At 40.1% G+C, this 72,089-nt stretch overlaps 2 protein-coding genes across 4 annotated transcripts; both read right to left on the reverse strand.

The window, feature by feature from the left end:
* Positions 1 to 8,579: 8,579 nt before the first annotated feature.
* LOC104217221 (ATP synthase subunit O, mitochondrial-like) lies at positions 8,580 to 23,730 on the reverse strand. The gene is made up of 4 exons (XM_070156497.1): positions 23,240 to 23,730; positions 20,366 to 20,609; positions 17,438 to 17,551; positions 8,580 to 8,826 (listed from the first exon to the last, which is right to left on the reverse strand). Exons 1-3 carry the CDS (start codon positions 23,309 to 23,311, stop codon positions 17,460 to 17,462), a joined length of 408 nt encoding a protein of 135 aa, XP_070012598.1. The 5' UTR covers positions 23,312 to 23,730; the 3' UTR covers positions 8,580 to 8,826; positions 17,438 to 17,459.
* A 5,931-nt stretch (positions 23,731 to 29,661) lies between these two features.
* Positions 29,662 to 41,868, reverse strand: LOC104217220 (telomerase reverse transcriptase). 3 transcript variants are annotated; one of them, XM_009767408.2, is made up of 13 exons: positions 41,399 to 41,868; positions 39,050 to 39,121; positions 38,635 to 38,700; positions 38,378 to 38,543; positions 38,166 to 38,229; positions 37,641 to 38,076; positions 36,199 to 36,325; positions 35,767 to 35,911; positions 34,216 to 34,357; positions 32,295 to 33,452; positions 30,977 to 31,536; positions 30,345 to 30,617; positions 29,662 to 30,113 (listed from the first exon to the last, which is right to left on the reverse strand). In XM_009767408.2, exons 1-13 carry the CDS (start codon positions 41,693 to 41,695, stop codon positions 29,840 to 29,842), a joined length of 3,780 nt encoding a protein of 1,259 aa, XP_009765710.1. In that variant the 5' UTR covers positions 41,696 to 41,868; the 3' UTR covers positions 29,662 to 29,839. The 3 variants fall into 3 exon arrangements, with proteins under 3 accessions (XP_009765710.1, XP_009765715.1, XP_009765713.1); XM_009767413.2 differs by lacking the exons at positions 38,166 to 38,229; positions 38,378 to 38,543; positions 38,635 to 38,700 and having other exon boundaries at positions 41,399 to 41,422; XM_009767411.2 differs by lacking the exons at positions 38,166 to 38,229; positions 38,378 to 38,543; positions 38,635 to 38,700; positions 39,050 to 39,121 and having other exon boundaries at positions 41,399 to 41,689.
* Positions 41,869 to 72,089: the final 30,221 nt, after the last annotated feature.

A 72,089-nucleotide genomic window follows, 5' to 3' on the forward strand; every position in this document is an offset into this window, starting at 1 on the left:
AGAGCATTTCCCTCATTGCCCCACATATTTCCTCGATTTCCTCAGCTGTGAAGACCTCATCATCTTCTTCTTCAGCGTACCTTGGCCTGACGAAAGTCGCATGTAAATCCGGCAGTGGTTGAGGCAACTTCCAGCCCTCATTTCTCCTTTTCTTTGCCCATTTTTCGTCTGCTGGAGTAGGTTTGAAACCTAGTCCAAAAGGTTTCTTGATGACTGGTAAAGTAATGGGTTCCGTCATTCCCTGAAGGGTTCGTCCAAGCCCCTTCCCTGGCCTAAATCCGTGTCGGATCATCTCTTTGGCCACCATAACCGAAGCGTTAGACAAGAAAGGCTGGGGGCAAGGTACTCCCTCTTCGTGCTGCTCTGCCAATACCACCTCGAAAGCTTGATAGACCGTATGCTCGCTCCCTTCTCTTGGTTCAAGATACGGGATAGATGGGTCCCGATAAATGGCATGTTCATCTTCTCCATGGACCACGATCTCTTGGTCTTCATACTCGAACTTCACCATCTGGTGAAGAGTAGAAGGCACGGCTCCTGCCGCATGGATCCAAGGTCTACCAAGGAGAAAATTGTAGGATGTGTCCATGTCGATCACCTAGAAGGTTACTCGAAATTCGACTGGTCCTATGACCAACAACAGGTCTATTTCTCCCATGGTATCTCTCTTGATGCCATCGAAAGCTCTTACGCAGACATTGTTGGGTCGGATTCTTCCGGTCCCAATTTCCATTCTCTGTAGCGTGGAGAGCGGGCAAATGTCAACGCCTGAACCTCCATCCAACATTACCCGCTTGACATAGTAGTCCTCGCATTTGACTGTTAAATGCAAAGCCTTGTTGTGTGCTGCTCCTTCCGGGGGTAGATCGTTCTTGCTGAAGGAGATTTGGTTGACGGCGAAGAATCTTTCTGTCATCCGCTCTAATTGCTCAACCGAGGTTTCAACCGGCACATATGCCTCATTCAGGGTCTTCAGTAAGATCTTTTGATGCTCGGCCGACCTTATCAATAATGATAGCATGGACACCTGCTCAGGGTGCTTGCGCAGCTGATCTATCACTTCGTAATCCGGCATCTTCATTTGTTGGAAGAACACTTCCGCCTCTTCAACACTCACAGGCTTCTTTGGAGGAAAGCGCCTTTGTGTGGCGTTGTTCAGTTCTTGGGTATTTGAGTACCCTCCAATGAAAGTATTTTCTGGAAGTTCTCCCATGACCTCTTTTCCTTTGTACATCACCAAAGTCTTTTGATAATTCCACGGCACTGTGGACAGGTTGGTCATTGGCTTTTGTGGCACGCGTCCGATAACCACTGGCTCATTCAGCCGAGGTGGTTGAATCGTCCCCCGGACCACATAGGCCCCTTTTGGCACGTACATAGGTTTTGTCTTTTTGATCCCGGATTTCTGCGTCTTCTCAGCTTGACCTCGCGGTACGTAAAGAACTCCGCCCTTTGCTGGTACCACTTTCTTCTCCACCTTCTTTTCAGACTTGCTCTCTGCAACCTTGGCCTCCTCCCCCTTTTCTGATTTTTGGTCTATTTCAGGCCTCTTCCCCGTGTCGACAATGGCAATTATGGCTTTCAAAGCAGGATCGAACTCTTTGTCTTCACAAATCATGCCGATCAGCGGCCCATTATTGTGAGCGGGCAATGGATTGTTTGTTACATTTGGGATCTCCTCGTCCCTTAGCACTATTTTCCCCTGCTCTATCAAATTTTCGACCACTCTTTTCAATGACCAGCAGTCGTTTGTATCATGTCCCTCGGCCTCTGAATGATAGGCGCATCTGACTCCGGCTTTGTAAGAAGGAGATGTCGGGTTTTGCCTTGTTTGAGGGATGGGTTGCAAGAAACCCAACTGGACCAACTTTGGGAATAAAGTTGAGTATGGCTCACCGATGGGCGTGAAAGTCCGCCGTCGAGGTGGCTCTTGGGGGCGGTAGTTATTCTGCGGGGGTTGTGGGTTATAGTGGTTGCGGTAAGGAGGCTGATTTCTGGGAGGTGGAGCTGGGCCTCGGTTGGCTTGTTGTGGTGGATGGTTATAAGGTTGGGCATTCATGACCATATAAGGTTGATGAGCATATGCCGAATTTGAATGGGGGTAATAGTGTTGTGGGGCTCTTTCCGGAAAATGGGGCCTGGGATGACGATACTCCCTTGCTTCAGAGGCTGCCATAGTCGTTTCTTCTTTCTTCTTCCCCCTTGTTGTTCCTCCAGACCCGCTTTGGACGGCCTGGGAGGTTGCCCTTATGGCTGCTTGACTCAAAATCCTTCCCGTTTTCAACCCATTTTCCACCATCTCTCCAATCTTGATCGCTTCCGCGAATGGCTTACCCATGGCCGACATCATGTTCTGGAAATAGTCAGACTCTTGAGCCTGGAGAAAGGTAGTGACCATTTCCACTTCATCCATGGGAGGCTTCACTCTCGACGCCTGTTCACGCCACTTAATAGCATACTCTCTAAAGCTTTCCGAAGGCTTCTTCTTCAAATTCGACAGAGAGTTTCGGTCTGGCGCAATGTCGATGTTATACTGGAATTGTTTTACAAAATCTCTGGCGAGATCATCCCATATATGCCATCGGGACATTTCCTGATCCATATACCATTCCGAAGCTATCCCTACTAAACTTTCCCCAAAGTATGCCATTAGCAGTTCTTCTTTTCCGCCGGCTCCCCGCAATTGGTTGCAGTATTTCTTAAGATGTGCAATGGGGTCACCGTGCCCATCGTATTTCTCAAACTTGGGGGTCTTGAAACCCGTTGGCAGGTGTACGTGAGGAAACATGCATAGGTCGGCGTAAGAGACGCTCTTTTGCCCGCTCAATCCTTGCATATTCTTCAGACTTTGCTCAAGGCTTCTCATCCTTTTGGCCATCTCATTTTGTTCTACAACTCTGGGGTTCTGATCCTGCCCTGGTACAAGCTCGCACTGAGGCGGTAGAGGATTAGTTACTGGTAGCGAACCTAGTTGGTTCCATTGAGAATGACGGTGCTTGGAATGTAAAAGAGGATGAGTCAAGGCTTGGCTTGTACGTGGCAGGTTGTGCCGTAGCTGGGCAAGGCGATGCAGTAAAGATGTTCATGCTTGCATCAGTGGCCGACATTCGGGGATGAGGCTTAGAAGGTGATCCTGCAGAGAAGGCGGAGGTGGCTGGGTACCCAAATGGGGTAGCAGGGTAATTTATGGGGACATTAGAAGTCCCACTTGACCTGGAGAATAGTTCAGGGAATCCGGGGACGACACTTGGCGGCTCTTTCCCATTGTTCCAGTCATCCAGCATTTCCAACATGCGGAGCCGTAGGATCCTATTTTCCTCCGCAGTTGCGGATTCAGGTGTGAGGACGGCTGAGATTGAGCTCTCCTCAGAGACGGGGACTGTTTGCAATGGAATTTCCGAAGACATTTCCACACTTCCTTTTGACCTGGTGAAGTAAGTGTGAGTACTGCTTCTGGTCCTAACACCAAGTAGTTGAACACCTCTCCTTGACCTCGTGAAGTATGAGTGCGAGGCCAGACTTTCACCAAACCAACCGTCTTTTCAAAAACCCTGGGAAAAAATGCTCAATGACAAACGCACGGTTAATTTTGCAGCAAATAATAGAGAGTTAATCTCACGTTGGGCATGATGCACCTATACAGTTAAGTGGATTACTATATGTTTGCTACGAGAGCATGCGTCATTCCGGCATTTTTCTCTTATTAGTTTTTTCCCTTTTTTTTCTTTTCTTTTCTTTTTCTCTTTTGTTTTCCTTTTATTTTATTTATTATATATATATATATATATATATATATATATATATTTTTTTATTTTTTGTAGTAAAAGAAATGCGACCGGATCCGATGAGGATTGCCTACGTATCACGATGCCTACGTGAATCAGATCATTACGTAGTTCGAAAAACACAAATGGGCGTAAGAGAAACAACCTCTTTATTGTTGAAACGTTCTATTACAAGCTACATTTTGCAAAAGAAAAAGCAAACTTGGAAAATGAACCTAGACTCAAAATAGACTGAAAATCACCTTGATGAAAAACAGGTATAAGATGCAAAAATACAGATTCGACCTATGAATGCATTATGGTTTTAAAAATTGGTTTCCGCGGGGCATCGTTCGGCCTTGCCGCGGTCTTAGGCGTGAGATCCCTCTCAAGTTGCTCCAGTTCGTGCATAGTCTGCTTGACATAACCCATTACTGCCGAGAGGACGGTAGCGCTGGACATGTTCTCACATCGTAGACATCGTCTGGTGACGGCATGGGCAATGGCCTTGATCCTATCTCTGGTTTGCTTCTTTTCTATGAGTAGGTGCCTTATCTGATCACTGCACGTCTTGAATACCTGCGAGTCCTGTATGTGCTGATCCCTCAGCTGCCGCACTTCTTCCTTCATTTGGGCCAACAAGTCGTAACAGTATCTACTCTCCATTTGGAAATCCCTGGCCTGCTTAACTGCTTTAAGCTCAAGTGTAGCCATCTCCCTCTTTATTTTGGAAACAGCCTTCTCGTGGTCACGTTTCAATTGGTTCAAACATCGGCGATGCTTATCTACTCTTGTTTCCCACCGTGCCTTGAACTCTGTCATGACCTTTTCGGATTCTTCTAACCTGTCTCGCCATTCCGTGATCTCTCTTTTCAAACCCTTTATCAAACGCTGGTCTGATTGACTTCTGGGTTGCTCATCAAGAGACAATCTCAATTTTTGGACTTGGGCCTTAAGTTCTTCATTCTCTTGGATCAACCTATTCTTTTCGCTTCGATCCGCTGCGATTTGTACGCTGTTATCGAATTTCAAACTATCTATTTGTAGCTTCAAATCGCCAATCTCTGCTCGATAACCCTTCTCTTTTGCTAACCAGTTCCATTGCCCTTGGGATGATTCTACGAAATCTTTGAGATGCGGCCTCTTAGCCGGTCTTTCGTAAGACAGGCTACCTCTAAACCAAGCGTGATATCCTGGGGCGACTTCCCCTTTTGCCGTATCGATCACACAAGTGTTTGCTGTCAGATGTTGGCATTCACTCCAGATTTGGCGAACTTCTTCTTCAGGGAAATGACCGTTCGGACTGATTTCAATCACTTGGGTACTCAAATCTTCATCTTTCGGTACCACTTGGTACCTCCCAAGTTGCCTCAAAACCCGATACGGTGCATAGGGTTGGATACTTTTCAGTCCCATCAACAGAAAGTGAGGCCGGGTTGCCGGCATGTATATGATTTCCTCGATAGGTGACCATCCGAGCGTCCATTGGATTTGGCTGGCAGTGAGAGTTCGGAGAAATGAGGTCCATGATGTGACTCCCTCAGGTAAATTAAGCCCTTTGATTCTCGTGTAGAATTCTCCAATACAAGTTTTCTCTGGCGAACCATAACCCAAAAGTGAGGAGCGATGGCATAAATGATCGGTCATCCACATTTGCAACAGTAGGTTACATCCTTCGAAGAAGTCACCCCTGGCTCGACAAACAGTGAGAGCCCGGAAAATGTCAGCCATAATCATAGGCGCCAGAGTACTTTTATCTTGGGTAAGCAAAGTACTGACAACCCCGGTTATTCTTAGATCGATGTTGCCGTCCTTCCTCGGGAATACTATAAGACCTAAGAAGGCCGTCATGAAAGCCAATTGCCTGTGTTCGTCCCATTTTTGCCGATTGCCTTTACTACATAGTTTGAAATCCGGCTTATTGAACCCACCCTCATGACCGTATCTAGCATACATGAGATGGAGACTGCAGAAGCCTTTGGCAAGATCTGGATGGTGAAATGTTCGGGGTATTTTCAGAAAGTCCAAAAATCGGTGTACCGTGACGGCTCTAGGTGCAATCAAGTACTTGAACCTTAACGGAGCTTCATCACCCCCAATGTATCCCGCTATTTCCTCCAGCGTCGGGGTGAGTTCGAAGTCTGAAAAATGGAATACATTGTGCGCCGAGTCCCAGTAAGTGACCAATGATCTGATAATATCACCCCGAGGCTGAATGTCTAGTAAATCCGGGAGATTTTTCAGGTATTTCCTCACTTTGCCTTGCCCCTCTTTGCCTAAGTCGTTCCACCATAATCGCAACTCGAAAGGGATCTTGGTCATTATTGAAAACGATTCATTTTGTATCGTGCTCATCCTGCACATTTATTTAGGGTGATAACTTTATTAGATTCAAAAATTAAAATTATCTAGATTTTTTGCAAAAAATGGGAGGTTGGACCCGCCGAGGGTTGCCTACGTATCTCACTCCGTGCGAGAATCAAACCGGCGTAGTTCGGTCATATCGTGAATAGAGAAAATCAAACAAACCTAGCAATCAAGAATAAGTATTATTTTTGGAGAAGGATAAATACTAAAAAAAATATATTTTTTTTGTTTCTTTTTTTTTGCAATATTTGGACTATTAGTCCGTATTTATAAAAGGGTACTACAAAAGAAACAACACATTTTTTTTGAATTATAAGTTTTCCATTTTTTTTTTATATATTTTTTTTAAAAATAAATACCCTTTTTTTCTTAAAAAGAAAAGAACAATTTTTATATGTTTTTTTTTAATGAAGACAACTTTTGGTTTTTTATATTTTTTAGAAAAATTCCGACGAGGTTTCGACACTACTTGGACATTGGTTTTATTTTTCCAAAATAAGTAATTATCTCCCTACGCTGCTATTTTCCTTTTTTTTTAGAAACCGGTCAGCATGCGGAACCGAAGCAAATAAATGCGCAAAACAAATAGGATGCAGCAAGGTGGTCTTTTCATTTCAGGTTGCTTGTCCTAGACGGACCCAACCCCTGTGTTGAGCCCCCTAAGTCAAATGCAACATGATGCAAATAAGCGTTCCTACTAGGGATCCGGCATGAAGTCGAGTTATACTAGGTTCAAACCTTGGTATTTGTTCTAGACTGTGTACCCGAGCGGACAACTCGAGTCGAGGAGGGGCAACTTACCGGGAACCAAAAGGTCGTCCGGCTTCGTAACTTATCCGTCCTCTTTCTTATTTCGGGTATTGACACTAACAGAATAGGGAGTCTCGACCAGCGAGCTTCTCCCCGGAGGTAAGAAGAGAAAGGTTTCGGCACAGTTTATGTACAGTTCAGATAATATCAAAGCGGTAAAAGACAACATTTAGCACATTATGCAAAAACATGTAATAAAGGTCAGATAATAAAGCCAAATATAACAATTATTCTAAGCTCGAATTCTTGAACCCTGAACCAGTGGTTCTGGGTGAAATCTTCCCCAGCAGAGTCACCAGAGCTGTCACACCTCCTTTTTGCGCGCCCGTCCCCGAAGGGTTAAATGCGCGGGTGGAGTTTTTCCAATTTAAGTGACAATATTCGAAATGGGATTATTTATTTAATTTAGAGTCGCCACTTGGGAAAGGTTTGGCTTTTGGTGTCCCAAGTCACCGGTTTATCTTGAATTCCCAAATCGAGGAAATTTTCGACTTTTCCAAATGAAGTCTGCGAACCAGAAATTCTAAGTAAGGAATTCTGTTGACCCGAGGGAAGGTGTTAGGCACCCTCGAATCCCGTGGTTCTAGCACGGTCGCTCAAATTGTTACAATGGCTAAATATCTGATTTAAGTACATGTTGTGACTTACGTGCTTTTATTAAGTTTAAACCGCTTTTATTATTATCATTTATTTTTATAGAATTGCAACGTCGTGAAAATGCATCTCGAACCACGTCACAATCAATGCACCCGTAGTTGTTAACACATTTCGACTCCGTTGAGATTTGAATTTGGGTCACATAAATGCGCACCCGAATTTAAGAATGTAATTTAATTAAGTCGCGCCTAAAGAATCTAACGCGTTATTGTCTTTGGGGAGGGCAGTGGAATTCACTAAACAGCCCGTCCCAAATTCTAAGTATTTATTATGATCAATTATTGAGGGCCCCGCAATTTGCATTTTTATTCGGCGAGGCTCGTCTCATTATTTTAGAAGGGTACCCTACAATGACTACATTTCTACTACATTTATCTTTAAAGAGAAGGATGATGCCGAATTTTGCGGGTTTGGACAAATACGGACTGAATCCTTATTATGTTTGCCGAACCTAAACTTGTTTGATTACCTGATTGATTGTTCATGAGGTGAGGGTTACCGCATGCTTTGTCTTCATCGAGTGAATATGCTTATTAATTCGCTAAGTGAGATTGCAAACAAACTAACAACATATATTAAGTTATGTTTAACGACCTCCAAGTTCTATTTTTAACACTCTAACCTATTTGAAATTGATAAAACGAAATCGGCTGTTTTATTAGGGAAATTACTACTAATTGAACTCAAAAATGATTATTAGTTTTTCTCAACAATCATCACATCATTTCGAAACAAAGAATCTATACCGAAACCCAGTATCGAACCTGCATTGGAACGAATAAACTGACAGGAGAACTGGCATTCATAGCCAGACTCTTAATGTGACTGTATGGGAGTTTGTTTGGGATACATTTATCCCGGACCCAGTACCACAGTTTTGTCAATTCAGTGGTCTAGGCAAAATACATACAAGTGCTTACCATGACTCTATGTTATACAGTCATAACTAAACCAAACAAGTGTTATACTGAACTGAATATATACTAAATCAAAACATGCTGTCTATGTCATGCTGTCATTACTGTTGAACCATGCTATCTAACAGTTCATCTTAAACAGAATGTATGCTAGTTTATACAGAATATTTGCAGTTCGCAGTAAAAATACAGGCCCAACTAACATTCGAACTATCTTTTTACACCAGTGCTATAACATAAACTGATGTTCATTTCTTTATTTCTGCTTCAACTTCAAACTTTCAACAATACAAGGTTCAAAGGTTGTGTACCTGGGAATATTTGCAATTGAAGAAAAGGGCAATCAGTAGAGTAACAATGAACAAATGCAGCAGCAGTAACAGCACTATCAGTAGCAACAAGGCAGAATAGCAGCAGGCAAAACAATACAGCCAGAAACAGGCTCGAGTGCAGAGATGCAACTATGGCCAATAGAAAGCAATAGCCAAATAGCAGCAACACCCAGTGGAATAGAATCAGAAATCCAGACAGACCAAACCAATAGTAAACCAATGAAAACACTCGACTAATAGACACAACTGGAGTTTCAAAGAATCAGAATTGATTTGAACAGGTTGAACAACTGAAACCCAGTAATAATAGGAGGAAAAAGCTTCTGATTGTTGGTTGTATCCCTTCTATCCCTTAAACTCTCTCTATCTATGTGTATCTATTTTGTATGTATTTCAGCTCTCCTGTCCAAACTCCTCACAGTGTGTTTTTCTTTTTTTAACCTTCAAAGTCCGTTTTCTTTTTGTATCTCCCCCCCCCTTTTTGTCTCCTCACCTCCTCCTCTTATAGGCCTCAACACCATCCCTTTTACACAGCCTGTTTTCAGAACACCCCAGTGCCCCTCCCATGTGCCTTCCATTTCAATTCCAACTTAGCTAATTAAATATTTAAACCCCATCAACATTCCCTGGCAGACTTACTTTTTAAAAGGTTTAACATTTTTTAAACTTAAAGCAAGGTATGGGCGGCAGAATATACATGACAGCATATGCTGTCAAATTGTTTAAAACTTAAAAGCCTTCTTATGCAGAAAAACAGGCTGTGCACAAGGCACATGAGGTGCACCAATGCACATGCTGTGCACGAGTGCACCTGCCTTCCAATTCAGAATTTAAACATAAACAATCCTTTTTACATTAACTGATCAATTCAAACAATCTATAAGTAAACAAAGCTGGTTCTTAATTGACTCAAGGCAAATGTTCATCAGAAGCAAATCGATTTACTTTGTTCAGACAGTTGAAACTAATTGACGACATATGTCGACTCGACTATATTAGCATTGACATACACAATCGTAACCAAAAATCCGACATTTAAAAGTATCGATACATGGTTTGAATTATACTGACTAAGCAGAGATGCACTTGAGGAGTTAGCTAGTCAGTACAAACTCGAAACACAACCAATACACATGCCTTATCAGAATAAGAGGGGGGATTTAGACAAACACAGAGGTTTAAGCAAAGTGGACAAACAAAAATCAAAACAAATATGAACAGAACCCTTTTTAAAAAACAAATCACACGAAATAAAACAAAAATAAAGAAAAGAAAACAAGACTCACCTCAAATCTTTTTAAGGAACAAATCAGAAAAATCCACTGGTGTTTGAACAGACCTTCTTTAAGGTTGAATGGACTTTTAAACGAAGTGTTTCTCGGATGAGAAACACCTCGATTAAGGTCCATTAGACCTTAATCTCTTCGTTTTGAACAAAACACGGAACATGCACAGGGAAAACTAGAGTTCAAAAACTTAGATCTGGGATTCGTGTTTCCCTGGTTAGATTCGGACCAAACCAAGTATGGTTTGGTCACGAGGAGGGTCCGGGGAGTGTCTGGTATGAAACTGGGGTTGGTTGGGTTAGATCGAGTTTTGACTCGAATCTTCAAATGAAGATTCGAGGACCTGGGGGGTGATTCGAACCAAACGGTTAACAGGGGTATGTTCAGGGTGGTGAGGGGGTTCTATGGTGTTCAAGTGGAGATCACCGGCGTTCAGGCCGCCGGGTTTCTGGTGAAGGTGTGCAGGGGAGGCTAGGGTTTGAAAGGGATGGGTTCGGTGAAGACGAAGGCAGGGGTGTTAGCTAGGGGGGCAGGGTATGGTGAAGGGCTTATATAGTTAGTGGGTGGGTGAACCTCGACCGTTAGATCAATATAGATCTACGGTCTGGATCTGAAGGCTTAAATGGAACGGTGTCGTTTTGAGGGTTTGGGTTCGGTCCGGGTGAGACGGGTCGGGTTTGTTAGTGGGTACGGGGTGTGAGATCTTGGCCGTTGGATCAGTTTGGTTTGAATGGTTGAGATGGATCGGCCTTGAAACGACGTAGTTTTGGTGTTAAACTACGTCGTTTTGTGTCCTGGGGGTGGGCTGTTCGGACTGGGGGTTTGGGCTGTTCAATTGGGCTCCAGATTTTGAAATGGGCACGGCCCAAATTCATTTTATAACAAATTTTGTCTTCTTTTTCTTTATTTCTAATTTCCTAAATACACAAACTAATTAAATAAAACCAAGCACCACTAATTAACACTTAACATATTTATTTCACGCGGATAAAATGTTAAAAGTAGGCAAAATTAAACACGGCAACAAATCAGGACAAAAACGGGTCATGGTTTAAATTACACATGACACATACATTTTTAATTCTTTTGGAGAGATTGTCGCGTAAAACAAAAATCACGTGCTCACAGTCTTGTTTGTTGATTCGTCCTGTCCGTTTCCACTAGGATGATACGGCGTCGATAATATCCTTTTTTATTTTGTGGTCCTCGAGGAACTTCATTATTTTGTTGCCGATAAATTTTATTCCATTGTTGCATACTATCTCAGCAGGTATCCCAAATCGGCAAATGATGTGATCCCAGATGAAGTCTATAACTTCTTTCTCTCTGACTTTCTCGAAAGTCTGTGCTTCAACCCACTTAGAGAAATAGTCAGTCATAAATAAAGTAAACCTAGCTTTACCTGGGGCCGATGGCATAGGGCCGACAATATCCATTCCTTATTTCATGAACGTCCATGGGGATAAGACTGAATTAAGTTGCTCCCCGGGCTAGTGGATCATCAGTGCATGTCTTTGACATTTGTCGCATTTTTGAACGAACTCCTTAGTATCTTTTTCCATACTGTCCCAATAATACCCTGCTCTGATGATTTTGTGAACCAGTGATTTGACTCCGGAATGGTTCCCACAAGTACCCTCGTTAATTTCTTGTACGACGTAGTCGGTGTCTCCCGAACCTAAACATATTGCCAATGGTCCATCGAACATCCTTCCGTACAATGTTCCATCATCGGCTAATGTGAATCGTGCAGCTTTCGTTCGTAGAGTCCTCGATTCCTTAGGGTTTAACGGAAGCTTCCCATTCTTTAGATAACCGATATATTTGTTCCTCCAATCCCAAGTTAGGCTTGTGGAGTTTATTTTGGCATAGCCTTCTTCGACTACCGACTTTGAAAGTTGTATGACAGTCCCCAAGCTAATTTCGTCATCTTCAACAGATGACCCCAAATTTGCAAGGGCATCAGCCTCACTGTTCTACTCTCGAGGTACATGTAGTAGGGTCTATTCTTTGAAGTGGTGTAGGGTTACCTGCAGTTTGTCCATGTACCCCTACATTCGATCTTCTTGAACCTCGAAGGTTTTGTTGACTTGGTTAACCACGAGTAGGGAATCACAATTGGCCTCAATGACCTCTGCTCCCAAACTTTTACCCAGCTCAAGACCTGCAATCATGGCCTCATACTCGGCCTCATTATTAGTCAACTTAGGGGTTTTGATAGATTGTCTAATTGTATTGCCTCGGGGTGGCTTCAAAACGATGCCTAGCCGGGACCCCTTCACATTCGAAGCACCATCTGTGAAAAGGGTCCACACCCCCGAGGATGTACTTAATTTTAGCAATAGTTCCTTTTTTACCTCGGGTACGAGGGCTGGCATGAAGATGGCCATGAACTCTGCCAATATTCGAGACTTGATGGTTGTTCGGGGTTGATACTCAATATCGTACCCAATAATCTCGATGGCCCATTTGGCCAGTCAGCCTGAGAGGTCAGACTTATGCAAAATGTTGCGAAGGGGGTAAGTGGTTACAACACAAATTGGGTGACATTAAAAATACGTTTTTAATTTCCTAGAGGTGCTTATTAGAGCAAGCGCTAATTTTTGTAAGTATGGGTACCGATTTTTGGCTTCACCTAAAGTTCGGCTAATGTAGTAAACAAGAAATTGCATACATTTCCCTTCCCGAACTGGGACACCACTTACCGCAACTTCCGAGACTGCCAAATATAAGTAGAGTTGCTCATCTGCTTTCGGAGTGTGAAGTAATGGGGGGCTCGAAAGATATCGCTTTAACTCTTCTAACGCATGTTGGAATTCTGAGGTCCAAGTGAACTTGTTCCTCTTTTTGAGCAGGGAGAAAAACTTGTGACTTTGATCCGAAGACCTCGAGATGAACCGGCCTAAAGCGGATATCTGCCCCGTTAATATTTGTACGGCCTTAACGTTGTCCACGATTGTGATATCTTCAATTGCCTTGATTTTATCGGAGTTGATCTTGATCCCCTGATTTGACACCATAAAGTCGAGGAACTTTCCCGAACTGACTCTTAATGCACATTTCTCAAGGTTGAGCTTCATATTGTATTTTCTCAATATGTCAAAGTTTTCCTACAAATGTGTCAAATGGTCCTCTGCGCACAGGGACTTAACTAGCATGTCATCAATATAAACCTCCATTTATTTACCTATTTGTTATTCGAACATTCGGTTTACTAGGCGTTGGTAAATCGAATGCACATTTCTCGGGGTTAAGTTTCATGTTGTATTTTCTCAATATGTCGAAAGTTTCCTGCAAATGTGTCAAATGGTCCACTGCGCGCAGGGACTTAACTAGCATGTCATCAATATGAACCTCCATTAATTTACCTATTTATTCTTCGAACATTCGGTCTACTAGGCGTTGGTAAGTAGCACCAGCATTTTTAGTCCAAACGACAATACATTATAGCAATAAGTACCATACTTAGTAATAAACGAAGTCTTTTCCTGATCCTCCGGGTTCATTTGTATTTGTTTTTACCCAGAGTAGGCATCGATAAAGATGAAGATCTCGTGTCCGGCCTTGTCATCGATCATGCGATCAATATTCGGCAAAGGAAAGGAGTCCTTAGGACACGCTTTGTTTAAGTCTTTGTAGTCTACGCACATTCTAAGTTTATTCCCTTTTTTGGAGACTGCTACTACGTTTCTAACCATTCGGGATATTTTACTTCCCGGATGGATCCTATTTTGAGAAGCTTGGTTACCTCATCTTTGATGAATGCATGCTTTACCTTGGATTGTGGCCTTCTCTTTCGCTTTACCGGTCTGAACTTTGGGTCCAAGCTCAATCGATGAGTGGTAATCTCCGGTGGGATCCCTGTCATGTCAAGATAGGACCAAGCAAAACAATCCATATTTTTAATAAGGAATTCAATGAGTTTTTCCCTTAGCTCGGGAGTTAACCCCGTGCCCAGGTATACCTTTCGATCTGGCAAATGCTCGATATGTATGACTTGTTCCAGCTCTTCAACCATTGACTTTGTGGCACCGGAATCATCGGGGATTACAAAGGTTCGAGGTATCATACAATTATCATCCTCGATAATTTCCTGTTGTTCCGATCTGGTCTAGGCCGGCGATTGTGGTTGCTATTTGACTTCTACTTTTCCATTAATTCAGGTCCCTTTTATTGATGTTAGTGCCGATACTGGTATTACTTCATCAATTGCAAACATCTCTTTGGTTGTTGGTTGTTCATCGTACACCGTTTTAATTCCTTCTGGCGTCGGGAATTTCAAGACTTGATGAAGCGTTGAAGGTACTGCCCTCATATTATGGATCCAAGGTCTTCCGAGCAACATATTGTACCTTATATCACCTTCGATTACGTGGAACTTCGTTTCCTAGATAGTTCCAGCCACGTTTGCTGGCAACATGATTTCCCCTTTGGTGGTTTCACTCGCCATATTGAAGTCGTTGAGTACTCGAGCTGCAGGCACGATTTGATCCTGGAGGCCAAGTTGCTCTATGACCCTCGATCGAATAATGTTTGCCGAGCTACCTGGATCAACCAACACATGTTTAACTTGAATTTTATTCATGAGGATAGATATTACCAGTGCGTCGTTGTGAGGTTGTTCGATCCCTTCTGCATCCTCATCGTTGAAAGATAAGGTATCTTCTGGTAAGTAGTCTCGGGTACGCTTCTCCCTTATGATTGTAACTTTGGTGTGTTTACATATCGAGCCATGAGGAATATCGACCCCACCAACGATCATATGAATCACGTGCTATGGTTCGTCCTTTTCGTTTTTCCTATTTGCATCCCTATCTCTGAAATGATTTTTAGCTCGGTCACTCAAGAACTCTCGAAGATGACCTTCTTTAAATAAACGAGCTACTTCCTCCCTCAATTGCCTGCAGTTTTCAGTTTTGTGACCATGGGTTCCATGGTATTTGCATATGTGATTAGGGTTTCTTTGAGCCGGATCAGACTATAGGGATGTGGGCCATCTAGTATCTTTGATTCGTCAATGGCTGATAAAATACCCGATGCATCGACGCTGAAGTTGTATTCTAATAATCGTGGCGCTTTTTTGGGCTCGACATGTTTATCGAATCTACTCTTACTCATGATTCCTTGGGAGTTTTGTCCTCGATCATTCCGAACGGGATTACAGCTTGGTCTACTATTTCTACAATCTGCGATGTATGGTTAGTACCAGTCTCTATTTGATCGGGGCTCTCTGTCGATGTCTCTTTAAATCCTGCCTTCGGGTCTATTCGGATAAATAGAACTGGAAGGGGCTCCCAACTGATCATTCTCGACTCTGATCTTTGACTGGTACCAATTATGTACATCGGCCCAGGTCACAGCCGGATATTCAATCAAATTCTGTTTAAGTTGTCGTGTAGCTATCGAACTTCACTCGTTCAAACCCTGGGTGAAGGCTTGGACAGCCTAATCATCGGTGATCGGGGGTACTTCCATGTGTTCCATCTAGAACCGTAATACGAATTCCCTTAACATATCATTGTCCTTTTGTCTTACTTTGAAGAGGTCCAATTTCCTAGTCGCAACCTTTATTGCCCCAGCATGTGCCTTTACGAACGAATTAGCGAGCATGGCGAAGGAATCGATGGAATTGGGTGGCAAATTATGGTACCATATCACTGCCCCCTTCAATAGAGTTTCTCCAATATTTTTCAACAAAACAGATTCAATTTCATCATCTTCTAGGCCATTTCCTTTTATTGCGCATGTATAAGAAGTGACATTCTCATTAGGATCAGTGGTTCCATTGTACTTGGGAATTTCTGGCATGCAAAATTTCTTCGAAATGGGCTTCGGAGCTGCATTTGGTGGGAAAGGCTTCTGTACAAACTTCTTCGAATCCAAACCCTTCAGAATCGGGGCTGCCCCCGGTATTTGATCAACCCTTGAGTTGTACATTTCTACCTTTTTATCATTAGCCTCGATTTTCTTTTCTCTTGATTTAATCCGTTTAGTGAGCTCCTCGAGCATCTTCATGATGGCGGGGTTATTTCCCGATCCATTATCATTCAATTTCTCTTGTACAAGTTTGACCCTATGAACAGCTTCCTGTGATGTATCGAGTTCGATTCTACTTGGTGCTCAATTCTGATTTTGGAATTGCGCTATCGCAGCCTGCTGAGTTTTGTAACATGTCATATATCATTTGAAGGCTAATCACGCCTTCTTCACCACTCTGTGTGTTCTGATCAGCTGCCCGGGCGTCTCTACGGATGTTATTTTCAGGGTCAACGCCTAAATCTCTATGAATGGTGACACGAGAATTGACATCGACTGGATATATGGCTTGTGGTACGTTGGGATTGATTGGAGGTACTCCCTTTCCCGTGGCAATTATGTGCTCGTTCTCGCCATGAAGACCAAGGCCGGTGTTTGTGTGAGTAGGCACTACTTGAGATTTTGACATGTTGATTCCTCGAGAACAAGTGTAAAAACAGTGTGTGTTATGAGGATTAATACTAGGCAATCACTATTATCATTAGCCCCCACAATCGGCACCAAACTGTTTACCCTAAAATTGGATAATAATTGAACTTATAATGTGGTTGTAAGGATATGTAATTTCACCTAATACCAATTGATAATCATAAAAATAAGTGTTGTAAATTGACAATAATATAAAGCAAATCGACTTTGTAGCGTTACTAAGTTCTCGAGCTTGTATGCCTACGAACAGATTAATGCCGGAGTAATAAAAGAAATAACAAGCTGATGAACAGGAATGTAAGCTAGGAAATGTTATATTGCTTTGATATTCGTGAATGTAAGGTCCCTACAAATGATGGGGACTTCTCTTTATATAGTATAGAAGTCCTAATTATGGTATAACTCTAATTACAGAAGTAAATCCCATGATTAGCCTAAACAACCGCCCTTGATCTGATCTATTCTGGGATTTCGACGTGATTTTTGACCGGTTATGGATATCTCGCCTTTTCGTTATTGCGATTCTTTCGAAGTTTGTCATATATGGTCTCGATCATTGTTGGTCTCGATCTCGACAAGAACCTCGATTCTCGAGCTTGATACTATCTTAGTGCTCTGACCTAATCCATTACGAGACTGGCCCTCAACGTGATTCCCTGGTCTTCGATTAAATGGTAGGATCGGACAAGTTCCATTTTATCCGTATATACTTCAAAGAACCATTAAATAAATACCATGTCGAAAACATAGTTGATAGCCTTGCCAAATTATATAAAAATACCGAATGATAAGGATCTAAATTCGAAATCAAACTTTTAGTTTAGAATAGGTGAACTTACAATACCAGTTGTTATAGTGGTTTTAAGCTCCGCCTTGCGTGCCATGGTTAACTCTGCAAACCTTTTTTGCTATGGCATCAATATGTTTCAACCTCCCATTTTCGGCCAAAACAACTAGAAATACACAGGTGAAAGAGAATGTCAGACAAATATAAATTGAACATAAACAGAAGGAGAATACTAGCCAAGCAGATTAATAAAGCTCAAAGACACATGCTTAGATACCACATGACAATAAAAAAACAAAGAGATGAACAATGAAATCTTAGTGGTTGTGAAAGTCTGATCTTTATATCAAACATAGCAACCACTGAGAAAAGGCAATAGTAAGTCAAAATTCTGCCAAAAGAAATATAACTTAGTAGCTCATCCTTAATCATCCTAATGTACACTACCGGGACGCCACTAGCCTCCAAGCACCTCCACAGAACTTCCTTCGGGACTTTATCATATGCTTTTTCAAGATCAATGAACATCATATGCAACTCCTTCTTACTCTCCCTATACTGTTTCACTAATCTCCTTAGCAAATGGATAGCTTTCGTTGTCAAACGACCCGCCATGAATCCGAACTGATTTTTGGAAATAGACACGCTCTTCCTCACTCTGGCTTCCACCGCCCTCTCGCAAACCTTCATAGTGTGGCTCAATAGCTTTATACCCATGTAGTTGTTGTAACTTTGGATATCGTCCTTGCTCTTGTACAATGGAACCATTATACTGGAGTAGGATGGATGAAGTGGAGTCTTGCATCCGGTGTTCTATGTTATAGGAATGTGCCGCCTAAACTTAAGGTTAAATTTTACCGAGTGGTGGTTCGACCAACCCTGTTATATGGGGTGGAGTGTTGGCCAGTCAAAAGCTCTCAGAAGATGAAAATAGCAGAAATGAGAATGTTGAGATGGATGTGTGGGTGTACCAGGAGAGATAAGATTAGGAATGAAGTTATTCGGGACAAATTAGGAGTGGCCTCCGTGGAGGAAAAGATGCGGGAGTCGAGACTGAGATAGTTCGGACATGTTTAGAGGAAAAGCATTGACGCTCTTGTTAGGAGGTATGTAAGGTTGACCATGGCGGATTTGAGAAGAGATCGAGGCAGACCTAAGAAGTACTGGGAAGAGGTGATTAGGCATGATATGGCGCAACTTCAGCTCACTAAGTATATGACCCTTGATAGGAGGGTGTGAAGGTCGAGGATTAGGGTAGAAGGTTAGTAGGTAGTTGAGAGTTTTCCCCTTTCTTACCAGTAGTACTAGTAGCACACATTTACTTTCTTATTCTCAGATTTATATTACATCATGTTGTTTAGTTTGTTTCAGTTATCGTATTCCCTTGTTGTTACTATTTTGGTACTACTTATTCCCACCCCTCACCCCACCCCTGTTTTCTCCCCTCTATTTCTTTCTTTTTCTTCTTCTTTTTCCCCCCTCCTTCTTCTTCTTCTCCTCCTCCTCGTCCCTACCTTTCTGAGCTAAGGATCTATTGGAAACAGCTTCTCTACCTTCATTAGGTAGGAGTAAGATCTACGTACACACTATCCTCCTCATACCCCACATGTGAGAATATAATGGGTAATGTTGTTGTTGTTGTTGCTGTTGTTTGCTGCCAATATAATAGGTGACAAGGAGGAAGAACTATTCCTGAAGCAATGAAAAAGTAGGAAAAAAGTGGAAATTCTCAAGTAACTAGAAAGCCATAAATGACAAACAGATACCATAATAAAAAGAAAATTTCAAAATAATTGTACTTGCAGTATTAGCTTGAGGAAAGCATGATATGGACAAGGGTTAATATAAATAAGTTAAAATATTTTGCAAATTAGCATAGGGGCAGTACATGGATTCTGAATTATGATGGACCATATTTCTACCACATTTGGTAGAAATGATCAAGGTCAAGACTGTAGTTGACATTATTGTTTGGTTTCCTCGTATATGTTTTGCACAACTAAATAAAACTAAAATAAGTATAACAAAATACCCACATGCAGCTTAGCATTCAGGAATAAGAAAAGGATTGAGAATGCATATGGTTATACCACTATATCTAAAAATATTGCCATAAAAATCACTCTACCACAAATAAAAAATAATATATATAGGCCAGTTGTAGTTCAATGTGAAACTAATCCTCTAAATTGTACAAACAAATCCTACTAATTAAATTAAAAGGAATGTATCTTCTGGATTATCTTGTTTGGCTAAAGCATTAATCTGAAGGGGTACAATGTTGAAGGGGTTAAACTACAAATCTACAATGCAAATTTCCTGAAGATATACACCAAACCTAATCACAACTCACCTACTCCGTTTCCCTTTCCTTTTAATATATAGGCCAGTTGTAGTTCAATGTGAGACTAATCCTCTAAATTGTACACACGAATCCTACTAAATAAATTAAAAGGAATGTATCTTCTGGATTGTCTTGTTTGGCTAAAGCTTAATCTGAAGGGGTACAATATTGAAGGGGTGAAACTACAAATCTACAATGCAAATTTCCTGAAGATATATACCAAACCTAATCACAACTCACCTACTCCCTTTCCCACCACGAAGTAAAATATAATACATGAACTGATAACAGAGGAAGCCTCAGTTTCCAGTATTAAGAGATGACCATGCAACTAGGAAAATAAATTCCAACAAATAGTCATTGAAGAAGAATTTATAATTTGCTAGTTAGATTAACATCGATCAAAGGAACTTGCATCCTATGAAACAGAATATAGATACTAAATTGATGTGAATCTTCGAGTTAACAAAACAATCATTTGACCAGGATCAAAATCTTGAAGCAGAATCTAATTTTAAAAAATGATATTCTGTTTATTTATGGCATCTCTACTTGTTATCGAAACCTACAAAATCTCAAGTTTAAAAAATAAAAAAGTAGTATTTTTTCAGAAATAACAATATAATTTTATCATACCCAAGAAGTTCCTTGTGAGATCTCCAAATTTAGCCTGTGCACAGATGTTACTTATGGCCTTCACTCTTGTATCTGTAGGCACAGAGAGATCCTTCATAAAATGAGAAAATTTAGAACTTTTCTTTGAAACCTCAATAAGGTCTAAAATCTCGGACTCGACCTTCTCCAATGCACTAGCTTTTACAGTTGCGATGTACAAAGCGGAGGCATAATTTTCAGAAACCCCACACATCGTCACAGGAACCTAAAACATCATAAATAGATGTAAGACTTGTATTCCTTGTTTTAGTAAAAGTATCGATTTCTTAGCACCTCTTAGTTTGAAGACAATATGAAAGAAAGAAAGAAAGTGATGTAATTGCTTCAACTGACAGAGATTGATACGTATTTCGAATTTAAACTTAAATTCACAAGAAGGAAGAGAGATGAGCAATCAAAACGCATTTGAGATAAACAAGGAAAAATATAATAAAAGTACTTTCGACATTTCGTACAATTGGTAAGAATAAACTGGTCCAAGACATAAATAATTGACAGGAGAACAAGGATGTTTTGAAATTTATGACTAATAATCAACCCGACCATAGTATTCCACAATAATAATGAGAAGATTGATCTTGATTCTCTATCAACCAATTGTTGGATTTTGCATCTGTTACTGCTACTATTTTCTAGAATAATTAGTTGTTTAGTTTTAGGAGGAGTCTGCTAGAAGATTCAGAATTTTAATTATAGTAAGAGTTTAGTAATTTAGTTGTAGGAGAGGTCTACTACTTTATTTATTTGGCTATTTAAAGCCCTATGATTAATAATATTTTAGAAACAATTTTTCAATCCTATTTTTCAACCTTCTTGCTACTTGCATATTTTTCTAAAAATCTATAACAGTGGTATCAGAGCCTCCATTGATCTTGACGGATCTCTGAATTCGCTGAAAAATAACCAATTTCAACTACTTTTTAAACCATATGCATTTTTACGCATACCGATTTTTAACCAAATTTTTAACAATGAAAAGCAGCGGTCTCTCTTTGAATACACCACAAACTTTCATAGGTGAAAACTATTAGATTTGGTCAGTGACAATGAAATCTTATCTTGAAGCTTATGATCTATGAGAAGTTGTAATGGAAGACAAACTTATACAATCACTTCCTGCAAATTCTACCCTTGCTCAAATCAAAGCTCATTCAGATGAGAAAACCAAAAAATATAAAGCCAAAATTATAATTCAAAATTCAGTTACAACTTCAATCTTCTCTAAAGTTATTGCATGCAAGACAGAAAAAGAAGCTTGAGAAATACTCAAACATGAGTATCAAGGAAGTGAACGAGGCAGATAAAATCAGATTTTAAATTTGAAAATGGATTTTGAATCTCTTAGAATGCAAGATGATGAGACCTTCGCTAAGTATTCTGACCGAATTTCTTTAATTGTCAATAGAATCAGGTTGCTTGGCGAGAATTTCAAAGATGACAGGATAGTTGAAAAAATTCTTGTGACAATTTTCGAGAGATTTGAATATAAAATTTCCTCTCTCGAAGAGTCTAAAAATCTCTTTGTCATCTCTGTTGCAGAATTCATAAGTGCTCTTCAAGCACAAGAGCAAAGAAGGGCATTCAGACAAGACAAAGTTACTGAGGGTATTTTTTATGTGAAACACCAAAAAGAAAAAGTCGATTATCCTTATTGCAAATATTGCAAAAAGAAAACACATTTAGAAAAATTTTGTTGGTGAAGACCTGATGCATTATGTGGAAATTGCAAACAAAAAGATCATATTACAAAAGTGTGCAGGTTCAAAGATGCTCATGCACAAGCACTAATAGCAGAAGAAGGAATTGAGGATGACCTTCTTTTTTAGACTGCAGCAATAGAAGCAAGGAGGAGTATTGGATTTGCATATGGTATTGCTATTGTTTTCTAGAATAATTAGTTGTTTAGTTTTAGGAGGAGTCTGCTAGAATATTCAGAATTTTAATTATAGTAAGAGTTTAGTAATTTAGTTGTAGGAGGAATTTACTACTTTATTTATTTGGCTTTTTAAAGCCTAATGATTAATAATATTTTAGAAACAGTTTTTCAATCCTATTTTTCAATCTTCTTGCTGCTTGCATATTTTCTAAAAATCCATAACACCAATAATGTAGGATTATTAACATGGTCAAAAATTGACTTCTACTCTTGAAATAATCCATCATTTCTGCCGCTGAGCATTTCTGTAAACACTTTTCAGAAAGTATACCAGTTCTATATGACAGACTCATTGGACTTCACAGCAAAAAGACAAAAATAACCGCCAGGGGCACATGCGAGAAAAGCATTAGATCATGCTATCCATTGGCAAAGGAATCGCCAGATGAAGGCATTAATTTAACAGAAATGAGCAGCGTGCCAAAAAAAATTAAGTTATGTTCATCCTTCATTTGAAAAAAGGTCAATACTTTTACATGCGAAATACTTTATCCTGTTAATACAAGTGAGCTCAATATTTGCTAATTCAGATGAATTCTAACCAATAGACACCAAGTTAGTGTCAAATGACAATATACAGTGTGGATGCAAAAATAAAGGAGTTGAATTTTGCTTGAAGATATCGATAACTTCTCTAATAAATTCAAAAAAGGCCGAAAGGCTCCAACCTAGATTTGAAACCAAAGATACAGATACCAATTTGAGGATTTGATGTACCCAATTAGTTCAATATTCATTTAATTCGGGATAGGAATGCTATGCTTTTGGCAGCAACAAGTGGCATATTGAAGGATTCAACTTGAAACTTCAGAACATTCACCACTCTCAAATAAGAAAAACTATCTCAGAAACAAATATTGAATACACAAATACAACTACAATCTCATAGGATTACTAACCTTAACTTTTTGCTCTTTGGCTGGGGCAGTAGCATAATTCCTTGACAGTTGCAAAAAAAAAATGACAAACATTTATTAAAAAAATCCAATGAAACAGGTGACTTTACCAGATTGCAACATAATGGACACTTTTAATAGTCCTGTGAAAAGAAAAGCGATTCATCAAAACACCAAATGGGATGCGCTTATGCACCGTGCACATCCAAAGATTTCTCTTTTCAAGTAGTTCGCATGTAAATAAAACAGAACAACCAATTCCAACAGGATATTCAATAAAAGAATCACACCAAAACAGCCACCCTAAGCTGCAACGATACCATCTATTTCCTTCAATTTCATTTCAATTTTAAAAGAACGAAACAAGGCTGCTATTAAGGTTCCATGTACAACAGTTTGTTCTGACTGCGTATATACCCAATAACAATATTCAGCCATTTCACATAAATCAAAAATATATAATTTTAAATTAAAAAATCATTTCAAGAATCTAAAATCAAAATATAGATCAAAGAAAAACCCAGCAAATACAAACAAATCAGAAATATCAAAGACCAAAATAAGGTCTCATATCTGATAACAATGAGTACCTAAGAGGGCATAGAATTTCTATGCTACGCTACCACTAGCATTTAGAGACACGTGTACCCTTTTTCTCTTTTTTTCGGTTGTAACCCTTATTTTACTTTCACATAGACGAAGCGTGGACGTTGTTCTAATTTGAGAAATATATGTACTTCTTTAGGAAAATCACATTTAGAAGGTTAAGTCTATATTTACTTCAATCTTGTTGTACAAACAGCGTCAAAGGATTCAAGCCATCCGTACGAGCATCAATTGTAGATTAACTTGTTACTTATAGTCAACAAGTTCATTACAAATAGTTTATGTGATCACGGGTCTCATGGGCTAATGCACATCAAATGAAACCGTTATGAGTGCATGTTTTGCGCCTTGAATTATTCAAATTCCTAAAGGTTAAAAATTACAACTCATATTCAAATTTGCTTACCCATTTTTAAAAGTATTTAAAAGGATCTCTTAATAAGAACGAAAGCTTATGATATGGTAAGTGGAGAGTTCTTAGAAGACGTTCTGAGGGGTTTTGGATTTCCAACTTCCTTTGTCCAGATGGTAATGACATGTTGTCACGATCCTAAACCCGGACCTAATCGTGATGGCGCTTCTCATGAAGACAAGGTCAGCCGACACTTTTCCATTCCAGTTTTAAACAATTAAACAATAAGAATTAAGTCTAAAACTTAATAAATAACCCAAAGGTAAGCAGTTAACCGAACAGTTTGCGGAAAATAAACTCAACACAGCCTGATACTGGGGTGTCACTAGTCATGAGCATCTATCGATACACTACAAGTCTGAAATGTCTACCAAGCTATTACAGAATAACTGAGAAAGAGGAAGAAATGAGATAAAGCGGACGCCAAACAGCTACCTCGTGAACTCTGAAATCTGTCGGGAGCTCTCAACCCTCGCTGGCAGGATCAGCAACGCCTGAATCTGCACACGAGTGCAAGGAGTAAAGTGAGTACTCCAACTCAGTGGGTAATAATCATAAATAAAGACTGAAAGCAAGAAATCACGCAAGGCACATTATAGGTTATACGGAAGCAGTAAAATCCAGTAAAAACAGTGAAGCGGTGATAATGTGTAAAGTCATTTTTAGTTCAGTTCAAACTTCATGAAATGCCTTTTTAACTATTAAGCAGGTAAGTGACAGACAAATAAGACAGATAAGCACATAAAGGATTACCCCTCCGGCATAATGTCAACAATACCAGCCTCTCGGGCTATATCTCACATCACAATGGGTACCCGCGCTCACTGGGGGTGTGCAGACTCCTGGAGGGGCCCCTTTCGACCCAAGCGCAATATCAAGCCATCTCGTGGCATCATCACTAGGCCTTCGGCCTCATATCAACAAGCCACCTCGTGTCATACAAATCTCAGGCTTTCGGCCTCATAATCATAATCAGTATTTCCTCACAACATAGGCCATCGGCCTTACTCAGTCAGAATCTCACAAGCTACTCGGGCAACAGTAAAACATGATGCTCAGCCTAGAATATTATTTAAAATATCATTAAGTGTTAAAATAAAGTAAACATGGCTAAGTTATGAAAACAGTAGAATATAGCATAACTGAGTTCAAGTATAAAGTCAAACAGTGAGGAAATATCAATAAAAATTCCCTAAGGGTTCAAATAGTTGGCACGAGGCCCAAATATGGCATTCATCCCAAAAATGATGATAGCAAATAGTTTTCAGTCAAATACGCGGTAAAACAATCACTCGGGATGGACTAAGTCACAATCCCCAACAGTGCACGACCTCACGCTCGTCATCTAGCGTGTGTGTCACCTCAATATAGCACAACGATGTGCAATCCGGAGTTTCATATCTTCAGAACATCATTTATAATAATTACTCACCTCAATCCGGTCCAAACTCTAGCCTGCGACGCCTTTGCCCCTCGAATCGGCCTCCACTCGCGTCGAATCTATCCAAAATCACAATCACACCGTCGAAATATGCTAAGGGAACGAAGCCCAAGCGAAAATAATCAATTTACAACACAAATCCCGAAATTACCAAAACCCACTCCCGGACCCACATCTCGGAATTCGATAAAATTATTAATAGGTTCCTTATCTCCCCACGAGTTCATACATATCAAAAGTACCAAAATCCGACCACAAATGATCCCTCAAATCCTCAAGTCTAGGTCTCCAATACCAAGCCCTAGTTTCTCCAATTTTAACCCTTAAATTTCATTAACTATAGCTCTAATCCGTAAAATAATACCATAGCAACGAGTTTTAGGTCCAAAATCATTACCTTAATGAAGCTCCCTTGAAATCCTTCTTCAAAATCTTCCAAAAAGCTCCAAAGCCAACTTAGAAATGGCGGAATAGCTCAAAAATCGCGAAGGAAACAATTTATATGTTCTGGCCCAGGGATTTCGCGTCTGCGGCCCAATTCCCGCTTCTGCGATACCGCATTTGCGGTCCACGAACCGCTTCTGCGGTTTTCACTTAAGTTACCAATATCGCATCTGCGATGCACCAGCCGCACCTGCGCCATCGCAGGTGCGGTTCACCAACCGCTTCTGCGGTCACAGTCTTTCCAGCCTATCTCCGCTTCTGCGACCAATCGTCCGCATATGCAGCGTCGCACCTGCGGTCCCCAATCCGCAGGTGCAGAAACAACAGAAGCAGCAAATCTGCAGCTTCACCAAAATTCCAAACTCCTCCGTCAACCATCCGAAATCACCCCGAGGCCCCCGGGACCTCAACCAAAAACACAAACATACCCCATAACCTTATTCAAACTTATACCAACCTTCAAAACACCTCAAACAACATCGAATCAACCAAAACACATCGGATTCAAGCCTAAGTTTCCAAAAATCTTCCGAATTCCGCTTTTGATTAACAACCCAACCAAACCACGCCCGAATGACCTGAAATTTTTCACACACATCCCAAATGACACAACAGAACTATTGCAACTCTCGAAATTCTATTCCGACCCCTATATCAAAATCTCACCTATCAATCAGAAAACGCCAAAAATCCAATTTTGCCAATTCAAGCCTAAATCTACACCGGACCTTCCGATCACGCTCCTAAGTCCCAAATCACCTCCCGGAGCTATCCGAACCATCGAAACTCACATTCGAGCCCTCTAACACATAAGTCAACATCCGTTTGACTTTTCCAACTTAAGCTTCCTCAAAAGAGACTAAGTGTCTCAAACCTTACCAAATCCTTTCCGAACCCGAGTCAACCAACCCGATCACATATAGAACCGATAGACAAAGTAATAAGAAGCAGAAATGGGAAAAACGGAGCGGTAACTCACGAGACGACTGGCCGGGTTGTCACACGTGTGTCTTATCAACCAAGTTTTCTATCAAGATCAATGGTGAAGGATATAGGTATTTTGAAGGAAAAAGAGGACTTAGGCAAGGTGATTCCATGTCACCTTGTTGTTTGTCTTACTTATGGAATACCTATCTAGAACCTTATGGAAAATGAGTAAATTTACCATATTTCAAATATCATCCAATTTGCAAGAAGACAAAGCTTACTCACTTAATATTTACTCACTTAGTTGGTGGTGATCACTAATAGGATAAAGAATGCATACTCCTGACAGTTGTCATATGTTGGTAGATTATAAATCATAACTGTTGTGCTGTTTCAATATACAATTTCTGGGGAGCTATTTTTATCTTACCCAAAGTGTGCTAAAAGAGGTTGATAGGAAGAGCAGGGACTACTTGTGGGGGAGTTCAGAGGATAAGAGAAAGATGGCCTTGGCATCTTGGAAAAAGGTGTGTATTCCAAAAAAGTATAGTGGCTTTAATATAAAAAGTTGCAGAGAATGGAACATTGCATCAGTAGGGAAATTGCTATGGCAGTTAGCTGATAAACAGGACATGTTGTGGGTCAAATGGGTGAATGGAATTTATATGAAAGCAAGTGACAACATTGGGAGCACAGTCCACCAACAGACTATAGCTGGTATTAGAAATATTAGAAAAAGTTGAATGCTTTAAAATCAAAAATGCTAAGTTGGTATCATGGAAGAAAGTAGCAACTGACTACAAATGGTGTGTATTCAGTATCCAGGAGTTATAATGCAATGAAGGGGAGCCTAATACGAGTTAAAGAAGATGATCTTATCTGGAGTTCCCTAATACTGCCAAGACAGAGAATCATGGTCTGAATTGCAAGCCAGGAGAAGTTACTTACCAAAAAAAGATTACACAGGATAAATATACCAATGGATAATGACAATTGCTGCTTATGTAAAGAAGGAATGAGGAAAACTCAACACCATCTGTTTGTTGATTCTAGATGGATTACTAAAGTGAGGAATGCACTTACGACCTGGGCAGGAATACCAATGCAGAAGAGATGAGTGCTGCAATGCATGCAATGGATAAAGAGGAGGCATTGGAGGCGATTGAAAAAAGAGTTAATGGCAGCAAAATGGGGTTCGATGATTTGCTATACACGGCAAGGTAGAAATTGGAAGCTATTCAGGAATACAACTGTAAATACAAGTTTTGTCATTGTACAGATTCAGAAGGAGATAAGAGAAAGGATAGGATTAGTTCAACACTCAAAACGGCAAGTAGATGTCATTTTTTTAGTTCAAAAGCTATGTAATTAGTTTGATGTTTCTTCGATAGTTTTAAGGTCTGGATGTTCATAGAACACTGGTGGCTATAACACTAGATGCTCCTAAGATGTACAAATTTTATTGTTAATGGTAATTTCACAGGTTATTACCAAAAAATTTAAAAATTTAGTTGCGCAATAAAATGAATCAGACTGTAAATTTTGAAATGAACCAATTATTAGATGCCTCTTTTAATGACTTCGCAAGCTTTTTTCTCTCTCTTTTTTTTTCTTTTTATTTAATGTAGACTTCTCAAAGCTTTAAAGCTATTGCCCTAGGTTTATTCTTTTATGCCCAAAATGAGTAGAAGTCGACGTTAGAAATAACAGCACAATAAAACAATATAGGAACACAAAACGAAAAAAGAGGCAAGCTTTTTTCAACCAAAAAAGGATATATTAAGCTTTTGCTTAATTTTGAAGATTTACTTGTGACATATAGATTATGCTCAGCCAATGAGTGATTACAATGAATTCAAGGAGCAACTCAAACAAGGACCATTACGTATATGATCTGAATAGTATCGCTTTAAAATATCATTGCTAGGATGGCAATGGGGCGGTGCGGGTTTGAGTGTTAGTTGTACAGGGAGAGTTTGAGAGTTTGTGGTTGCGAGGCGGAGCGAATTCAGTTTTTAAATTTTCAAAAAAATCATGCGGGGCGGGTCGCGGGTTGGGGATTTTATTTTTTGAACTAATAAACAGTACCAAAAATAGGAGAATGACAACATATAGGAATTTGTACATAGTATCATGTCAATTATCAAAGTTACCAAAGTCTACATACTTTGCTTTGTTTCATCAATAGGAAATACCAGAAATAGCTAAAAACGTAGAACATAACATTTTGATGGTGTTTCTTAAATCATCTTTGTGAAAATTAATGATTAGCAAATATAACAAAATGCTTAGGCTAAAACATACAAAGTGTATCTTTATGCAAAATTTTAAGTGGCAAATTTAAGATGTTGTGCAGATGTTTGTGGCGTCTTTATATAATACAAAAAAAAAAACAAAAAAAACCAAAAAAAAAGAGAGATTTTTTTAAAATAAATAAATGTGGGCGGGGCGGGTGAACACGGGTGGAGTGTGGGGCGGGTCGATGCGGATTTGAATCCTATGCGGGGCGGGGTGGGTTGAAATTGTGCAGTTTTAGACAGAACCCGCCCCGCACCGCTCCACGTGCCATTCCTAACCATTGCCAATATAGCAGTCTGTGTAAATAGCTTTCAATATATATCAGGAGAACTACATGGTATAGTTTTTGATATCAAGCTCATCTTAAAAGGCTCCAGACCGAAGCTTTAAAAATTTTACAACCTTCTTTTTTCATCAGAGGACTGTGGACAGAATGCAAAAGAGTTAATCAACACAGGTATGTTTCCTACTGTTGTCAATACTTAATCTTCCATAGTATAGAGGAACGCTTATCATCTGTGGCTTCTTGTAATACTGATAATGTACTTTCTTGCTTACCAAGCGCCATGAGCTTAGAATCTAATACACGTAACAATTCCTTATATCTTGATTGTTTCCTCTTCAAAACGCGAATATAAGCAGTTAATCCAAGCCATTCGATTTCACCTTTCCCCACTTCGAGAATTGGACGAAAATCTGAACCAGTTTTGAAGGAGAACATCCTCCTCTTGATGAGCTTTGTCATATACCTAGTGAGAAAAATGAAGTAAAAGAAAAGCAGCATGATGTCAACAGTAACAGGAGTACAATAAGATTAAGAATGTAAATACTGATGCACTCTCCCTTGCCCCTAATCCCTTTCATTTAGAGCTCTAGCAGAGCTAAGATTTAAAATAATTGAAGTGCCTGTGTTCCAATGTAGATCCAGTGTATAAAGAGCACCAAATCGCACCAATGATGATGTACTAAATATTTCATACCTCAATGATTTTCCCAAAGCAGCTGCATAAAATTTGGTGCTGAATCTACATATGCTTGATAAATCAAAGATGTAGCAATGGAACTTCATGGCACACAAAAGAAAAGCTTGATAAATGTTGAGTCTGACCACAGCTGCTGAGTTTATGTTAGAATCATAGAATATAGGATGGCATTTCGGTCTCAGATAACCGCACAGCTTAACCTTTAAGTCACGGCCTGGTTTATTTAGCCAGCCCACAGTGAGTGTTGAACTCAGCGGGAAATTCAAATACCTGTGAAAAAGGATCACATCAATAGATATCTACTGATTAAATCAAGTACCTTGAGCATTGAGAAAGTCAGTTAGAAAGAAGAGTACAAACAATCATGCAGAGGGAAACATTGCTAATTGCCAAACTTCCTAAACATTAAGTTAACAAGTTTTAACGAGTACTTGATAGCCAAATAAGGTCAGTTTAATACCGAGTATGCTAAATAAAATGATGGTTGCGACAACCATTTCGATCGACTAGGCATGGTAGTAACTCCCCTTTATCATGATATAAACGTTAGGAAGCACCAGAACAAACAAAATAACAGCTCATATGAAATCCTCAAGTGATGCCATGTTGCCACTAGGAAGATAGCTGACCTCGTGTAATCTGCCTGAATTTCCAACGTTGAGCAGTTGATAAAAAGTCCACTCCACCGAAGAAATGAGGTTCCATCTTCAACCACATACAATCTATCTGATCTCAGATCTGGTATAGTGTTTATCTGAAAGTTCATTCCAAATTTCTTTTTGTTCATGTCGCAGTTGTAGGCTCGAAACCCTCTCTGCAACCGTGAGAAGAACCTAGAAGCCTGTTCCTTTGAGGTTGAGATGAAAAGCAAGTCATCAATAAATCTAAGTAACAGATAGCTAGGTTTACACATTACGAGGTGAGCACATCCTGAAGCTGTATCATCGAGAAAACATTCCTCCGAAGGAAATCCAGGGGCAGGTTCACAAGCTTTGTCAAGGAATGGAAATATTACTGACTTCTCGAGATGTCCTAAATACAAAGAGCAGAGCATAGAGGACAAAACACTCCCTTGAGGTATACCAACAGATTGCAAGAAAAAATTGCTACCTAACCGCAGCACATTGCGCCTTATGTGCTCCTTCATATCATTTTGAAGCTGTTCTTTTCTTACTTTTCTGCCTTGCACCTGGAAGATTAAGTAATTTAGATTTTGTTATAGCCACTTCTTGTAAGTAAGGTTCTTAAAGCATAAATACCAGGTCATGCTTAACTGAATGATATAAGTTATTTGTCAAACTGCTATTTTCTGATTTGTTCTTGGTTGATGGGGCCTTAAACAAACTGAAAGATCAGAAAGAATGATCTTTTTCCTAGAAAGAATGATTCATTTCCCTTTCTAGGAGTAGAACTTTGGTTGATCTGCCTCCACCTACCCCCCGAACCCCCCACCCCCCGCGTCCACCCACCCCACCCAGTTCATAGATTAATAACCTTGGATACCTATACCAATGTGCAATCTTCATGACTTATTTTAACTTCAAACCTTCATGTTGATTTTCACTGCCTTGATTGTTCTGTCATCCCATCATGTGTTTCTTCCATTTGCAGAATAGTATTTTGTAAATGCAAATTATAATATGTACAAAGTTGCCATCAACAATGGAATGTAAAAAGAATTTGTGCCTTCAAACAAATACAATCAGTGCCAAGGAATTATGAAACAGATACACATGTAAGTGAAAGACGCCAAGAGAAGACTATGAAATGTGCATGTAGATCTAATCCTAAGGCAGTACAACATTCTAGTAAAAAGTACATTTGCCTTCAAACAAATACATCAGTGCCAAGAAATTAAGAAACCACATACAAGTGAAAGGAGCCAAAAGAAGGCCATGAAATGTGCATGTAGATGTGTTTACCCTAAAGTAGTTCAAAACATCCTACCTGTTGCTTTACAAGAATGCCATGCAATGAGCCAGTGGGAAGATAAGACCTAGCATTGGCGGAGTCAGGGGCATTCTCTTTACTCACTAATGTCCAGTTTTGTGGTATCCGTAATGATTTCTTAGTGCACACAACTTGAACAACTTTGCTTAAAAAATATTCTTCCTCCAAATTGAGATCATCCAGCACACTCAGTAACTTATCTTGGTCTACAGAATCAAAAGCTTTTTCAACGTCTGATACAATGATGAAAACTCCAGGTTTGACAGAAAAACCGCTCTTCAGGAGTGATAAGAAAGGGAGAAGCCTTTTATATGCATCATTGTAGTCAAATACAGATGAACCCAACCTCTCTGGTTCATTTACTACTATATGTTTGAGCACCAAGTGCAAATCTTTGAGGACTTCATTAACAGATTTGTAATTGTAACATTTAACATTTCTACCAACACCTACTTTTCTCAGACCTTTGGATTGCAATGGAGGATTCACAGGCAACTTTGCCGATGCTTTAAGGTTAGCCAGCATTCTTACCCCCTTTCCTTTTGGACAAAGTCGAACTTTTGAGAAACCAAAAGATCTATTCCATATTATTTTCTTGACAGATGCAACATTTAATTCTTGATAACCTTGATCTCTCAAGCAAGTCACAAATTTGGAAATAATGTTCTCCCACGTAGGCTTGCGATAATAAAATATATCTTGTTTCTCATGCTCAGCTTCAGTTACGTAAAAGTTAGCTTGAACCAGTGGCACAACAATTGAAGAAAAGAACCAAAATATCCAGTGCTCTAGTAGTTTATGTTTCAGTAAGGAGTACTGATCTGATAGTAGATGATACCTAGATAGTTTAATTTTCCTCATGCTCTGCTTGAGCGTGAACTTCTCAAACCTTCGTAGCTTAACAAGCTTGGAAATATTCTTTGTTAGAACTCTCCAATTAGAAGGAGTTCCCAGTAAATTTATGGGCACTATACTTCGACAAACAGCCCAAATAAATGATACAACCTGCTTCTTCATACAATAACACTTGGTTGGCTCCAAAAGAGAGGGTTGTGATCCTGGAGTTGTGCTGCAACTTTCGGAGTCGATGTCATTGTGAGCTAATCCACTTTCAGCACAACCTTTTGCAAGTATACTTGCTTCGGTTTCGTGTCTCTGATCCCAAATAGTTAAGAACATCACTTTCAATATCCATATCTGGAAATGCTATTTATAGACAACTGAGTAGGACAACAACAACAACGACCAAGTAAAGTCCCACTAAGTGGGGTCTGGGGGAGACAACTGAGTAGGACCATCCATCAATTTTTCACTAAGGTGCAAGTGGTCATGTCAGATAAAATACCACTACCGAGTACCGAAGAGGTCATATGGAGCCACATTCTTCTGCTAGATAGCAATAATAGATTGAAATAGGCAAAAATCATGGCTCACAAATTGAAAATATCCAAAATTTCAATAATTAATTGTGGCTTAGTTGATAAATCTTAGGTGCTCAACATCTTATACTCCCTCCGTTTTAATTTATGTGAACCTATTTCCTTTTTAGTCCGTTCCAAAAAGAATGACCCCTTTCCTTATTTAGAAACAATTTACCTTTACACAATGATTTATAGCCACACAAAATATATGTGCCTCATTTTACACCACAAGATCAAAAGTCTTCTCTCTTTTATTAAACTTTGTGCCTAGTCAAATGGGTTCACATAAATTGAAATGAAGGGAGTAAAAGATTAGTACTTCTTGGGTTCGAAGCCCTGGTCAACAATTTAACTTGGACAACTCTGCATTTCAAATGGTGGAGAGTACTGGCAAATAATGACTAATTTTCTTTCTTTTCAAATCTTTTTATACCTAAGAAGGACCAGAAACAAGAAGAGGGTGAACTGAAGCTTGAAGAAGTTTAACAAAGACTAACCTCCAAGATAGTTGCAATAATATTTTTGGTATCTTGATCCAATGATGGAGTGGAAGAACAGTGCTTTTCCAACAGCCTTACATGTTGGCAATGGTGAGCTTTGCGGATGAGAGTTTTCAGCAACTTAATAATTGAATGGTATCTAGGTCAATAAATGTGATAGAGAAGAGACTAAGCAAAACAGGTTTAGATGTTTACAACAAGTGTTAGAAAAGAGAATTAAGCAAAATAAATTTAAGAATTCAATCCTTCCCAAAAAAATACAATGCCGAATGAACAAAAAAATTAGTGCAAGACATGTACCATGATCAATTTTTTAAGGATAAACAACTAAGTCGTCCCCACTTTCACAGCGAAAAGAAAGTAGAGATAATAGCGCAGAGCATGGCAAATCATCCGAAAGTGAATTTGAGAGAGTCGAAACAAGAAAACCCATCCAATGGTTACTTCAGTTAAAGAATTAGCAAATTGAAGTCAATCAAAGATTTAAGGGGCCTAAAATGAACAAAATGAAGTCAACAGAATGAGAATTGTAAAGCTTCACGACGCACCCAAGGATGTGGCTTAGTGGGCAATGAAGTGGGTTGAGAACCATGAGGTCTCAAATTCAAATTCCAAAATAGACAAAAGCAGTAGGTGATATCTTCTCATATGTCCAAGCTTTGGTGGATAGAGTTACTCGATATTTGTGCAGGTGGGAGGTAGCAAGCTCCGGGACATTAGCAGCAGCAAGCTCTCAAATAACCCAATCAAATGTGAACTAATGGTGACAACGCATTGACAATACAATATTATAGACAAGAAATTTCTGACAAACTAGTCCCGGCAACCCAGCTCCAGGACACTAGCAGAAGGAAAGCTGTCAAATAACCCAATCAAATGTGAACTAATGGTGACAACGCATTGATAATACAAAATTATTGACAAGAATTTTCTGATAAACTAGTCCCAGCAACCCTCTATATATCTAAATACACTTTGAGCTCCTACAACATTACCATTTACTTGTGTACAAGTCAAACAACATTATATCAAAGATCTGGAATCTCTCAGGCGAGACCAATATACGTGCTAGACTTTCTCTTTCAAGAAACAAATTACAAAAGAGCAGCTTCTACAACTTGATTCTACCACTTTCTTGGCAAACAACCCAATGTTTGACTACTTTGTCAAGCTTCATAACAGTATATATCTTTATCTGACCAGTAATTATGTTTATGTCGGCCATCCATAATAATTCCGAATTCATGCTAATTATTCACTAGTCCCTTAAGTGCAGATACTTAATGCTCGAACACACTAAGAATATGGAAACAGGAGAAGGGGGAAAATCCTGATTTCAGAAAATTTAGACTGCCTGAGAGAAAAAGAAAGTGGAGATTTGCAATTTCAAAACATATTTTTCAGAGTATATTTGAAATGGATTATCTTCATCTTAGAGGCATGCCTTAAGTACATGAGGAACGACCAAAGTAACCACATGAGATAATCATCCTTGGGTAAGAAACTTCAAAGATGATCAACTAAGAACAAAGGAAAACTGTTGCTTACAGACAAGTGGATCTGATAAAAGTACAGTTGCTGCTGTGCGTGCAAGAAGCTATCTGAGTAGTGACATTTACACCAAGAGATCTAAAAATTTCCTTGAAGAGTCTATTTGCTCCAGAAGAGTCTGGCTTCAGCGAATTCAAGATGTCTGAGTATTCTTGAGTTTGTCAACAAAGTTTCCTCCAAAGGTGGTGATGCAGAAGCCAACAACAGTCCGTTTCTATTTTAGTTCTTCCATTTTCCTGGATTGGCTAGGAAATAAGGGAGCAGTAAACTCCTCTCTAAACCAAAAGGGAGTGAAATCTAAGTGGCAAAAGGTTGCAAAACGTTTATGAATAAAAGAGGAACTCCAGTCCTTTCTTAATATTGATATTAGCAATGAAAGTGAACCATAATGCCAAGCAAGATTAGGATGGGGACAAAGTAGAAGGATACGCTTGGATGGGAACACTGAAGGAAAACTTTCCAACTTGTAGAAGATGGTTTGCCTGTTGATTTGAACTTCCTTTTTGACCTCTGGGATTGTTTGAAAGACCAAACAACAAGAGCACCAAGTATTTTTCTGTTGACAAGAAAAACACAAACATTTTACTAATCCAAAATATGTAGATGTATGTATAGCTGAATTATTTGTGAAAACATTCACAGCACTTTCGAGCCTCTTCCTTGAGAAGTTAAAGAATTCTGAATCTACTGATAAGGAAAAGCCCAACCCAGTAGAAGTTACTTCCACTAGGAAAGTACTCTTGCATAACATCAGCACTAGTTACGATTGTTACACTTTTGAGTACCTTATTTCTTCTTCTTTTTTTCTGACAAATCAATACCTTATTTCTTTTTTTGTTCTTGTTCATTTTTCATCTTCTATTAGCATTCTTCTCCATGTTCTCACCTTTAGCCCTTAGAACAAAAAGCAGTTGTTCATTTCCTAGATGCAACATGTGTGGTAAGACTGACAATGACAGGGAAGATCCTTAAGGATTGCGCTAAGCAGACTTGTTTAGGTGTAAGCTGAATTTCAATTTTGAGGGCCTTTTGCCAGCTTTCACATTAAACAGTTTACAAAATTTGGAAACATAAGCATGCAATTTTAACCCCAATTGGTCATGGTAAGGGATACAAACCATTATATTCTTTTACAAAGTTGCTTTTTGATTTCTATTATCCTTTATGTGCTTGTTTGTTTTCAGACTGCATAAAGGAGGATAAGTCATCTCAAAAGAACCTCCCCAGATAAAGAACTCTTAAATAACATCCATCTGTGTTTAGTTAACATGGGATCCAACTCAGGAGTCTGGACAATGGCATGGTCCTCTAAATAATCCTATCATATGTTTGGTTAGTTCCGAATAAATATTCAGATAAGACAGTGAGACACAATTATCAAAATGCTCATGTATTATAAAATTGAATAAATCTAATTTTGCACAGTTCTCATTTATTTTGAGAAATTATGCAAGGTAAATTTACAAAGTAATAAAACTGTATGAGACTATGAAGTTTAGTCAGAACCAATTAACACTAGTAAGTTATTCACTAGCCTTAACAATGTTGGTTCCTTGGATAAAATGGGCTTAAGGATTACCCATTCCAGTACACACCATTTTGCATCCCAAAAATAAGTAGGATTGAATCATCCCAGTGCCTCTCATCTTGACATAAAAGTCCATTCTTTTGCTAGAAGAAACTGAAAATGCATTTAATTATTTTATGATTGAAAACCTTCACCTGCAACATTCTGAGGCATTTTACCAGTTGGTGATTTCTTTATTAGCATATGCATCAGATGGAAACAGGGCCATTGGGTGGGCGAAGAAGACCACAAGCTAGACTATAGGATCAAAGTTGATAAAGGCAGTGTAAGTTTCGCAAATCACCTTTTCAAGAAGAAGCACTGAATTTGAGCTTACATCACAATTCTGGTCTCCCGGCCAGTTGTCCTTAGTGTTGGAATTCATACAAGAGATTAAGGAATCACAATTCTGGTCTCCCGGCCAGTTGTCCTTAGTGTTGGAATTCATACAAGGGATTAAGGAATATTTTTCTTGAGCCTTCAACTGCTTACGCTTCCTCTGACGCTGCCATTTAAACTGTCTTTTACGCTTTCCACACAAGGAAGTATGTGTAATTGAGTAAAATTGGCCTTCCCTAGATGGAAGCACGTCACCAGAAGCAGATTTTGTAGTTTCTGTACGCTTTCCACACAAGGAAGTATGTGTAATTGAGTAAAATTGGCCTTCCCTAGATGGAAGCACGTCACCAGAAGCAGATTTTGTAGTTTCTGTCGATAACTTCTCCGCAGCACAATTTTTCCTGCAGCAACAGGGCATGGAAAATATAATCCCTACAATTGCAGCCAATCCAGCTAGCAGAGTTTACAGTAACGACGTCAGGACACAAACCTAATGCACATCTTTTTCCTCATTGATGAGTAAACTTCATCTACACTTCTCTTTTTCCTAGATTCTGGGAGTAGCAATAAACTTTCACAATAATTCAAACAATGTCGCACTCAGATCTACTACAATGAAGTATGTTGAGCATATATGAAGAGAAATTGGAACTTAATCAAATTCAAAGCCTCTCAAAAGAACAAGTTTCTGAAACTAGTTACCAGGATGAAGTAATGAAGGCTTATAGGTAGTGGCAGATACATGCAGGAGAGATTTTCGGCGTAAGTCACAGATGGGAACTCCAGCCACCTGACGGTGTTTGTTTCGAGGGAGTCGAAAAAATATTGAAGTGTTCTTTAGTAAATAAACCATGAGAACATCCCCAATCTGCAGGTTGTCAAAGTACATTAAAGTTTACTTGCCTACCGCAACACATGAAAATATAAGAGTACACCCGAGAAGCCAATATTTTACACACCCTTTTAAGGAGAAGGCTCCATGCTGGTGATGTCAAAAGTTCTACTATGTCACTGAAGCGGCTCATCTATCAGATACGAAAAAACAGCTTTAAAGTAATCATCAGGCAAAAGAAATTAGGAAATAATAGAAGAACAGTTGAAATCAGATTACAAATCACTGCCACCTTGAAGGGGAGAAAAGGCATAATAATCATTACAGACTATCTTTACAGAAATATTCTTTATGCAGCTTGTTTACTTACCTGGCTCCTCCCCTTTTTTAAATGAATTCAAACTAACTTAAACAGATCCTTTTTGACTAAACCTCAATTAAGAAAGCAGAGCTGCAATCTTGGGATTGGGAACTTAATTTGTATTGTAGAAATGAAAAATGCAGACAAAGATAATCAGCTTGAAAAAACACACTGCTGTCACCTTAGCATAACCAGAACATATAACGTTGTTGGGTTGCTCGATTATTGTCATTTCTATTGTCCTCCTAACAAGCTGAAATAGCAAGCATGTAAAAGATTATCAATCTGAATTCAAACAAAAAGAATGATATCTTTAATATAGTTCAAGTTAAATTTATGGTACTATACAGTTGTTTCTATTGCAGTATATCTAGAATTCCTACCAGTCTACTAGAGTAGCAATATTGAAATACAAAAATTGAGAGATCTTAAATGCAAAGAAGGATATCACAATGATACTAACACTTTAAGCATCATACAATTATAGAGTTGTCATCAATATTATTTACAAACTACTAATCATCTTCAAACAAATGTCACATGGATGAAGAGTTCCAGGTCTTCATGTTAAGATGAGCTAATTTGTTTTATTTGATTGGTAAAAATATACGTTAAGATGAGCTAATTGAAGCATTAATCAAATAGATAGCATGTTCCAAAAACAATATGAATTACCAACATAGCATATTCTGCACCCTTGCACCATAAAGTAACTTATCCCATATTAATTCATGCATATCATGGGAACCATATTCGAAGATATAAGCATCAATATGAATCTAGGAATTAAGAAAGTTTTAGTGCATTTCAGTCTAGAGTATCCTTTTAAGGCTGTATATACACATTATGATATAATTGATGCCTACATACTGCACAAGTGCAGTCCCACGCAGGTGCTAATCATAGGTCAAATACAAAAAAAAATTGAAAGAAAAAGAAACATGCGTACACATCAAAGTATAGGATGCAACAAGTGTATGGCAGACATGGAAAAATTTTATTGCAGTAACTCCTGTTTTTCACATCCATATAGTTTGTTTTTCAAGGCAAGATTTCAAGGTTTGAGGCCTTCTATCGGATCCATCTCTTATAAATTACACCTGTCTAAACTTGTTAAGAACCTAGCGAGTTGACATAGATCACACAATGTTAACTTTGTCAAGGACTTGGAAAAAAGCGCAACATTTGAGATGTCTCTAAAGCTTCCTCCTTAGATATCTATTATTTCAATTGGCTCTTGAACTTTGAACTATGGGCCACATGTTCTCCCCAGTTGAATGACCAATGCATCAGGCGGCAAGAAGAATTCTAATAGATACAAGCCAAGTGTATCATAATATTTTTAAACATCAGAAAACCTCTATACATGAATGATTTTTTTGTGGAAAGATTTTTATATGCATGAAAAAAACAAAAAGGGAAAAGACCAAACAATCAAACGCACTCATAAATATGCACCAACAGTCACAACTTTCAGCATAAAACTATTTGAAACTGTTGCAGAGTGCATTCATATTTAGCATGTCAAACTGATTTTTTTTCCAGGGGCTGTCATTCTACAGTCCATATTCTTCCATTTGCCAACATAAAAGTGGCAAACAGCTGCACCATCTGACATTGAAACTGGTTCAACTTCAAGAATCAATTAATGTTGTAATCAGATAAAAGATTCGTCTATAATGTAAACGAGAATCATCTTAGTAATATACTAACAAAAGGAACTTTTGCGCTTATTTGGGTAGAGGAAAAACATGAATGTAGTTAGTCCAAGCACAAGGATGAAATGATCCTAGGAAGGAACTGATCTTAAGGCTAGATATGCATATACATGAATGTTATCCCCATTAAACTGCTGAAACAATAACATTGGATCATCACGTAAATGCTGAGTACTAGCTATTTGTGAGACCGAACACATGAACCACCCTGCAAAAACCATACTATCAGGGTTCTGCTGATTTTGTCACTCTAAATGTAATATGCAACACAACTCTAGCATTCGAGCTCTGTTAATCAGTTAGCCTCTAGTAAGCAAACCAGCAGATCTAAGTTTAACTGTACATTTCAGCCATTTCTAATCACTTCACAGGGTTATACTCAGCCGAGAAGATCATCATATTTTGCTTTTCGTGTGTCAACCATGTTGCTTTTTACTTTATTTATATTTAAACATAATATTTTCACCTTATAGTATCTACTATTCCATATGTTTTCTAGAGAATCATTTCAAATAAACACTCATCTGACAGAGATCTTATCAAAATTTCAGCTCAGAAAACAAAGAATAATGAAGAACGAAGTAGCTAAAACATTGTTTCAGAACAATTATAACAGCAAGGAACAACCACATAATATTATACCTAAAAAAGAAAAAGAAAAACTAACAAAGAGGAACAGTTTCCCGCCAAAAAAATTGAATATCCAAATTTTCCCGACAAAGTCCGACTTCCTTCTATTCTTAATTTTGTTTCCAAATGCATACTTTTCACAACAACAATCACATTAAAACTGATATAAAAAGAACGGATACCTCAAGGTGGGACCAGCGGCAGTGAGGATCGTACACGTGGAGAGGAGGCGTGCTGTCGGAGAGGACAACGAAGCATTTGTTGAGAAGCTTCCGATAATCATCTGAATCCTTTTCCCTGATCAGAAATGACGTGGCGCCATTTTCGCCGACGCATCCGAGGCACTGGCGACCCTTGCAGAGGCAATTCGTCGACGTTTTTGAAGGAACTAGAGATAAAATTGTATGTCCTAGAGTACGTGCACGGTTATGGAACAACCTCCATAGAACCGGTGGAACTCTCGGTCTCTTCGTCGACATCGTCGGAAGGCGAGTGGGATCGAACGGAGACAGGTGTGTTAAGGAGGAAGAGAGGATTGTGCCTTGTGAGTGAAAATTAAAGCTGCAGTAAGTTTTTAAAAATTTTGGGAAGTCGTTTCTTTTACCCAATGGTTATTGGGGTAAAAGGGGGTAAAAGTCAACAGTATTGAAAAATCGACTTTTCTTTTGTTCCCTCCCGATAATTCTGTTTCCCGAAGTTAAACTGGATTCTGAATTCACATTTGCATGGTGTTAACTGTTAAGATTGTGGCTGTAATGTGATCCCTTTAAACTCCATTGTTAATAGTTTGTTTGGCCGAGCTAAGGCTGGCATCCGGTCCGGGCCCGGGCTTAAACGGATCGAGTCTTTGTGGGTCGAGCTTAAACGAACCGGGGTTTTATGGGCTTTTGGGTGTAACCAGACCGGGATCGTGTAGTAATGGTCCCGGGCTATGTGGGTCGGGTCCGGGCCTAAATGGGCCTTGATTATTTTTTTTAAAAAAAATTTATCTAAGACAATTTCTTGTAAATTATATAGTTTATATATATTATATATACTATATCTATATCTATAATATATATATCTATATATATCATATATATATATATATATATATATATATATATACATGGCTTATATGTGTATATATATGTGTGGACCTGGCTTTTTTTTAAAAAAAATTATCTAAGGCAATTTCTTGTAAGTTATATAACTTATATATATTATATATATCTGTGGGCCTAAGTGGGCCCGGCCTTTTTAAAAAAAAATTATCTAAGGCAATTTCTTGTAAATTATATAGCTTATATATATTATATATACTATATCTATATCTATAATATATAAATATATATAATATTTAGATAATTTACAAGAAATTGCCTTATATAGTATATTGCCTTATATAAGATTGTATATACTAACTACAAAGTGTATAGTTATATAAGCTATATTCAAATTTCGACATAACATTAGCTATATTAAGACGTGTATATATATATATATATATATATATATATATATATATATATATATATATGAGAGAGAGAGAGAGAGAGAGAGAGAGAGATTGTGTGTTGTCTTGTCGGTCTGAAAAGCTGACCGTCTGCGGAAAAGCTGTTTCGTTTCAGAAAAAGTGAATATGTATAGCGCGGTACAATACTACTTTTTGTGTGTTGTCTTGTCGGTCTGAAAAGCTGACCGACTGCGGAAAAGTTGTTTCGATTCAGAAAAAGTGAATATGCATAGCGCGGTACAATACTACTTTTGTGTGTTGTCCTGTCGGTCTGGAAAGTTGACCAACTGCGGAAAAGTTGTTTCATTTCAGAAAAAGTAAATATGTATAGCGCGGTACAATACTACGTTTTGTGTGTTGTCTTGTCTATAAATAGCGGGCACATTCTAGTTATGTTTTGCGCTTAACAATAACTAATAGCAAATATTTCCATAAAAGCAAGGTTTTTTTTTTTACACTTTAATAAATGTCTGAACCTCTTTATGTGTCAAGGTGTGAGTGAGGCAAAAAATGCATGATGCAAGACAGTTGGGATGATGGTGAAGCTGGACGCCACTACTGGGCGTGTATGAACAAGTTTTATAGGGTTCCCGACGAACCTGTTTGCAATTTTGAGGTATGGATTGATGAACCTTGTCAGCAGGAATACTACAAAGAAAAGTTGCAATATCTTCATTGTTTGTGTTTGAAGCAGTGGGAAAGAGAGCAACAATCCAAATGAGAAGTTGCGGAGTTGAAGGAGAAACTCAAAGAGGTGGAAGACGAAAAAAATAAGCTGAAAGACAAATTTAAGTGGTTGGAGTAGAGAATACTAGGCGGTCGTGACTAAACAATGACATGTACGTGTTGAGCGTAGTAGTGTATCTTTATGTTTCCCGTGTCATGTGTTTTCATTAGTTGTACTGAATTTAAGTTATGTTAAATTTCTACGTTTGCGTTTGTGTTTGTGTTGTACTGTTAAAATAAAGAAGAAACGAGCCTTGGCTATTTTTTTTTTATCTAAGGTAATTTCTTGTAAATTATATAGTTTATATATATTCTATATACTATATCTATATCTACTTTATATATATATTATACTATCTATATAGCTTATATATATTATATATATGTGGGGCTATATATATATATTTGTTTAAATTTTATATCTAAGGCATTTTCTTGTAACTAATTGTATATAATTATGACTTAAAACTTTACAATTCAAATTTAAAACACAAATATTGTAAAAAGATATTCAAAGGAATGCGTTATAAATTTTATTATTATAACATTAAGAAAACATGGCCCAATCTTTCTTAGCTTCCACCTCCCCCTCCCTCCCCCTCCCCAATGAAATGAGCACAATCAAGGTGCTAATACCACCATTGAGAAGAAAAAGAAATTAATCAAGATGTGTCAAAATACAAGTTACATATTAATTTTACATGGTATCTCTTACAAATTTCATAAATCCATCAAGGTTCAGCGGAGGTTCCGTTGGTGGTGGTGGAAAAGAAGCTTGTTCATCACCACTTCCGGGCGAAGCTGCTTCCTCCGCAAGTTCAGCTAGCATTTCTTCGTAAGCTTCGTCTACCTCTGGTTGTGATTCAGCAAGTCCAAAATTTCTTCGTTCCGAATGGATTCAATCTCTGAAAAGTACTAATTTTTCCAAGCTCTCCCTCATAGACGCTCTATAATCACCGAGTTGTAGTCTTGCTTGACTGAAAGCACTCTCCGACGCCACTGTTGAAGCTTGAATGGTTAAAATGTCTCGGTCCATCCTTGAAAGGACCGGAAAGTGTTTTTCTTTGCCCTTCCACCATTCCAAAAGATTAAATGAGCCATCGGGATTCTCCTGCTCAAGTCCCTGTGACAAATAAACTTCAAACTCATTTAGTTGTGAACAATCACTAGTGGTACAACCTTGAGAACCCCTGAACTCGGTCCAAGAAGTAAGTACTCTTACTCCTGCAGTTCTTTTAGATGATTGAGAACTAGAAGAATAAGTAGTTGGTGTAAGCACGTGATTTTTGCTCCACGGACAATCACTCCAAAATACAATCATTGATTCCTCGTTGTACAATTTTTGATTTTACGTGATATATGCTGGTAGTCACTCGTTGGTTCTGTCCATTTTTCATTTTTATCTTGTCAAGTAAAATACAAAATATGTATGTCATAGTTCAGTCATTAAAAGAAAATTCACAAAATATGCGTCTTTTTTTTAGGATGTGATTTAATCATTTAAAGAATTTGTAATACGTGTGTGATGATTGTGTTAAGTGTTGATTAGTGTGTGTTTTAAACTCATTTTAATTTAGTTGATTTTTAAAATTAGAAAACAAAGAAAAAGAGTGCAAATTATTTAGAAAATCGGATTGGGCCTATTTGTTTCAAAATTTTAAGGCCCAAAAATAGCCCAATCACAGGCTGCCCGGACACGGTCCAAACGGCGTCGTTCTGTCCCGTCTAAGCTGGGCCGTTGATCTCGCGTGGATCGACGGCCAGGATTACACCCCCAGATCCATTTAACATAACCCGACCCAATAACCGGTTCAGCCCAGCCCCTCACTTAAACCAAACGACCCCGTTTAAATATCAAACGACCCCGTCTCATTTCTCACCATCAGATCCAAGCCGTTGAGATCATCTGATCTAACGGCTCAGGTCCAATCCCCCACTCCGTATATAAGCTTTCCCTCACACCCCACGCCCCTTATCCGAACCCCACCCTTCACTCGTCTCCTTCCCCAAGCCCTGAAACCCCAAACCCTAGCAGCCGCCCTAGGTTCCCTTTCACCAGAACCCGGCGGCATGAACGCCGGTGACCACCTCCTGAACACCCTAAGACCCCCTCGCTCTCCTGAACATGGATCTGTTACTCCCTAGCCTCAAATCACCTCCCATCGTCTCGAATCTGGATTTGAAGATTCGAGACAAAACTCGATCTATGCCAAACCACCCCATCTTCATACCAGACACTCCCCTGACCCTCCTCGTGACCAAACCAAGCTTGGTTTGGTCCAAATCTACCCACAACTTCTAAAAAATCAAATCTGAGAATCTGAACCTTAGAACACAAGAGCCTGAGGAATCCGACCTGCTTCATAGAGGGTTTGAGGTCTAATAGACCTTAACCAAGGTGTTCTCGGTTGAGAACACCCTGGTTAGAGTTTGTTTGGCCTCAAATGGTCAAATCTAATCCGGACTGGGGTCGGCCTGTTTTGAACATTTTCTAGTAAGTTTTCCTTTTCTGTTTGTGTGTGGATAAGTCTGTTAGCATGTTCTGTTGCGTTTGTTCGGTATTTTCTGATACTTTTCTTAATTTCTTCCATCCTTGTAAAGACCTTTTATTTGGTCGATTGTCTTCTGTGTATGTTTTGAACGTATTCTGTGATATACATGTTCGATTAGATGAGTCGTCGCATAAATGATTCATATAGGTTCCCAATAATTGAACAAAAGTTGTTTGATGCCTTTAGGTCCCTGTATGTGTTTGTTTATTTGGAAGACTGATTATTACCTGTTATAATTAGTATCGTCGACTCGATAAACGTCGTCGATTAGTTTTCTATAACTAATGGATCGAATAAGCTAATAATTTCACATGACTAATTGAACCTTGTCACTGACTGAATGCCCAGCATTGTCTGAAATGAGTTTGTTTGCATTGCAAAAATGACTGAAAAGGTTCAGTCCAGGGCAGTCCTGAATTTGAACTTTCATGAGTTCAGAATGCCCTGATGCTGCAAGGGGCAGGGCAGTAATAAGCAGGGTTTAACAGGGGTAGTCTGGGGTTTGAAAAGAACAGAAAAGGCTTAGTTTAAATAAGCTGACAAGTAGGGTACTAAATTTGGGATTAAACTAATACCAATGGGGAACAAGACACAAGAGTATGGGGTTTAAAATAAATACTTAAATGAACCCATAACTCTTGATTAAAGAAAAGCCAGGCGTGGGGAGCAAAAAGGGCTGGCATCAAAAGATGCTTAAGCATGAGTTTAAAGAGTATGGGCAGTCTGCAAGTGGGAGGATCCAGGCAGCTTAGCTGCACTGGTCGTTTGGCTTATAAATAGGCCATTTCAGAACTTAAAAAGGGCTGGAATTTTTAGTCTTGAGAGAGGTCTTGTGAGTTTAAAGAAAACTGAAAACATAAGGAAATTTCCAGTAAACACTGTAACCAAACACTGTCTGAAAGCTACCTAAGAGTTCATATTGGCCAAGCTGTCTTGGCCAAGTTCTGTTGTTTGCACTGATTGAGCTACTTGTGATTGTTGAACTGCTGGTGTTGCTGCATTGAACACTCTGTTACTTCTGTTGTTTCATTACTCTTTTCTGGGATTACTTGTTTGGTGCTCGACCATCTGCTGGTTTTCTTTGTTCTGGGAATTGTTGCTGGTTGTCTGTGGACTGTGGAAAACACTTGTGATTGTTGGTTTGTTGCTGTGTTGTTGCTGTGTATCTACTGTTGCTGTGTTTATTGCATATTGCCCAGCTGATCAGTCCTTTCTTCTTTGTCCTCTATACCAGGTACACAACCAATGCACTATCAAATGTAATTGGAACATTGAGCATGAATGCAAAAAGAAAAGACCCGAAGTTGATTTTCATACATAGATTGTTATATTAGATATCATGTACTGTATGATAATGTTCATTCCTGTGTTGACAATAGAAGCAGCCTGTATGCCCAGTGTATATCAATATAGATTAGCTAAATGGTAGCTTACATATGTATGCTGATAGGTGAAAATATTATCAATGAAATAGGTTGCATCTCAGACTTAGTTTACTTTGTAATATATGCTGTAATGTATGTCAAGCATGAAAACTGTACATCATTGGCTAAGTTCTTCCTTTTCTGATTAATGGTCTCATATAACTAGTAAACCACCTGTTAAGACAAAGAACACAAAATTTGCAATCTCAACCTCATGAAGGTCGAGCCCAGGTCAAAACAGACCAAGCAGGCCCGCATCGAACAAGCAGTGGCCCAGGTTTGGCCCATCACGCATGGGCTGGATTTGGGCCCGTGATTATTTGTTCGGCTGACTGTGCACGCAGCCTCGTTTCTGATTTTTAAGCATTTCTAAATGTTGTTATAGATAACTTGCAAGCACGTAATTAATTAGGACTATCTACTGTTTTCAATTAGTAGAGACAAACGCGACAAGAAACGTAGTTGCTATAGGATATCTTTTTTAAAATAAGAACGAGATGAGCCTCGACAAAAATAAATAAAAACGCACGAGCTGCGGGGCCCTCGTTAAATGTGTATTATCGAAGCATTCAGTTTCCAGGATGGGTCGTTTAGCAAATCTCACGACCCTCCCAGAATAATAACGCGATAGTCTCTTTAAGTGCGTACTTAATAATGTTATCTCCTTAAACTCGGGTGCACATTTATGTGACCCAAATCCAAATCTCAACGGAGTCGAAAGATGTCTCTATTCACGGGTACATTGATTGTGGCGTGGCCCGAGATGCATTTCCATGACGTTGTAAATTCCTTTTAATAATAAAATGAGACGAGCCTCGACAAACAAAATGTAGAAGCTGCGGGGCCCTCTAAATGCATATATATTAAAATACTTAGAATCCGGGACAGGCCGCTTAGCAAATTTTACGGCCTTCCCCAAAATAACGATACGTTAGTCGCTTTAGGCGCGTCTTAATAATTTATTCTCCTTAATTCGGGTGCACATTTATGTGACCCAAATCCAAATCTCAACCGAGTCGAGATATGTCAATAACCACGGGTGCATTGATGTAACGTGGTTCGAGATATGTTTTCACGACGTTGCAAGTCCTATAAAAATAACAGTGAATGATAAAAGCGGTTAAAAGATAAAATTGGCACATAAGTTCATAATTGTATTTAAAATCAGATAAATAAGCCGAATATAACAGTTGAGCGACCGTGCTAGAACCACGGAACTCGGGAATGCCTAACACCTTCTCCCGGGTTAACAGAATTCCTTATCCGGATTTCTGGTACGCAGACTGTAATATGGAGTCATTCTTTTCCTCGATTCGGGATTAAAATTGGTGACTTGGGACACCCTAAATCTCCCAAGTGGCGACTCTGAAATAAATAAACCAATCCCGTCTCGATTGTCCTTTAATTGGAAAAACTCCCTTGCACCCTCGCGGGTGCGGAAAAAGGAGGTGTGACAGCTCTGGCGACTCTGCTGGGGACTTGGCCCAGAACCACTGGTTCAGGGTTAAGAATTCGAGCTTAGAATAATTGTTATAGTTGGCTTTATTTATTATCTGATTTTTTACACGATATATGCCTAATGTGCTAAATGATGCTTTTACCGCTTTAATATTATTTGAATTGTGAATATATACAACTGTTACGAAACCCCCTTCTTTCTGAGTCTTCTGAATTTATGGTGTACACGTGCGCGTGACCCACCTTTCTGTTAAAGTCATACCAAATAAGACGGAGTTGGGACAAGTAACTAGGCCGGGCAGACTTTCGTGCTCCCGGTACGTTGCCCCCGCTTCGGCTCAAACTGTCCGTTTGGGTAAGCCAGGTTTAGAACAATCAACCTCAGGTTTTACACTTAGAATAACTCAGCCATGTACCGGATCCCTAGTAGGAACGTTTATTTGCATCATGTGCATTTGACTTAGGGGACTCAACACAGGGGTTGGGTCTGTCTAGGACAGGTGAACCCGAAATAAAAAGACCATCCTGATGCATCCTACTTGCTATATGTGCATTCAGTTGCCTCGAACATGCTTGCTGACCGGCTTAAATGAAATCATGGTAAGAACTGAGGAATAAAATGGGTTGTTTTTAAAATAATAATAATAATAATAATAATATAAAAAATAAAAAAATAATAATAAAAAAAATAATAAAAAAATGAAAAATAATAAAAATTAAAAATAAAAAGGTAAAATATAGTTTTCAAATCTTGAAATAAAGGTATTTAATCTTGAAAGGTATTTAATCTTGAAAATAGTTTGAAAATTCCCAAAAATAGTTTAAATCTTGAAAATAGTTTTGACTGAAAATGATTAGAGTATGTTTTCAAAATGAGTCTTGACTTTATTAAATTAAATTTCAGATACAAAATGAGCACCACACAAAACCCCTCATCCGCAAATACAGAAGAGTTTCTATTCCAGCTTCAAATGTGGTGGTGTGAATTAGGCGAAGATGGTCAAAAGTGGGTCATCAAGCATTTGGGAAATCTCCCGGATATTATGAAAGTTAAACCCCGTGATGATCTGATTGCGGCATTAGTAACTTTTTGGGACCCTGTTCACAATGTCTTTCGTTTCTCTGACTTCGAGCTCACTCCTACATTAGAGGAGGTAGCTGGATATGCTGGTTTTGACGAAAGTTTAAGGAATCAAAGCTTGATATTCACAAAGGCTCCCTCGGTACATCGATTCTTCGGTCTTCTGAACATCAGCAGTCAAATCAGGAAAAGCAATGTCGTCAACGGATGTTGTTCTTTCAGCTTTTTGTATTCAAGGTTCGGAAAGTCAGATGGGTTCGAAATTCATGAGAAAGGCCTTACTAACAAACAAGACAAAGACTCATGGCAGGTTCACCGTTACTTCGCCTTCATGGTGGCTTTTCTAGGAATCATGGTCTTCCCGAACAAAGAGCGAACAATCGATATTCGCACCGCAAAAGTTGTGCAAATCCTCACCACCAAGGAAAACCACACCCTTGTCCCCATCATTCTCTCAGACATTTATCGGGCTTTGACTTTATGTAAAGCAGGAGCGAAAGTCTTCGAAGGATGCAAAATTTTGTTGCAAATGTGGCTGATTGAACATCTCCAACAACAGCCCAAGATCATACAGTATGGGCCAAGCAACGATAATTACATCGAGGGTTATGAGGAAAGAGTGAAAAATTATCAGGTTCCAGAAGGGATAGAAGCATGGGTATCTCGGCTAAGGGCTCTAACGGCAAATCAAATTGAATGGACTCTGGGATGGCTCCGATGAGGGAAGTGATACATATGTCAAACTCAAATAGTTATCTGCTACTATTGGGATTGAGAAGCATCCAGCCGTATGCGTCATTGAGAGTCCTAAGACAACTAGGAAGATATCAAGTAGTTCCTGATGATGAAGATTTGAGTACGCAAGAAATCGAATTACACCCAGAGGCCACTATTCCTGAGGCATTACTTCAGCAGATGTGGAATGGATGTCGATACTTGAAAAGCGATACTCAAGTCCCAGACACTACAAAGGGTGAGATAAATCCTGGATATGCAAGGTGGTTCGAGAAACGGTCTCGCGTGGATGATGTACCAGAACCTGAGCTAAGAAGGCCAACTAAAAGACCCCATATTCAAAACTTTAATGATAAAATCCAAGAGCGGTTGATCTGGGGAGAAAAAGAGAAGGGGTACAAAGCAACTATCCATGCCCTAAAGGAAAATCTAAGGAACCTCAGTCTGGAGAAGGATTTGCAAGCACAAGAAGCTGAAGGCGAGAAGAAGAGTCTAGCCTGCGAGAATGAAAGTCTTCATGCTCGATTTCTGAGAATGAAAAAGGCTTCTGAAACGCCAATGAGGAATTGGAAGGATCAAAAAACCATCGCCAATCTTTTTGAAAGAATGCAAGATTATGATTCCGTTCTTGCTGCAAAAGAAAGGGCGTTGAGCAAAGCAAAAGAAAGGATCCAACAATTAAACGAAGAAGCCAGATCTGATAAGGAACGCCAAGATAGGCAATCCGAGAAAGACAGGGCACAATTCAAGAAGGAAAAAGACCATTGGATACGATCAGAAGACCAACTTCGTGCACAACTAGAAGAGGCAAGAAGGTACAGAGAGCATCAACAAGCAGACACTGATAGAGAAAGAGCGCAGATGAGATTAGAGCAGGCCAGACTCCGAGCTCTATTAGAGTCAGCCCTAGATCGTGAAGGCCGTATCCGAGATATAGCCACCACTCGCCAGCAGCAGTTGCAGAATCAAGGCCAACATCTCCAAGATTTCAGGGCACAGATCCACGACCTGGCGGTCTACACCTCTCAAAGTTATGTAAACTGCCAAGGAATGGATTATGAAAGGTTTACAGAGCATGCACCCACCTTTGCCCGTCATCTAGCAGTGGAGTTGGAAAGGATGTATCGAACATTGGGAGGTCATCCGGGTCAAGCCCCGCCTTGAGCAAATGATCTAATAATTTACAACACAAGTGGAAAGTGGGGCACGTTATGAGATGTTAAGAATTGTATCTGTTTATTTCAATTTGAATGTGTGTATTTCAAGACATTGTTTTTACAAAGTTTTTCAAATGTAATGTTTGTTCATCTTTTTATATAAATGTTAGCCTCATGGCAGAACTACGCCTGATCTGATTCATGCGGGGACGTGATACGTAGGCAATCCCCATAAGATTCGACCGCTTTTAATAAAATAAAGAAAAGAAAATACAAATAAAATAAAACGCAGGGTTTCCCAAAATACTTTAAAGGGACGAATGAGCAAACCAGGATGACGCATGTTGTTTGAAGCAAAGCATGTAGAAACGGTTAACTGCCTAGGTGCATTGCATCCTCTATGTGTTATGATCAAATCTGTTAAACTCTAACGCTAACAAAGTTTGTTGTTGTCTATACCAGACAAGTTAGTTGTTAAAGAACTCTGGCAACACACTCCTACCAAACCAGATCCAAAGGACCGGTAGCAACAAGCATGACTACTTCAGAGAATAGTAATGAGGAAGAAAGGCCAATGAGCCAGTTGCTAAAAGAAGCGATGGAAAAGATTGAAAGGATGGGACTAGAGATGAATGCAATGCAGCTAGCCCTAGCCAAAACACAAAAGAGCCCTGAAACACTGGGACACATGCCGGAATACCCTCACTCTGGCCCTTCCACAAGCCGTCCAAATCCCCTTTATCATCAAGAAAGAAGCCCTCATGATTCCCAAGCTCCACCACCCCATCAACCTCTCCCAACACCCAATATTCCCATTTTTGTGGGACCAACATCAGCCCCTTTGCAAAGGACGACCAGTGAGCCATTGTTTCAGGCTCACGATACACAATACTATCCCCCCGAGCCTACGTTTCATGCCCCCGAACCACAGGCTTACAATCCACATTTGGAAGTACCGGTGGAGGTTGAGAAGCCGGTTAAGGCCCCTGAACAGGATGAAGTGTTGAGAAAGTTCAAAAGCCTGGAGCAGTCCTTCAGGAACTTGCACGGATTGGGCAATCAAGTCAGCGTAGCATACAAAGATCTGTGCCCTTTCCCAGACGTCCAACTCCCGGCTGGGTTCAAGATGCCTAAGTTTGATTTATATGAAGGGCACGGTGATCCCATGGCACATTTGCGGGGATTCTGTAGCAAAATGAGAGGGGCAGGCGGCAAGGATGAGCTGTTGATAGCTTATTTCGGCCAAAGTCTGAGCGGATCTGCACTAGAATGGTATACCAGGCAGGATTCCAGCAGGTGGTACACGTGGGATGATCTGGCGCAGGCTTTTGCAGGTCATTTCCAGTACAATCTCGAGATAGTCCCTGACCGTCTCACATTATTGAGAACTGGGAAGAAACCCGGGGAAAGTTTTCGCGAGTTCGGGTTCCGCTGGAGAGAACAAGCAGCTAGAGTCGATCCTCCCATGAGAGAGGGAGAGATGGTGGACTATTTTTTGCAGACATTGGATCCAACCTACTTTGGTCACTTGGTGACAACGGTTGGAAAATCTTTCAACGAGGTGGTCAAGATAGGGGTCATGATAGAAGAGGGTTTGAGGTCTGACAAGATCTTGAACTATTCGGCACTCAAGGCCACAACCCAGGCTATTCAAAACGGCACGGGAGGTGCGTTGAGAAGAAAGAAAGAAGAGGTTGCCACGATCGAGGCAGGCAGTTGGTCCAGGGCTGGCAGGCCACACTACAACCAACCCAGACCTCACAGGTCAGAATACCCATACAACCCACCACAAAATTTCTATCCACCTCGAGAACCACATTGTTCCGTACACCAAGCCCAGGCATACACTCAGCCTCCGGTTCGCCCACAATGGCGCGCACCGGCTCCCCAGAATATATATGCACCACCACAAAACACCTACCCTCCACCAAGGGCGTATAGAAACCCTTCAGGGGCAGGTTTTCGGGGAAATCCAGATGCTAGGAATGACAGGTTGCGGAAGCAGAGAACTTTCACGGAGCTGGGAGAAACCTACACCGCTTTGTTCCACAAGCTGAGGCAATTGGGTTTGGTTAGTCCTGTCCAGACTCGAGAACCAAATCCCCCACCTCAGAATTTGGATCGATCAATCAGTTGTGAATACTGTTCAGGGATGCTCGGGCATGATACCGAGAAATGCTGGAAATTAAGGCATGCCATACAGGATCTTATTGACACCAATAAGATCGAGGTCCAGACACCAGAAGCTCCTAACATCAACCAAAACCCATTGCCAGCGCACCACGAAACTCACATGATTGAGTTGGTGTATGAGGGAGGAGAATTGAGAAAACCCTCACAAACAGTGATGATGATCCAAGCCGCCCCGAAAGAAGTCTCAACCAGTGGAGGAACGAGTGTACAATCGCAGGGAGAAGGCGTCAAGCCGGTAGTGATATTGGGAAAGAGCCCGTCCGCCATAACAAGCAAACCCGAGCCAAGCAAGTTGGTAGTATCAGGGATCCCGCCCACACCGACAGTCGTGTTAAAAGGGGTAGGTAGAGAGCTGGTGACCATAAAACCTGTGGTCCAACTGCCGATGATTGACAGCAGGGTTGTGCCTTAAAAATATGAAAAGGCGGTGGTGATCTACAAGGGAAAATAGGTGGAAGAAGTCAGTTGTGAAGCGCAAGGGTTGACTCGATCAGGTCGATGTTTTGCTCCGGCGGAGCTAAGAAGAGCCAACCCAGTTGCAACCAAGAAACCTGTGTCCGAAGAAGAGGCTGAAGAGTTCCTGAGGAAGATGAAAGTACAAGACTATTCTGTGGTCGAACAGCTGAGGAAAACACCGGCCCAGATCTCACTGTTGTCGTTACTGATCCATTCTGAGGAGCATCGTCGGGCCCTGTTGAAGATATTGAACGAAGCTCATGTACCCAGTGAGATTTCTGTAAACCACCTGGAAACCATTGCCAGCAAGATTTTCGAGGTGAACAGGGTAACATTCTCAGATGATGACCTGCCGGTGGAAGGTACGGAGCATAATAAAGCTCTATACCTAGCTGTCAAATGTGAAGACTCGGTGGTAACTCGAGTATTGGTGGATAACGGCTCAAGCGCCAATATTTTCCCACTATCTACCTTGAACCAGTTAAAGATCGACCACGGAAGGATCCACAAGAACAGTATCTGTGTCCGAGGGTTTGACGGAAACGGAACAGCCACTGTAGGGGATGTTGTACTTGAACTGACCATTGGTCCAGTCCTGTGTACCATGGAATTCCAAGTGTTAGACGCCACAGTATCTTACAACATGCTGTTAGGACGACCATGGATTCATGTAGCAAAAGCAGTGCCCTCCACCCTACATCAGATGGTGAAGTTCGAGTGGGAAAGACAAGAGGTCGTGTTACACGGCGAGGATACAACGTGCATCACGGGCGGAGCCATTATACCTTTCATAGAGACTGCTGAAGACAAGGGTCCTTGGGTCTACCAGATTTTCAATACAGGGTCAGCCAACAAAATTTCTGAAGGAGAAATCATCCCGCACCCTAGGATAGCTGCCGCGACAGTCATGATGGTCTCGGAAATGCTGGGTAATGGATTTGTGCCAGGAAAAGGCCTGGGAGTCGAGCTTCAAGGGATTGTCCAACCTGTCTCCCTTCCTAAAAATCTGGAAACTTTCGGATTGGGGTTCAAACCAACCGCAGCAGATAGGAAGCAAGCGCGAAAAATGAAGAAGAGGGTTTGGTTTCTGCCTAAACCAGTGCCACGTCTCTCGAGGTCTTTTGTCAAAGCAAGTGCCAAGGGGTCACCGGCCCCAAAGATTCTAGGACCATTGATCGGTATAAATGAGGACCTGAATCAGAGTTTTGAGAGGCTGTTTGCGGATGTCAGTATGGTGGAAGTTGGAGAAGGTTCCAACGGAACAGAGATACAGTTTGTGGGGCCTGAGGCCAAAACCAACAATTGGACTGTTACTTCTCTTCCTGTCCGAGGGGAGTCTTGGTAGTAGGCTTTGATTTATGTTTTGTTTGTTTGTTTGTTCGGATTATTCAAGGGTGTAATCCAAATTTTACTTTCGTTTTGTAAAAGTGTGAACCCTTTTATCCCGCAAGTTTAATAAAGTTCTTTTCTTTTGTCCCATTTTAATTTTGTTTTGTTCTTTTTCTTTCTGAACAGTTCTCTTTTTACTGGTTCTAATGACATGGCATGCACAGCGGATCTTCGACCTAGTCTAATAAATCAATCTGAATCCGACTCAATGATGCAAGAGGTCGTTTGTGACGATGAATCTGAATGTGACGAAGGTGAAGCCTTCGAAGAGATAAACCGAGAACTGTGCCAATTTGAAGAGAAACCCAAGCCTAACCTAAATGACACTGAGGCTGTGAATCTAGGAGACGCTGATAACGTCCAAGAGACCAAAATTAGCATCCACATTGAGCCGAATGTCAGAGAAGAATTGATCAAAACCCTCATGGAATTCAAAGATGTTTTCGCATGGTCATATGACGATATGCCTGGATTGAGCACCAATTTAGTGGTTCACAAATTGCCCACTGACCCGGCATGCCCTCCGGTCAAGCAAAAACTAAGGAAATTTAAAACAGAAATGAGTGTAAAGATCAAAGAAGAAGTAATTAAGCAGTTGCAAGCGAAGGTCATTCGGGTCACTCGATATCCCGAGTGGTTGGCCAATGTGGTACCAGTCCCAAAGAAGGATGGAAAAATCAGGGTGTGCGTCGACTACCGCAACCTCAACAAAGCAAGTCCCAAGGACAATTTTCCATTGCCCAACATCCATATCTTGATCGATAATTGCGCTGGGCGCGAGATCGGATCCTTTGTAGATTGCTATGCGGGTTATCATCAGACCTAATGGACGAGGAAGATGCGGAAAAAATAGCGTTTATTACGCCATGGGGAACTTACTGCTATCGGGTAATGCCGTTCGGATTGAAGAACGCCGGGGCAACATACATGCGAGCAATGACTGCTGTGTTTCATGACATGATACACAAAGAAATCGAGGTGTACGTCGATGATGTGATCATCAAATCTTGGCGTCAGGAGGACCATGTAGCAGACCTAAGGAGATTTTTCCAAAGACTCCGGAGGTATGATATCAAGCTTAACCCGGCCAAATGCGCATTCGGGGTTCCATCAGGAAAGCTGCTAGGATTCATCGTCAGTCGACGGGGGATTGAGTTAGACCCATCCAAAATTGAATCCATCCGAGATTTGCCACCGCCAAAGAACAAAACAGAGGTAATGAGTTTGCTGGGTAGACTCAATTACATCAGCAGGTTCATCGCTCAACTCACAGCGACTTGTGAGCCCATATTTCGGTTGCTGAGAAAGGATGCTGCGGTAGGTTGGACGGCAGAGTGTCAGGAGGCCTTCGACCAAATCAAAGGGTATCTGTCTAATCCACCAGTATTGGTCCCGCCGAAGCCTGGGAAGCCCTTAATTCTTTACCTAACGGTCTTGGAAAATTCATTTGGTTGTGTATTGGGGCAACATGATGACACAGGAAGGAAGGAGCAGGCCATCTACTATCTTAGCAAGAAATTCACAGTACATGAGGTCAAGTACACTCAACTCGAGAAAACATGTTGTGCCCTAACTTGGGTAGCTCAGAAGTTGAAGCACTACCTGTCTTCGTATACTACTTATCTCATATCCCGTTTGGACCCATTAAAGTATATCTTTCAGAAACCTATGCCCACGGGAAGGTTGGCAAAGTGGCAAATTCTGCTCACAGAGTTTGATATCGTCTATGTGACGAGGACAGCCGTGAAAGCCCAGGCGCTGGCCGATCATTTGGCGGAGAATCCCGTTGACGAAAAATACGAGCCCTTACGAACGTATTTTCCTGACGAGGAGGTAATGCATACAAATGAGTTGGAATTGCCCGAGGAACCGGGTTGGAAGCTTTTCTTCGATGGAGCTGCAAATGCGAAAGGGGTTGGAATAGGAGCAGTACTCATTTCCGAAACAGGACGGCATTATCCTGCTACGGCTCAACTACGCTTCTATTGCACCAACAATATGGCCGAGTATGAGGCTTGCATTCTGGGTCTGCGCTTGGCTGCTGACATGGATGTCCAAGACGTCTTGGTCTTGGGAGACTCGGACCTCTTGGTACATCAAATTCAGGGTGAATGGGAAACACGAGATCTAAAACTCATACCATACCGACAATGCTTGCATGATCTGAGCAAGCAATTTCGATCGGTGAAGTTCAAACACATCCCGAGAGTTCACAATGAGGTTGCGGATGCCTTGGCCACCTTAGCATCAATGCTGCACCACCCTGACAAAATGTATGTTGATCCTCTACACATCCAGGTCCGTGATCAGCACGCCTACTGCAATGCCATAGAAGAAGAAGCAGATGGCGAACCCTGGTTTCATGATATCAAGGAATACCTCAGAATGGGGATATATCCAGAACATGCCTCTGGAGACCAAAAAAGAGCCCTTCGGCGTTTGTCGAATGGTTTCTTCCTCAGCGGAGGAGTATTGTACAAAAGAACCCCGGATTTGGGATTGTTGAGATGCATAGATGCCAGTCAAGCAACGACGGTTATGGCAGAGGTACATGCTGGAGTTTGTGGGCCACACATGAGCGGATATGTATTGGCAAGGAAAATCCTTCGAACAGGGTGTTATTGGCTCACCATGGAACACGACTGTATCACTTTCGTAAGGAAATGCCATCAGTGCCAGATACATGGAGATCTGATCCATTCTCCGCCAACAGAGTTACATACGATGACAGCACCCTGGCCGTTTGTAGCATGGGGCATAGATGTCATTGGACCTATCGAACCAGCAGCATCCAACGGCCACAGGTTCATTCTTGTGACCATTGATTACTTCACCAAATGGGTTGATGCTAAAACCTTCAAGTCGGTAACCAAAAAGGCAGTGGTGGACTTTGTTCACTCCCATATCATCTGCAGATTTGGAATCCCAAAAGTGATCATCACGGATAATGGTGCGAATCTTAACAGCAGCCTGATGAGAGAGGTATGCCAACAATTCAAGATTACCCACCGCAATTCCACCCCATATCGTCCCAAGGCGAATGGAGCGGTCGAAGCAGCCAATAAGAATATCAAGAAGATACTGCGAAAGATGGTGGAAGGATCCAGACAATGGCACGAGAGATTACCCTTTGCTTTGTTGGGTTACCGCACTACTGTCCGGACTTCCATAGGTACAACTCCTTATTTGTTGGTGTACGGAACTGAAGCCGTAATACCGGCGGAGGTCGAAATTCCATCCCTCCGGATTGTCGCTGAAGCCAAGATTGATGATGATGAATGGGTCAAAGCTCGGTTGGAACAGTTAAGCTTGATAGACGAGAAAAGATTGGCGGCAGTGTGCCATGGTCAGCTGTACCAGAAGAGAATGGCAAGAACATACAATAAGAAGGTGCGCCCTAGGAAGTTTGAAGTAGGGCAGCAGGTATTGAAGAAGATCCTCCCGCATCAGGTCGAGGCAAAAGGCAAATTCGCCCCAAATTGGCAAGGGCCTTATATCGTGACCAGAGTATTGTCCAACGGTGCTTTGTGTTTGACAGATATCGAGGGAAGATGTGTCGACATGGCTATCAATTCTGATGCAGTCAAGAGATATTATGCGTAATTTCTTTAATTATGGCAATTATTGGTTCGTTTGTTTGTATTTGGCATTTATTGGATAATGAGATGACGGAGGCAATTCTTTCTTCTATCCAAACACTTTTAACCCTTGCTTACCCTTTTGAGCCTTAAGTTATTCTTTCATACCCCTCTTTTGGAATCACTAATGGAAAAAACATGGAAAAAAAGAAAAAAAAGAAAAGAAAAAAAGAGGGAAAAGAAAAGAAAAAAAATCTTTAAAGGAAAATGAAAAGAAGAAAAAAAAATAACAAAGAAAAAAGAAGATAAAATCATAAGAAATACAAAACCATGGGAACTACGTTTGACCTGATTCCTCGAAGAGGATACGTAGGCGCCTCACGGCTCGGTCATAGTGTGCATCATAGTGAATATAGGATGCATAATGTACATAGTGTGCATAATAGGCACAATGTGCGTAACGCACATAGCTCAACATAAGTGTAAAAAAATAAAATTCCCCAAGCAAGAAAACTGGGGCAGAGGTTATGTTTTAAGTTCCAACAAAGGTTTGATTCCAAAAGTTGTAGCAGATCACCCATCAAATTATTTCATTTTTTGATAGCCTTTCTTTAACCCCACACCAAAACCAACATCAACGTCCAAAAGACCTCCCGATCAATGTTCAAGAGATGCCAAGTAAGGCAAATAAGGCCGAGAATAATACACCGATCCCCAGCAAAGAAGAGGATCGTAAGACTGGGAATGAATTGATGGTCAAAGGAATCTCCAGAAGAGAGGGTCGTATCTACAACACCCCGATTCCTCGAAAGAAATAAAATGAGAGAGTCTTATCGGTGAAAACCTTCACAGGCACCGAGAGGCGATGTAAGATGAGGGATATGAAATGAGAGAGTCTTATTGGTGAAAACCTTCACAGGCACCATAAGGCGCCGGGAGATGAGAGAAAAGAGAGAGTCTCATTAGTGAAAACCCCTCGAAGGGCACTATGAGGCGACAAGACAGATCAGCAAAAGCTACCACATTCGAAACGAAATGGACACTCCTTTATCATCCCCAGCAAATCAGACCATCGGGCAAATCGATTGATACAAATAGACTGGGTCGGGAATCTGTGGTGCACGTCATGATCACGGGGACCAGTCGTGTCCTCCAGATAAGTTCTTTTGAGTTTCTTCTCCCACCAAATATTCGTTCAGAAAGACTTTCTCCTTTATCTATCTTTTATTTCTTTTCCTAAAATTTGTCTTGAAAGGATTTTTCAAAGCTTACTACCAGAAACCGGAGGGGAATTCATCCAATACAGGATAGTACAAATAGTCTTAAAAGCCGATCCCAGGCAATGCAGTGATCGTGCCCGGCAATTTTGGAGGAAGTAAGCTCCTAAAGGGAGTGGCGTCGGGAGTTAAAAGCCGACTCCCACAGCATGTGCTTAAGGAGAAAGCAGAAAAGGGGATTAATTGAAAGCCAATCCCCAGCAGGCTAGAGACCCCCAACAGGCAACTCTGCCCACTAATCAATTATGGGGACATAGAGCAAGAAAAAGAGAAGAAAGGAAAAATCATCCGCCAGAAAGGCACCCTCTACCACCACGATGAAAACTAATTAAATACTTTTGTCTGCTGCAGGAAAACAAAGGATTGATGATGGCAGCAAGATGCAACGCCAGGGAAGTCACTAAAAACCGGGGCAGAAAATTTTCTGCCGATTGTCAAAATTTTCTCGGAAGAACGGGGAAACAATTTCGAATACATTTAAGTTCTAGGTCGCCCACCAGTATAATGCGGGAATACTTTTAAGTTCTAGGTCGCCCACCAGTATAATGCGGGAATACATTTAAGTTCTAGGTCGCCCACCAGTATAATGCGGGAATACTTTTAAGTTCTAGGTCGCCCACCAGTATAATGCGGGAATACTTTTAAGTTCTAGGTCGCCCACCAGTATAATGCGGGAATACATTTAAGTTCTAGGTCGCCCACCAGTATAATGCGGGAATATATTTAAGTTCTAGGTCGCCCACCAGTATAATGCGGGAATACATTTAAGTTCTAGGTCGCCCACCAGTATAATGCGGGAATACTTTTAAGTTCTAGGTCGCCCACCAGTATAATGCGGGAATACATTTAAGTTCTAGGTCGCCCACCAGTATAATGCAGGAATACATTTAAGTTCTAGGTCGCCCACCAGTATAATGCGGGAATACATTTAAGTTCTAGGTCGCCCACCAGTATAATGCGGGAATACTTTTAAGTTCTAGGTCGCCCACCAGTATAATGCGGGAATACTTTTAAGTTCTAGGTCGCCCACCAGTATAATGCGGGAATACTTTTAAGTTCTAGGTCGCCCACCAGTATAATGCGGGAATACTTTTAAGTTCTAGGTCGCCCACCAGTATAATGCGGGAATACTTTTAAGTTCTAGGTCGCCCACCAGTATAATGCAGGAATACTTTTAAGTTCTAGGTCGCCCACCAGTATAAGGCGGGAATACATTTAAGTTCTAGGTCGCCCACCAGTATAATGCGGGAATACTTTTAAGTTCTAGGTCGCCCACCAGTATAATGCGGGAAATACATTTAAGTTCTAGGTCGCCCACCAGTATAATGCGGGAATACATTAAAGTTCTAGGTCGCCCACCAGTATAATGCGGGAATACATTTAAGTTCTAGGTCGCCCACCAGTATAATGCGGGAATACTTTTAAGTTCTAGGTCGTCCACCAGTATAATGCGGGAATACATTTAAGTTCTAGGTCGCCCACCAGTATAATGCGGGAATACATTTAAGTTCTAGGTCGCCCACCAGTATAATGCGGGAATACATTTAAGTTCTAGGTCGCCCACCAGTATAATGCGGGAATACATTTAAGTTCTAGGTCGCCCACCAATATAATGCGGGAATACTTTTAAGTTCTAGGTCGCCCACCAGTATAATGCGGGAATACTTTTAAGTTCTAGGTCGCCCACCAGTATAATGCGGGAATACATTTAAGTTCTAGGTCGCCCACCAGTATAATGCGGGAATACATTTAAGTTCTAGGTCGCCCACCAGTATAATGCGGGAATACTTTTTAGCTCTAGATTTTGGAATCAGTAACCCCACCTGAAGACAGAAGGTTACAACGGAGATCCCCAGGCAGGAAACAATAAAATCCCCAGCGCCAAAAAGCGGAAGGCTGCAAAAGCAAGCGCGCATTCAAAAGGAAGAAGGAACGCGTCTCAGAAGAAGCAGTTTAGAAACGTTGTAGCATGTCCAATATAACAATTTTGATGAAAAAAAGCCATACCACTGAAGAAACCTTTGAAAGATTTAAAGAAGAAAGCCATGTTCCCAGCGAATCAAGCAAAGTGATGAAAACTGGCATTCAAAAAAGGTGAAGGACCAGCATCATCTCCCAAGTTCACAAAATAAGGGCATCATAGGAAAGCGTTAGCCGACAAGAAAGCAAGGCAACAAGAACAAGTTGAAGATGGATGAGATCTCATGATCCATAGTCTAGCTTAGCTTCTTGTTTTTCCTTTTAGAACAATGTAACAAGGAGATCGGTGAGCGGTAGCATCCTACAGCAGCATGCAACAGCACACAATAGCAGCGAACACTACAATCATACGGTATCCCAGCTACCAAAGTTTCCCGAACTACATTGACCTGATTCCTATTCAGCCCAAGATATGTAGGAAACCTTTGAAGCAAAGGTTCGGTCAAATATTTTTCAAAAGAAAAAAAAAATGCGTCACACGGAGTATTCGGACGGGCAAAAATCGCTCTCTTTATCTTTGCGCGAAAACCCTTCGTGTCTTCGGGCAAAGAGGGGCAGCTGTAAGCACGTGATTTTTGCTCCACGGACAATCACTCCAAAATACAATCATTGATTCCTCGTTGTACAATTTTTGATTTTACGTGATATATGTTGGTAGTCGCTCGTTGGTTCTGTCCATTTTTCATTTTTATCTTGTCAAGTAAAATACAAAATATGTATGTCATAGTTCAGTCATTAAAAGAAAATTCACAAAATATGCGTCTTTTTTTTAGGATGTGATTTAATCATTTAAAGAATTTGTAATACGTGTGTGATGATTGTGTTAAGTGTTGATTAGTGTGTGTTTTAAACTCATTTTAATTTAGTTGATTTTTAAAATTAGAAAACAAAGAAAAAGAGTGCAAATTATTTAGAAAATCGGATTGGGCCTATTTGTTTCAAAATTTTAAGGCCCAAAAACAGCCCAAACACAGGCTGCCCGGACACGGTCCAAACGGCGTCGTTCTGTCCCGTCTAAGCTGGGCCGTTGATCTCTAGTGGATCGACGGCCAGGATTACACCCCCAGATCCATTTAACATAACCCGACCCAATAACCGGTTCAGCCCAGCCCTCACTTAAACCAAACGACCCCGTTTAAATATCAAACGACCCCGTCTCATTTCTCACCATCAGATCCAAGCCGTTGAGATCATCTGATCTAACGGCTTAGGTCCAATCCCCCACTCCGTATATAAGCTTTCCCTCACACCCCACGCCCCTTATCTGAACCCCACCCTTCACTCGTCTCCTTCCCCAAGCCCTGAAACCCCAAACCCTAGCAGCCGCCCTAGGTTCCCTTTCACCAGAACCCGGCGGCATGAACGCCGGTGACCACCTCCTGAACACCCTAAGACCCCCTCGCTCTCCTGAACATGGATCCGTTACTCCCTAGCCTCAAATCACCTCCCATCGTCTCGAATCTGGATTTGAAGATTCGAGACAAAACTCGATCTATGCCAAACCACCCCATCTTCATACCAGACACTCCCCTGACCCTCCTCGTGACCAAACCAAGCTTGGTTTGGTCCAAATCTACCCACAACTTCTAAAAAATCAAATCTGAGAATCTGAACCTTAGAACACAAGAGCCTGAGGAATCCGACCTGCTTCATAGAGGGTTTGAGGTCTAATAGACCTTAACCAAGGTGTTCTCGGTTGAGAACACCCTGGTTAGAGTTTGTTTGGCCTCAAATGGTCAAATCTAATCCGGACTGGGGTCGGCCTGTTTTGAACATTTTCTAGTAAGTTTTCCTTTTCTGTTTGTGTGTGGATAAGTCTGTTAGCATGTTCTGTTGCGTTTGTTCGGTATTTTCTGATACTTTTCTTAATTTCTTCCATCCTTGTAAAGACCTTTTATTTGGTCGATTGTCTTCTGTGTATGTTTTGAACGTATTCTGTGATATACATGTTCGATTAGATGAGTCGTCGCATAAATGATTCATATAGGTTCCCAATAATTGAACAAAAGTTGTTTGATGCCTTTAGGTCCCTGTATGTGTTTGTTTATTTGGACGACTGATTATTACCTGTTATAATTAGTATAGTCGACTCGATAAACGTCGTCGATTAGTTTTCTATAACTAATGGATCGAATAAGCTAATAATTTCACATGACTAATTGAACCTTGTCACTGACTGAATGCCCAGCATTGTCTGAAATGAGTTTGTTTGCATTGCAAAAATGACTGAAAAGGTTCAGTCCAGGGCAGTCCTGAATTTGAACTTTCATGAGTTCAGAATGCCCTGATGCTGCAAGGGGCAGGGCAGTAATAAGCAGGGTTTAACAGGGGTAGTCTGGGGTTTGAAAAGAACAGAAAAGGCTTAGTTTAAATAAGCTGACAAGTAGGGTACTAAATTTGGGATTAAACTAATACCAATGGGGAACAAGACACAAGAGTATGGGGTTTAAAAATGAATACTTAAATGAACCCATAACTCTTGATTAAAGAAAAGCCAGGCGTGGGGAGCAAAAAGGGCTGGCATCAAAAGATGCTTAAGCATGAGTTTAAAGAGTATGGGCAGTCTACAAGTGGGAGGATCCAGGCAGCTTAGCTGCACTGGTCGTTTGGCTTATTAATAGGCCATTTCAGAACTTAAAAAGGGCTGGAATTTTTAGTCTTGAGAGAGGTCTTGTGAGTTTAAAGAAAACTGAAAACATAAGGAAATTTCCAGTAAACACTGTAACCAAACACTGTCTGAAAGCTACCTAAGAGTTCATATTGGCCAAGCTGTCTTGGCCAAGTTCTGTTGTTTGCACTGATTGAGCTACTTGTGATTGTTGAACTGCTGGTGTTGCTGCATTGAACACTCTGTTACTTCTGTTGTTTCATTACTCTTTTCTGGGATTACTTGTTTGGTGCTCGACCATCTGCTGGTTTTCTTTGTTCTGGGAATTGTTGCTGGTTGTCTGTGGACTGTGGAAAACACTTGTGATTGTTGGTTTGTTGCTGTGTTGTTGCTGTGTATCTACTGTTGCTGTGTTTACTGCATACTGCCCAGCTGATCAGTCCTTTCTTCTTTGTCCTCTATACCAGGTACACAACCAATGCACTATCAAATGTAATTGGAACATTGAGCATGAATGCAAAAAGAAAAGACCTGAAGTTGATTTTCATACATAGATTGTTATATTAGATATCATGTACTGTATGATAATTTTCATTCCTGTGTTGACAATAGAAGCAGCCTGTATGCCCAGTGTATATCAATATAGATTAGCTAAATGGTAGCTTACATATGTATGCTGATAGGTGAAAATATTATCAATGAAATAGGTTGCATCTCAGACTTAGTTTACTTTGTAATATATGCTGTAATGTATGCCAAGCATGAAAACTGTACATCATTGGCTAAGTTCTTCCTTTTCTGATTAATGGTCTCATATAACTAGTAAACCACCTGTTAAGACAAAGAACACAAAACTTTGCAATCTCAACCTCATGAAGGTCGAGCCCAGGTCAAAACAGACCAAGCAGGCCCGCATCGAACAAGCAGTGGCCCAGGTTTGGCCCATCACGCATGGGCTGGATTTGGGCCCGTGATTATTTGTTCGGCTGACTGTGCACGCAGCCTCGTTTCTGATTTTTAAGCATTTCTAAATGTTGTTATAGATAACTTGCAAGCACGTAATTAATTAGGACTATCTACTGTTTTCAATTAGTAGAGACAAACGCGACAAGAAACGTAGTTGCTATAGGATATCTTTTTTAAAATAAGAACGAGATGAGCCTCGACAAAAATAAATAAAAACGCACGAGCTGCGGGGCCCTCGTTAAATGTGTATTATCGAAGCATTCAGTTTCCAGGATGGGTCGTTTAGCAAATCTCACGACCCTCCCAGAATAATAACGCGATAGTCTCTTTAAGTGCGTACTTAATAATGTTATCTCCTTAAACTCGGGTGCACATTTATGTGACCCAAATCCAAATCTCAACGGAGTCGAAAGATGTCTCTATTCACGGGTACATTGATTGTGGCGTGGCCCGAGATGCATTTCCATGACGTTGTAAATTCCTTTTAATAATAAAATGAGACGAGCCTCGACAAACAAAATGTAGAAGCTGCGGGGCCCTCTAAATGCATATATATTAAAATACTTAGAATCCGGGACATGCCGCTTAGCAAATTTTACGGCCTTCCCCAAAATAACGATACGTTAGTCGCTTTAGGCGCGTCTTAATAATTTATTCTCCTTAATTCGGGTGCACATTTATGTGACCCAAATCCAAATCTCAACCGAGTCGAGATATGTCAATAACCACGGGTGCATTGATGTAACGTGGTTCGAGATATATTTTCACGACGTTGCAAGTCCTATAAAAATCACAGTTAATGACAAAAGCGGTTAAAAGATAAAATTTGCACATGGTTCATAATTGTATTTAAAATCAGATAAATAAGCCGAATATAACAGTTGAGCGACCGTGCTAGAACCACGGAACTCGGGAATGCCTAACACCTTCTCCCGGGTTAACAGAATTCCTTATCCGGATTTCTGGTACGCAGACTGTAATATGGAGTCATTCTTTTCCTCGATTCGGGATTAAAATTGGTGACTTGGGACACCCTAAATCTCCCAAGTGGCGACTCTGTAATAAACAAATAAATCCCGTTTCGATTGTCTTTTAATTGGAAAAACTCCCCTGCGCCCTCGCGGGTGCGGAAAAAGGAGGTGTGACAGTTGGAATATCTGGTCTAGCATTATCTAGTGTAATTTAATAAGCACTATAAATAGTTAGAGCATTTATTTTAATTGAGGCTTGTGCGTCCGAAAGTGTAGAGAACTCCTCAGGTGCAAGTGCTAAACCATTATAAATAGATCGATACAAATATTGAGGACCACCTAATTTCATAGTAGGATTTAACAAGGCAGCAATATCATAAATAGGGAGAATAGGAAAAAATATTTTTAAAATTTCTTTCTCATAGAATCAATAGCTACTTCATAAATTTCTCCACCCTCTGAAAAATGAGCAAATAAATTTGCAAGATCTGCAAGATAAACTAAACAGTTCGAAATAGTAGGATAATATTGCCTAGAAAATTCATTTGTTGCAATATGAAATGTTTCTAAAAAATCTACAAGCATTTTAACATTAGCTCAATCCGCATTTGTAAAGTGCTCATCCTCATCGCTTACATGAGCATTAAACGTTGAGTTTATGGAGTTTCTATATTCATATGCAACAACTAAACTTTCATACATGTAATTCCATCTAGTTGGACAAGCTTTAGGAACCTTTCTTTCTCTTAGGCCAAATTTATCGCATCTTTCAAAATATTCTCTAAGTCTACTTCTGCGGTTTGAATAAAAAAACCAATTAAGAGCCATTTTAACCTTTTTAATTTCAACATTTAAAATTTTCATACCATCACCCACAATTAAATGGTAAATATGAAAAATACATCTAACATGAAAAATGTTACTAAATGCAGGATTTAGTGTAGTGGTAAGCAAGGCTACATTATTAGTGTTACTAGTAGCATTATCCATTGAAATTGACATTATTTTATCACTAATACAAAAATATCTACAAATATTCGTAACCGTGCTAGAAATAAACTGTCCTGTGTGACGTGAATTAATTATTCTATAAGCAATAATGCACTTTTACATTATCCACTCCTCATCAATCCAATGACTTGTAACAGTAAGATAATCACAGTCATTACCACTTCTACCAAATCAGTAGTAATAGCAATACAAAAATTAATATGAGAAAATAAATAGCTCAAATATTGTTCATATTCATGTTTATATTTATAAATATCGCTCTTTACAGTTGTGCGAGGTCATCCTATATAAGTAGGATTAAAAACTCTTCTAATATAATGCACAAAGTGGGAGATAGACGGAAAACTATAGTGTAAGCACATAACATTAACTATTTTTGTCAATTCTTCCCTATCTTTTCTTGGGTCATAATATAAAATACCACCGGTAACAGTATTAATTCCCGATTGAAATTGATTTGACTCGGTACTAGAGTCAGGCTGACTAGGTAGACTTGTCCCTCCGGCCACAGCTTTCATTTGATAATATTTAACTTTATCTTGAGGGTGTATCATTATGTGTCTCCTCAAACTTCCCGTCCTCCCCTGATCAACATAGTTAAAGGTTAACTCTTTGCCACAAGTTTTACACTTAGCTTTATTTTTTTCTCTTATTTGAATAAAAAAATGTCTAAACAAGAGATGTTTCGGCCCGTTTAGAAGGTTGTCTAGAAAAAGTAGGGGTAGTAACCGGGGGTCATTCAGGGCATCATTTGGATTAGTTAGGCTAACTTGAGCAACAGGACTAGTGGGTGTATCATCATCCGGTTGTGTTTCATCTAAATCTATTTTCTGCTCATCTTCTTCATCTATAGTTGGATTAGGGTAAAGATTGTTCATATATTCATCATCTAAGCATTCACCACCACCAACATTATGCACATATTGACTATCCGTAAATTGTAATAATGTATTATAACTATCAAGAATAGGAGCAGGTGGAGCGCAGGTATGGGGTTTGGGTAGGGGATGCCGGGGAACTAGAGGAGGAATAGATTGGCCACTAGATTCACCACTCTTGGATTTTTCCTTATTTTTACTTAACATTTTTTAAGGAATATGCCATCTTATTTATAATTATAATTATACAAAGTAATTAAATAAAACAAATAAAAATATAATATTAAAACTAAAGAGTTGGAACGAGTTTACACGAACAACTTGTTGAAATTAATTATCGTTGAAGACTTGAATACTTCATTTCACCAACTTCACAATTTTTCACACAAGCTGCAACAACAAAGTAACCAATTTTAGAAGAAAATTAGAGAAAGATTGATGATTTGGTGAAGAAAAATGAAAGAATGGGGGGGCATTTATAGTTGAAAATAGGGAAAAAGTTTAATTATAAAAAGTTTGGGGTTAAAACAAAGTTGGGGGGGTTAAATGGCTATTTTATAAATAGCTAACGGCTATTTGGCAGCCCATAACGACTATATTTTAAAGCCCCGACGGTCAGATTTTGGTTTTAGAAAAACAAAATTTAAAAGTTAGCCGTTGGGACCGGTTGAATCTGCCCACTTAGGAGCCTGTCCCGGGCCTAACGGGCTTCGCGTGTGAACCGGCCCATATGGGCCTCAAACCCCCAAGTCCCGGGCTTAAACAAGCAGGACCGTTTAGGCCCACTACCCATATGGGCTCGCGGGCCTGGGCCGAGCCTAACCGGCCCACTTGCCACCCTTAGGCCAAGGTGAGAAAATAAATTTATTTTGAGAAGTATTTTTTTTAAAAGTATTTTTTTCAAAAGTACTTTAAAAAAATAATTTGTGTTTGGCTAATCAATTTGAAAAGTACTTTTGAACAATAATTTATGTTTGGCCAAACTTTTCAAAAAGTATTTTTAAGTGTCAAATTACGAATAAGAACATAAAGAGAGTTGGTGAATAATTAATATTATATAAGTAGATAAATAATCACAAATATTTATTATTAAAGATAATAATTAAGTTTTTAAATTTATTTAAATAAAATATTGTTTACCCTTAAAACAAATAACAATTAAATTTGTACGCGGTTTTAGGATATGTGGATTGATTCAACACAAGTAATCAATGATGTTAGTTAAACGAATTAAAGATAAAATAATAACCAAACCAATTGTGACGTTAAAACCGGGCTCAGATTTAAGCCGAACAATAGTTTTGTCCTCGTTCAGATCCTCGATTCAAAGCCAAATGTATATGAAGAACTATGATTAAGATAAAAACTTTTTAATAGCTAGAAAGTAGAGAAATAAGTTTGTATTTCCTTGATATGTGTGTTACAATGTGTTTATTGAATAAAGAGATTCCCATTTATATAGTAGGAAAGTGTCATCCCTAGCACAATTCTAAAAAAGGTAAAAATCCCCCGTTCTCGTTAATTACTGATACACTACCGACATCGGGCGAGATCTGTGCCGTGATATTCGGTCGGGTACGAATATCACGACCCTAAATTAGTTGTGTGCAACCGTTTGTAGTGCTTTCTGAGGTCTTGGAGCTCGTTCTGGGTTCAGAGAGTGTTGTCTTGTCAGGCCCGATGGCAAGTACCCCATTCCAGCCTTGATTCAAAGAGTTCCCAGATTCGGTCTCGATCTCATATATTCATTCTCTTACTTCGTTTGATTTACCGGGAAGTCGGGTGTGCGCTAACCTTGAGTTCACCCGTATACAGATAGTCCCCTCGTTTCTCAGAGGTAGGTTCGTCGAAACGATGGGAAACGATAGATGAACCCCGGTTCCTTCCTTCGTATGTTGCAACTGAGATGATGAATAAGCCGAAACATTCCATTAGTTGTGTCGTTCTGACTTCGGACACGTGTAGATCATCGGTCGGCCGCCTCTAAATGTGAAACATCGCGTATTGATTACATTTTCTCCTATAAAAGCTTTGACCTTTTGTACTTCTTCTACTTTCCGATCATAGCTTTTACCTTTGAATTCTCTAACGACTTTCAACTCTTTCAAATCTTCACATCTTCATCTTTGATATTCAAATCTTCATAGTTATTCTTAGGTCTTTACCTAGATCTTCATCCTACTTTCAAACCTTCATACTTGTTCCTTCAAACCTTCATATTTTTCCTTCAAATCTTCATACTTTCCATATCACGATGGCTAAGACTTCCAAATTAGTTCCTCAGCATGTTTCCTCTTCATCTTCCCACCCGGCCACAAATGTCGATGTGGTTGTTCCTGTGGTGGTTGCTTCCGAGGCAGCTGCTCCCCAAGCGGCCCCAGATCCCCCCATGAAAAGCTTTATACCCAGGTCTATTTAATCGGGGATGACTTCAAGGTCGAAAAGGCCTCAGCCAAACAAGATCGAGGTGAATGAGCATAGAGATACATATGCTCAATTACCGAAGATACCCTTCTCATAGTCCGAGAGAACTGTAAATAGGAAGACAAGCACGTGGTAGTTTCTGGGCCTAAGGATGATATTACTACCCATATGGAAGGGTATTTAAGTGTTTACACTTACCCCTTCACGTTGGGCCCGGTAGACCCAGTAGTTCTAGCCTTTTGTAAGAGGTACGAGGTGTGCCTTAGGTAAATCCACCCATCTTTGGAGGATCGTGATCCTCCTACATTATTTTAAACAACACCGAATCTCCTCGGTTCACCCTCGATCACCTACTCCATCTATACAGTCCCCGATTTTTCTTGGGGGGGGGGGGCTAATCAAGTTTGTTCGCCGGGTCAGCAAGGCTCCCTTTTCAAGCATTGAAGGGGATCAAGACAGAGGTTGGAACAGGTGTTTTGTTCAGGTGAAAACTAAAGATCTGATCTCTCCCGAG

This window comes from Nicotiana sylvestris, chromosome 9 (assembly GCF_000393655.2).
Source record: "Nicotiana sylvestris chromosome 9, ASM39365v2, whole genome shotgun sequence".
NCBI lineage: Eukaryota > Viridiplantae > Streptophyta > Magnoliopsida > Solanales > Solanaceae > Nicotiana > Nicotiana sylvestris.

What these genes read in the sequence shown, in the direction of transcription:
- LOC104217221 (XM_070156497.1), bottom strand. Translation starts at nt 23,311, where the DNA reads ATGTTTGTCATTTTTTTTTTGCAACTGTCAAGGAATTATGCTACTGCC. An exon ending in CCAAAGAGCAAAAAGTTAAG is followed by an intron (nt 20,610 to 23,239) that starts GTTAGTAATCCT and finishes ATGATGTTTTAG; the next exon opens with GTTCCTGTGACGATGTGTGG. An exon ending in TCTCACAAGGAACTTCTTGG is followed by an intron (nt 17,552 to 20,365) that starts GTATGATAAAAT and finishes GTGTATTTCTAG; the next exon opens with TTGTTTTGGCCGAAAATGGG.
- LOC104217220 (XM_009767408.2), bottom strand. Translation starts at nt 41,695, where the DNA reads ATGTCGACGAAGAGACCGAGAGTTCCACCGGTTCTATGGAGGTTGTTC. An exon ending in TTTATCAGATCCACTTGTCT is followed by an intron (nt 34,358 to 35,766) that starts GTAAGCAACAGT and finishes TTATTGACCTAG; the next exon opens with ATACCATTCAATTATTAAGT. An exon ending in TTATTGCAACTATCTTGGAG is followed by an intron (nt 33,453 to 34,215) that starts GTTAGTCTTTGT and finishes ATTTGGGATCAG; the next exon opens with AGACACGAAACCGAAGCAAG.